This window comes from Nyctereutes procyonoides, unplaced genomic scaffold (assembly GCF_905146905.1).
Source record: "Nyctereutes procyonoides isolate TBG_1078 unplaced genomic scaffold, NYPRO_anot_genome, whole genome shotgun sequence".
In the NCBI taxonomy this organism is placed as follows: domain Eukaryota; kingdom Metazoa; phylum Chordata; class Mammalia; order Carnivora; family Canidae; genus Nyctereutes; species Nyctereutes procyonoides.
In genome coordinates, this window is record NW_026575121.1 from 31,245,720 (window position 1) to 31,317,808 (window position 72,089).

At 37.6% G+C, this 72,089-nt stretch overlaps 1 protein-coding gene across 1 annotated transcript; it reads right to left on the reverse strand.

Annotated features, from left to right (window-relative positions):
• Positions 1-26,592: 26,592 nt before the first annotated feature.
• Positions 26,593-50,101, reverse strand: EDNRB (endothelin receptor type B). The gene is made up of 8 exons (XM_055335935.1): positions 49,698-50,101; positions 48,370-48,906; positions 33,530-33,642; positions 33,190-33,394; positions 31,447-31,596; positions 30,912-31,045; positions 30,246-30,354; positions 26,593-29,149 (listed from the first exon to the last, which is right to left on the reverse strand). Exons 2-8 carry the CDS (start codon positions 48,853-48,855, stop codon positions 29,015-29,017), a joined length of 1,332 nt encoding a protein of 443 aa, XP_055191910.1. The 5' UTR covers positions 48,856-48,906; positions 49,698-50,101; the 3' UTR covers positions 26,593-29,014.
• Between the last annotated feature and the right edge of the window lie 21,988 nt (positions 50,102-72,089).

The following is a 72,089-nucleotide window of genomic DNA, read 5'->3' on the forward strand; positions in this document are numbered from 1 at the left end:
GAAGTTAGGGGTAAGCTGGTGTGAGTCTGTGAGAATTGTAAGTCATGTGAATGACTTTTTTTAAAACTTTAAGTTTGAGATAATTATAAATTCACTTGCATTTGTGAGAAATAATATGGAAAGAACTTGTGTACCCTTTACCCAGTTTCTCCCAGTGATAATGTCTTGCAAAACTGCAGTACGTTTCAGCCAGATATTGACCTTGATAAAATCAAGGTACAGAATATTACCATCAACAAAGAGATCTTCCCTATTGCTCTTTTATAGACCTAGTGTTTTGTTTCCACCACCTTCTTCTTCCTAGGCAAACACTAATCTGTGCCCCATTTCTCTAAAGCCATGACAAATAACTGCAAAGAGATATGGTAGAGTTTGAAGATAGATGTCTTGCAGTAGTTACACATTTAAAATAAATCTTATACAATTGAGTCAATACTAGTTTTGGAATGTCAAATAGTATTGGCAACTCTTAATATGAATTTGATATTCAAATTAGAATATGAATAAATTAGAAATTTTGAGTAAAGAAGCCAACAAATGAATTAAATAGCAAAACTGATCTGCCAATTAAAGCTCAGTTAGCTAGAAAACATGTCTGAGAACCTCTCCCAGAAGGTTTCAGGAGGGGTTACAGTGTGGAAAAAAATAAAGGGAAATTGAAAAGAAAAGGAAGATGGAATGCTTTGTCATTTTTATTTATTACAATAAGCAGGGTTTCTCTGTATGTGGGCATCTCTGCACTGGCTAGTTGGATCTTGACAGACTCAAGGCACGGTTTCTGTTAGAAATACACTCAACGAGAAGGAAGGAGGTCCAAGGTGAGGTAGGCAAGTGCCCCTGAGGAATGGGCTGTGAGTGAGTCAAGAAATGTATTATAGATGCCAGGTGGCTGGGAAAGAGGCAGGCCAAAAAAAACTGAGGTTGGAAGCAAAACATAACCCTGATTTGTTTAGTAATTTTGTTCATGAACATAACATGTCTTAAGACACAGATAAGGGTGAAAAGAGAGTATGGATCTGTTATTTTCAAATTTGATGCACAGCGGAATCACCTGAGGAGTTTTAAAAATGATCAGTGACTCAGTACCATTGTCAAAGAGTATGATTTTATTGGTTTGGGGTATAGTCTGGGCACCAGGATTTCTAGCAGCTTCCTAAGTGATACCAATGGACAGCCAAGGTTGAGAGACTGGTTAGCTGCGGACCTTTTCAGTATGGTAAAATTGATGGTTTATATATTTATGTATGATGATTCTTTTCTTTCAAAAGAACTTGAGGTAGGGTAAATAATTGAGTTTATAAGTAAGACAATTGGAATTAAAACAAAAAGAGCCCCAACAAATTTAAAACATCTAGAAATGGTCCTAAAATCTCCCTCTCCATGTGAATCATCTCAGGGAGCATTCTAGTACTTGACCCTCACCCTTAGATCTGGGTTGGACTCTGTCCTGGACATACAGTATTTTTGAAACAGAAGATTCTATTGTGTAGCTAGGCTTGAGAAGTGCTTAAGCAAATTGCAATATCAAATAGATGCTACCAAGCACCTGAAATAAACATATTACCTCATTAAATCTATAAATTGAATTCAAAGTTCCTGGCAGCAAATTCAAAGGGGAAGCATGTTACAAGGCTTTCACTTTGTAGATGAAGTGTACAAAACTCTTCTTTAGAGATTACATATTTCTGGAATAGAACTTAAAATTTAATTTTCCTGGATTGATCCTCATGTAAGGTCTTGAGTAGTCACTTAGGGCCCACAAAAGACACTAGCATGCAGCTTAAGTGAATAATTGTTGTAAAGAGCTGTTATAGTACAGAGGATATATCCCTAAAATGGGTCCATGAAGAAAATCTTGGCTAGCTAAAGAAGCAAGGAGACCTCAGAGAAGGTCTTTTATTATTAACCTAATTTAGATATTACCCAGCTATCCCCTTAGAATTATGTTCCTTATCTAGTTCGGGGAGTCATAGACTGCCCACAAATATTCCTGAGACCTGATGTGCACAAATACCTCAGTGTTCCATGAAGAGATTGCAGCTTTGGCCAAGTTCCTTAGTTATTTGAAGTTAATCCATTGCCTTTGGGAGGTAGGAAGGGTGGGCTGGTGAAAGTAATGGAACACTTCAAGGAAAATGCTACCTCTGGTACATAAGAGGGGTGGGATCTGAAGGGACCTGGGTCCCGCCTTAGGACATAAGCAAAAGTGAGCTGAGTGGCCATCCAGAAGTATAACATGAAACCTTACCATTACATGTGCCTCCAAGTATCTGGCTCTTGTTGTAGCCAACAGCTCTATAGCTACCAGCAAGAGAATTCATTCATGAAATAACTTCTAATCGGCACTTGATAAAGGTTCAAAATATGTGAGTGTTGAAAAATATTCCAACAGACAAGTTTATTTTGGCATTATTTAGGTCCTTAAGTTCTGTCCCTAAGTAGTCTTTTTGGTAACGTTGGTTGCCTTGTTACTATTGGGTTGTCTCTGTTAATTGGTTTCAGTCATTCTTGAATATTTGGGTACCTGGCTCCCCTGGGATTCATGGTAGTCAGCTGTTAGTCCCTCTTCCTATTGAAGAATAAGAAAAAAAATCAATAATTTCTATCACTGTGGGGGCTCATATCTTTCTAGCTTAAAGTTTGTAAGTGGCTATTTAACTCCTTTGTACCTTATCTAACTTATTTACAAAATGAGGATAACTGCTCTAACTGGTAAAGTTGTTGTAATAATTAAATGAGATAATGCTTGCCCAAGCACTGCACAATTCCCGACAAACAGTGATCTCTCAATAAAAACTAGCTATTTCTGTGGTCATCGTAAATATCTTCCTCCTCCATCTCCTCCTCCTCCTCCTCCTCCCTGGAGTGGAATACAAAGTTTTCCTAGGTAGGCAAGGCAATAAAATGAATGTTTATTTCTGAAGTATCAGTTTTACTAGAAGATTGAGTTGGGATGGGGTGAGAAGCATTTTTCATTAAAAAAAAAACATAAATGTGTTATGAAATAAGTTTCAAAAATCCCATGGACTTTTAGGCTAGAATATGAGACATCAAAGAAATTTATACTTGCAAAATTTCATAAATCTGTGCAACTTCATGTTAAGCCTCAAAACCTCAGAGGTCACACATCCTCTCTCTTCTGCCATCAGTGGAATTTTTCTGGAAATTTTGGGAAGTGATTGCTATGAGAACTCTGATTATTTGTATCTGAAATAGTTCCTTTCTCTAAAAGAGATGTGTGCCACTGTAATTCCCACTGGAATGGATACTGCACTTTGAGTTCCCAGTAATGGTAGTGTTGACATGGTACTTGACGAATCAACTCAAAAGATAGCTTAACAAGCAAGGCACACACACAGAACCTGTGTGTTGGCAAGAAATGCTGCAGGGAGACAGCTGCTGAAGCACTGTCCTCCTAAGAACAGCTGGGAGGAGGGAGAAATCACCAAGCCCAGGTGCTAAACTGCGAGGGCAGTAGCTGTTGACCTGTTGACCAGAACTACCACGGGAAGCAGTAGATGGAGTTAATCCTGAGAGACTGTTCTTCCAGGATTCCACCAAACTCTCCATTATCTCAGTTTAAATCACTCGAAGGGAAAACGGTGCATGTGTGCACGTGCGCACACACACGTGCATGTGCAAAGAGGAGGACTAGGGAAAAGTTAAAATTAGACTGGGATTTGTGGAAAGTAATATTTTTTCTTAATCATCGAGTAGAGGGACTAGCAGTATCTGTGGTGCATCCGAGTAGGACTGGATGCCTGGGAATTCATTGAATGAAATGAAAGCAAGTCAATAGTGAGTAGGCAACCAGAGCATGGTGTCCAAGGCAAGGGAGAATAAGGAAGAACTTGAAGGAGTTAAGTGATGTCAGAATTAGCTGTCTCTTAGATTTTTTTCTCAACTCTCAGATATATGGAGCCTTTTTAAGACACTTGATAAAATTCAATTCTCTTTTTGATTTTGGTAGAGCAGGTGTTCTGTGTAGACTTAAAAGAGTGCTGCATTGGGTGGACCCCAGATTTAATCCTATAGTTCTAACCCATAGGAGAATCTCTCATTTCTGCTATATTTGGGTAGAAGTAGAACCTACAATGGAGCAGAGTTTTGCCCTTCTTGAGTACTTGAACTCATGCTTTACATGGTCCATTAAGAACACTGACATAGCTGGAGACTACCCTCAGGAGTAGTGATTTGAGTCCTGTGATTCTTACCAGTTTGCGTTTTAGTTGCCTATGGCCATCAGTATATGAATTACACAAACATCTGTTATAAGCACATAACGTTCACGTGTAATACATACATATGTAGAAGTATACATATTGAATATACATTGAATATACATACATACATATAAGTATTCAAGTTACATTTTCCTGCTCATATTTGCAATCAAGAGTCTAATAATAAAGAGGTTAAAAACATGTTTTAAAAATGAAAATAGTTACATAAGCTGGATTAAAGTTTTATAATTTGTCTGAAATTGAGTAGAAAGGAAATTAAAGTCCACAAAATGCCGTGGAGATGAATTCTGATTTTCACTGAGCTTTTCTGTGTTGGCTCAAAAGAATCTGAATAATATCCTGTTATAAGAGGGGATTGAACTGAATGTCTGAAATGAAACAGGTAAATTATTTTGGCTCAAGTATGCTTATGGTGGCTAGACAAAATATGAACTTCTATAGCCTAAAGCTTAAAGTGTGGCTTTCTCAATACTAAACATATAACTCCATTAATTTCATCCAAAATCAGAATATAGTGAAACTTGATAGGAAAAAGATAAAAACCATTTTATAGTGAAGGGGATCTCAAAAGGCAACTTGTATTTTACCTCATTTTCAGCAATGTTGCTCACTGACGCACTGCCATGAGCATCTGACTGTTGATGGATTTTTCTGCTATTCTTCTTCTTTTTATATTTTATTTTGATAAAGATCACTTAAACAGGTTACAATGTTATTTCTTTGAATGAGATTGCTATAACAGTATAATTTTACTAAGTAATAGAATATGAATCTTTAAACCAGTGACACTGATATTTCTCATTGCAAATGACAAATTTCCATTAGTTACTGGGTAAAGGATGGACTTAAAGTTATGATGTTGTAAAAGTAGTTCATGTAAAATTTGTCGCTAGTCAAAATACTTAAATTTTTTTGAAAATATGATTTTAAGACATTTCCATGTGAATTTACATATCTCTCTCTCTCTCTTTTTTTTTTTTAAGGAGGCTATATGTGGCTATATGTGGAGGCTATATGTGGACAGTTGCCCTGTTTGTCTCTCTTTTTATTAAGAACACTGATAGTTCTTTGTGGGAATTGTTCTTTTACAAATATTGAAGAGTCATAATCTTAAGGACCCATATACAAAATTTATATATGAGCCTCCATTGTGGACTCACTTTTAGATTGTTTGTTCCCTATGTTAATCAATGTCTCCTAAATATGTTCCATATGAAAAACGTCCTATAATTTAGGATCCAGGAAGACTTTTGTCCCTGATAAAATCTTTTTGCTCCCTGATATTGAAAAATGATAAATCAGCATTTTTTTAAAATCAGCATTTTAACTAGTTTCTAATCAACTATTCCCATTCATTGAAAAGATATAGATCTAGATTTTTTTGTTCATATTTTACATATTTTTTCTTTTATATATTCTTACTTCTAAATTATTACCTTTTAAAATTTACTTTCTTTGTTGTGGACTGCCTTATATCTCATGTAGAGATGCAGTTGGTGTGAGTAGAATATCCATGTTTTTTTCAGGATCTATGTCAAGGCATAGCTGGGTCACACCAAATTTTTGACTATAACTGGCCAAGTCATAGTAAAGCTCTAGAGTTTGTACAAATAAATGAGTATAAACATGAATAAGGCCCTTTAATGTTTGCTGTCCTCAAAGAAGTTTTTAGGATAATCAAGCTGGGCAGGGCCATTGTGTTTCAAAACTTGCTCTCGAGTCACAAGGAAATTCAATTAACCCACCTACGCTAATTATTATATTCTTTCCATCTGACTGTGGTGCCTTATTGCATGGAATTTGTGGAGACAATACTGCACCCAAAGTATGATGCCAGCATAAAAATACCTAGCACTTTGTAGATTACTAAAGGGGATATTTTACTTCTCCAATTATCTCCATAGGCATTTTTCTCTCAAATCCTTTATTTAATGACTTAATTAAATGGGTCTTCAGAAGTCCAAAACAATGCATATGATTCCTATTTGTGGCAACACAAATGAATTTTGTATGGTGGAGGAAATAAATCTCTGTAAGTCCAATTCTCATCTGAATGGGTTTTTATGTCTTTAACTTCTACTGCTTCTTTGCTATTTAAAAGGCTTTCTATCCAGTCTCAACCCACAACTCCTGGAGTCACTGTGAATGTTTGGATAGCTAGTCTGAAAGTGGTTAAGAACAGCTCCAAATCTATTGGGGGAGATTGGAAATCATGATCAGTGGATGAAGAGACAAACTTTTGAGAGACATCTTCTTGCCTATATGCTGCATCTGTTCCATCTCCTGTGACAGCAAGCACTCTGAAGAGCTAGCTTTGAAAAAGGAGAGTGATGTTATCTCCCAGACAAACTTGAAAAGAGTAAACAATGCATTCCTCTCTGTTTAAGTACGTCACACTGCTGATTTCTTGCATGTAAGAGTTTACCAAAGAAAATCTGGAACCACTAAATGCTACTTGCTCAACCAGTACCCTGTAACCATAACATTCAGCTCCTTGAAAGAAAGAAAGAAGAAAGTTGAGGAATATTTTAAATTATCCAAAGTCCCTCTAACTAGCAGATGTACCAGTCTGTCATGAAGGAAGTCAATGATGTTTGTCAATCCTTGTCTATAACTCAGTTTTAAATTTTATAAGCATGATAGGGATGCCTGGGAGGCTCAGTGGCTGAGTGTCTGCCTTCAGCTCAGGGTGTGATCCTGGAGCTCAGGATTGAGTTCCACATTAGGCTCCCTGGGAGGAGCCTGCTTCTCCCTCTGCCTGTCTCTGCTTCTCTCTCTGTGTCTCTCATGAATAAATAAATAAAATCTTAAAAAAAATAAATTTTATGAAAATGATAATGCTATTTTTCCAGTTGTAAGAGACAGGAGTTAAACTGGACTGCTTTAATATCAGTGATATTTTATCAGCGTCTCATAGGATAAAACAAAAACCCTGGGAAAGTGGGTACTACATTTTTAAGAAAACCAATGAATGCATGCTAGGCTTTTTGTCAAAATCAATTCAGTGATTACCTTTCTATTTTAGAGTAAGAAAGCAATAAAAAATAGAATAAGAAAACAATTAAAAAATATGTTAAAACTTTTAGCTACATTGACCTTCAAAATTTTCAGGGAAAATCAAAGGCAGATAAATATTCAAGGCTAGTGAGATTGACCTCATGAAGTGGTTAGCAAATATGAAGTTTTGGGGAGACAGTGCTCAAAAGTCCTATTGATACATGGTTCCATTTGGATATCTCCTTCCCCAGTAAACCATTAAGCATTTGTTCTGTTGTTTCAAGACCTAAAGATCCTTTTGATGGCAGAACACGACACACTGACACTTAGATGAAAGGCAAAATTCTATTGCTTACAGTTCCAAAGGAGAGAAGGCTGCTAGGCAGGGCTGTACTAGTGGTTGCACCTGGGAACAGGGTACCAGCTAGGTGGAGGTATAGAGGGGAGTTTATTGTGGCCTTGGGGTGGGATTATTTAGGTTTCTGGGCTCCCTGTGGATTGGCTGATTTGAATGGTTTCAGATCCAGGATTATACGGGTTGTTCCTAGTTGGTGGGTACCTACCTGGACATGGGGTAATTAGGGCTCTTATAGGAGCCCAGAGTCTGGGAGACCAACAAGGATTGTAGTTGGAGTATGAACTTAATCAGCTGTTCAAGAAGAGGAGCTGATTTGAGTCAGAACTCAAAACTAGGTCAAGATAGCATTTAAAAAGCAGAGAAACTATGTGACATCTGTGTCCAGTATTGTATACAGGAAACAGCAGGTGTGTGAGAAAATATGCCACTATTAAAGAAACTCTGGACTAGAAAAGCCAATTTCTGGCAGGACCAAATTCCCATTTATATACACAAGAGTTCTGCAAGGTGCACAATAAAGAGAAGATAAGGCATCGAAATTACTTCAGACTCTGGTTCAAAAAGTCTGTATGCATTTCTACAGCCTATATGTCTCTACAGACTTCACTAATTTCCTATAAATGTCTACTTCTTTCTTTAAAAACAACTGTACAGAGATATACTTTATGCAGCATAAATTTTATATGATTTAAATAAACGATTTAATGATTTTAAAGTAAATTTATAGAATTTTGCAACTGTTGTCACAATCTGTTTTTAGAACATTCTTACGATCCCAGAGAGATTCCTGAGGCCACTTGTCATCAGTTTTCTTTTCAAACCCCAGTCCTAGACAATCATTATTTTTATCTGTATAGATTTGCCTTTTCTGGACATTTCATATAAATGAAATTATAAAATGAGTAGCCTTTAGATCTGGATTTTGTAACTAGCTTTGACTTAGCATAATGTTTTTGAGGTTCATCCATAGCGTAGCATATGTCAGTACTTTGTTCCCTTTGGATTGATGAATAGAATTCCATTGTATGGATATACCACATTTTATGTACTCATCAGTTGGAGGACATTTGGGTTATTTCCAGTGTAAGGACATTATGAACAAGGCAGCTATGAACGTTTGTATGCAAATCTTTATGTGAACATATGTGTTCATTTTTTGGGATGTGTACCTAGGAGTGGAATTATGTAGTGATATAATACATTTATGTACAACATTTTGAGACATTGTGAAAGTACTTTCCAAAGTGGCTGCACCATTTTACATTCTCAGTACCAGTGTGTGAGAGTTCTAATTTTTCTATATCTTCACCAGCACTTGTTATTGTTTATCTTTTTGATTATATCCATTCTAGTACTGTGTATGAACATTTACTTCTTAGTATTGATTTGATAGTATGTTTGTAATATATCTTTACTCTAGAAGTCAGTTCTATTCCCTGAGATGAGAATATTACCTTGGAATATTAGCTTGTTCACCAACCCCAAGGAAAGCCTTTTGTTCTGGGAAATGGGATTGCACCTATACACTATCCTGGCAGGGTCCCAGAACATGTGAGGGACATTTCCCTATTGATTCCCTCCATCTAACCAGGTCATGAAAAGGTCATATGATAGAGGGAAAATAAGGGCTTCTTTTTTTTAAAAAAATTATTTATTTATTTGAGAGAGATGGCGAGAGAGAGCACGAGCAGGGGGAGAGGGAGAAGCAGGCTCCCCACTGAGCCAAGGAACCCGACATGGGAGTCAATCCAAAAATGCTGGATCATGACCTGAGCTAAAGGCCGATGTTTAACTGACTGAGCTACCCAGGGCCCCAATAAGTGTTTATTTCAAGCTTCATCTTTGACAAATAATGCAATGGTGGTAAAGATCTGAGAATTAATTATTTTTGCCTTGTTGTCCTTAGTTAATTGGCAGCATGTAACAGAAGTACTTAGGAGTGATAGATGGTAGACTTAGATGAGATTATTCAAAATGGATTTGTTAATGGGGAAAGAAGTTTGTATAATGAAGTTGAAATTAGGGGTCAGAATGTGGATCACTACTTACTGGACCCTTGAGTGGGTTCTGGGATTTAGTTGCCTTATTTGTACAATAAAAATGGTAAAATAATCATAGGATTCCATACTTTTGTTGTTGAAGAACTTTCTTACCTAGTTATGTTAATCAGAAATAAGAACACTTGCTCTGTTAGAAATGGGGTGAGAAGACAAACTCTTGCTAAAGTTTTGCTTTCTCTTAGTTTAGTGCCATTAGTGATCCCTAGAAATCCACAGTAAGGAAATCATTGTCTGTATCATCTGTAAAATCCCCACTCAACAACTAGGAATCTATCAGTATACAAGATTTCCAATTTTAGGAAAAGTTTTCTTCTGTTGTGTTGTGTGGATTTTACCACTGTAAGCAAACAGTTGGCATTAGGGAAGCTCAAAACAAAGCTCAAAATAACTCAGAATAAGCTCAAAATAACTTACTAATATTTTGCATAAAATTCAAATATATAATTCTACTAATAATCCAGAGTATTTTGTAAGGCAAAAATTGTTCCATAAAAGATTGAGAGATTTTTAACCGACTTAACTTAAAGGGTTAAAGTGGAAATGCTTACAGTTTTTGTAATAAAATCTCTTGAGAGGAACCACTCATAACACATCATTCTCATGAGTGGACTTGCATAAATTCACCAAACTAGTTTCATTAATTCACCAAACTAGAGCACATCCACTACTGAACCAGGTACTGGGAAGTCTATTTAATTGATATGAGATTTCTTTTATGTACGGAAATTGTCTTGGAAGAAGACTCTAGTGGGATTTAATTGGGAAAGATCTAGCCTTTGTTAATAAATTCAGATTTTTAGAATTGTGATGACTCTCCCTTATTTATGTGATGAAATCATCTCTGTCTGTTGACATTCAGCTACCCTAGGAACATTCTTTGGGAACCCAGAGTGTCTGATAATATCACAGCTAAAGTAGGAATAAGAGGTGATTTGTACTCCCTTATGGGCAAATGGTTATGATTAAATGGAAGGGGGTTGAGATCAGGAAAAAAAAAGACAGAAAACATGATTAAACAGAAGATTTTGCATGTGTTGGAAAATTATCTTAGGCAAATTTTTAGTCTCAAGAGAGAACTTAGCCATACTTCCCATTAGTGCAGTTTGATTATTTATAGTGTGCTAAAGTTCAGAAAATATTAGAATGGCATTTTAACCCAAACTTACATTTCTATTGTCTTTTTAAGAGAAAGGAAGACTAAGCTAAATTCTAGAGAAGGGATCTGAATTCTCTTTATTGTCTTCTGTATTCCCACTCTCATCTCTTATGCCTCTAAGTTTGGCAGGTACCTAGAAGGAGAAGGGAATTCAAATAGCATTTTGAGGGTTCAATAAAAGGTATATTTTATCCAAATATATATATATATATATATATATATATATATATATATGTGTGTGTGTGTGTGTGTGTGTGTGTGTGTGTGTGTCCCTGTTTCTTTCTTTATGAATTTGGAATAATAACCTTTTCTTACCTTGCATACCTCATAAAGATGTCATGAGTTTTTTTAATTACTCACAGAAAAGACTAATTTAGGTAGAGCCTATTATTATTACCCTTAAGTTATGTTGCTTATTACTGAGGTAACTAACTTCTTGGATCTAAGTTATCCCATGGCTTAGACTACCATAAAAAGATATCTTTGTTTTTTTCAGTAGGCAGTTTTAGAGTTGAAATTATGGAATATTAAGGAGGTATCCTTACACATGTTTACTTGCTCAACTGAAAAAATTACCAGGAAAAAATACCTTGTTTCTTGTCTCTGAGTTGTTACTTTCTCATACCTTTCAAAGGGACCTGGTCAACTATCCATAATCCAATATCTAAAATGCAAGGAGTGAAGTTCGCTTTCATCACTTTGCAGTTCTTTGATGCACTTTGAAATGTAGAATTGTTTTCACTATAATATAGTTGTTGCCTTCTTGATTTTTAATTTAAAGAATCTAGAAGAATATGACATACCATGTAGATGTTACCTCATGTCTTTTTAGGTACACATGTTGTAAAAAAAAGTATGTTAATTCATCTAAATAATTCCCAGAAACAGCAATCCCAAAGCAGGTGACTGTATACCTACTGGAGAGAGCACAGGACAAGGATTCAAGAGTCCTGAGCTCTCATTCTGGCTCTTTGGGCAACCAGTTGCATGATCCTGGCCAACAACACTCAATAATTGGCCTGGAACCCAAAAGGTACACCATAAATACTTAGTGAGTGGATGGATTGACTCAGCTAGTATTTGTTACATGTCCACCGTATTTTAGACACTGTTGTAGGTGTTAGAATTATAGTAGTAAAGCAAAGATTCCTAGTCCCTGTTCTTATAGAGCAGAGATTCTAGTTGAAGAAGATAGACAACAAAACAATTAAATCTATAGTGGCAGATGGGATAAGCACTGTTATGGAGAAAAATAAAGCAGAAAAAGGAGGTGACATAGATTGAATGTTTGTGTTCCATGAAAATTCATGCATTTAAACAATCTCCAAATAATGGTATTTGGAGGTAAGGCCTTTGGAAGGCAATTAGTTCATGAAGGTGGAGCCCTTATGCCAGAGATCAGTGCCTTTTTAAAAGAAGTCCAGAGAACTCCCTCACCCCTTTTGCCATGTGAGGAGACAGTGAGAAGATAGTCATCTATTAACTAGGAAGAGGACTCTCACCAGACACTGAGAAATAAATTTCTGCTTTTCATAAGCTACACAATCTACAGTATTTTTATTATTATTATTAATAATAATTTAATTTTAAATAATATTATTTAGCAGCCCAAACTAAAACAGGGAAAGTGGAAATACCACGTAAGGGACAGTTACTATATTACATAGGGTGGTCTGGAAAAGTTAACATCTAAGTAGATGCCTCAAGGATGTGAAAGAGAACACTGGGTCAGAGAGAATATATACACAGGCCCTGGGAAAGAGCATTAAGGGCATGTTCAAAGAAGAGTAAGGAAGTCAATGTGGCTACTGTAAATGAGTGAGAGGTAAGAGGAAGGAGTTGAGAATGTGTCAGTAGCAAGAGGTAGTGTCTGTAGGACAGAAAATTGACCTTCAGATTTTACAATATGGGTTATAGAAAAATTACAGCTTTTCGAAGGAGAGGGTTTTTCTTCTCAACTGTAATTAGAAAACTTTTGGGGTTGAGGGCAAAGGTCTCAGCAGAGAAGAATGATCTGATTTATCCCAGGAAATGGTTTTAGGGAAATAAGGACAGAAGCAGACAGGTTATTGCAGTGATGCGGGGGTGGGGGGCAGGGGAAATGAAAATGGTTTAGACCATGACACTAAGTGTTGGATATGGAGAGAAGTGGTCAGATTCTAGATGTTTCTTGAAGGTAATTTCAATAGAATTTGCTAATGGGCTAGATGTTGATTGTACAGGAGAGAGAGAGAGTTGGCAATATCAGGACTTTAGTTTTGTTCATATTAATATGAAGGCACCCAGTAAATATCCAAGTGGATTTATCAAGCAACAGTTGGCTATACAAATCTGAAGTCCATACAGGAAGTTGAGACAAGCAATGTAACTTTAGGAGTCATCAGCATATAGAGAAAATTTAGCGCCAAGAGGCGAGGTGGGATTACTTAAGGAGTGAGTGTAGAGAGCAGAGATAAGCAGTCTGAGCACTGAACCCTGGATTGCTCCGATGTTTAGTTTTAAAAAATGAAGAATAAAGGGAACTGAGAGGGGAAAAGCGAGTAATATCTTAAAAACCAAGGGAAGATAGTGTTTCAGGAAAGAAAGAATGATTGATCATCTGTGTCAAATACGGCCGCTAGATTTAGAAAGGGCAAAACTGACTATTAGATTTAACCACATGGTAGCCACAAGTGACCTTGATAAGAGTGGATTTAGTGATGGAGATGTAGAGTGCATCCTCTACAGGGCAGTGGTTCTTTACCTTCCTTCAGTGATGCAGTAATGGATGCAACATGGTATTTCCATATCTGGAGCTCCTCATTTAGTCAGGGGCCACAAACATAGGCAATTATGTGGTGATATAATAGAAATGTGTATAAAGAGCAATAGAACCATTGATATTTTTGTTTATTGCATTATTTTGAATATATTGATTTTTAATATATTTGATGTGATGTAACCCATTGTAGTCATTATTTTCTTGATTATTCAAATGACACTTCTTTGGTTAGGGGGAACCCCTTCAAGCTGGCTCCTAAGTCTTTGATAATTTCCTTGCCCTCTGCTATTATAAGAAGTACCAGACCCACATTATACATATTCTACTTCAGAGCTATAGTCATTCATTTCTCGAATGAGAAATCTTTCCTGTGGTTAATATTATTTAGAAATTATAATCTGGGCACTTGTGATAGTACATCTTGCAACTGTATTTGGTGATTTTTTTCTAGGGCTTTATAATAGAAAAAAACTAGAAAATACATATTTTAAGAGGAAATATATTGTGAGTTCATTAGGATATTTACAATTCAATACAGGATTTCAGAGTTTCTATGTAAGTTCTTTGTTTTAGTCTAACTTTTAGTTTAGAAGTTAAAGTAAACAATCTTTACTTGTTCTTTTACCAAAAAATTATGGTTTCTAGGTACACTAACATTAGAGGACAAGGTATTCAAGTTACAAAGTGAAGCTGAAATGGCCCTTCTTTCTACAGATCACTGTTGGGCTGAAGTGATTTAGGGACTCCAGGGCATACAGCACTGCATGGTGTGTCAAATGAGACACCCATTGAAGAGTAGGCAATCAGAATTTTAAATGACACCAATCCAGGTTAGTGTGATACTAGTATAGTATCACCTATACTAGCTGATAGTATTTTTTAAAAGATTTTATTTATTTATTCATGATAGACACACACAGAGAGAAAGGCAGAGACACAGACAGAGGGAGAAGCAGGTTCCATGTAGGGAACTCTATACAGGACTGGATCCCAGGACTCCAGGATCACGCCCTGGGTTGAAGGCAGATAGATGCTCAACCGCTGAGCTACCCAGGCATCTTATGCTGATAGTATTTGGAGCTAAAGAGGTTCTTATGCAAGTTTAATTCTGAAATTCAGAGATTATATCAAAAGGAAAGGCCTTACTTTGAATGAATGGAATGAAGAAAAAATTCACTGCTTATCAAACGCTGAGGGCTTTACAAGATTTTCAACGGTTTGTCTTCTCCAGAAAATCAGATTTACATGTTACAGTCTGCAGGACAAAGGAGGCAGCTACTGAGAGGAGCAGTGTTTTCTCATCCAGGGCTGGGTTTTAAAAATGCTTCAAGGAGTTAGAAGTCAGGGAGTCTGTATGTGAGTGTGTGGTATGTGCATTCCTACATGAATATGTGTGCATGTATGTGTATGCACATGTGTATGTGTACGTATGTGTGTAGTAAGGTAGAAGCAGGATGGGATAGGTGGTTAAAAATATTCCTCTCAGGGCAGCCCTGGGTGGCTCAGCGGTTTAGCGCCGCCTTCAGCCCAGGGTCTCATCCTGGAGACCCGGGATCGAGTCCCATACCGGGCTCCATGCACGGAGCCTGCTTCTTCCTCTGCCTGTGTCTCTGCCTCTCCCTCTCTCTGTATGTCTCTCATTAATAAATAAATAAAATCTTTAAATATTTAAAAAAAAATCCTCTCAGTGCTCAGGTTACAAGTACCATAGTTTAAAAGTCATGATTACGTGCAGGCCCTGGCTGGAGGTGGAGACCAACTTATTAATATTTGCACATAGGATGAACAGGACATATTTCTTCACATCAGCTTTTTTTTTAAAGATTTTATTTATTTATTTCAGAGAGAGAGAGAGAGTGAGTATGAATCAGGGCAGGGGGAAAGCAGAGGAAGAAGGAGAAACAGATTTCCTACTATGCAGGGAGTCCAACACTGAACTAAATCCCAGGACCCTGGGATCATGACCTGAGCCAAAGGCAGACACTCAACCAACTGACTGAGCTATCCAGGCACCCCTCTTCACATTCACTTTTTATCAACTCCTTTTGCTCACCACATGTTTATTACCAATCTCTAAAGAGGAAAAAAAACATGCAGTATCTAATTTTGGTTTCCACTTTTAGATTGATACTACATGTGGTCTTACTGCTTACCCCTATTTCTGGCACAGTCGATTTCTTAGGAATCACAGTATTTGGAAAGAGATGAACTCGAAATCCTTTTGACTAATTCATGACTTTTCTAAGTAATAGAGTTGAAGGTTATGGCTAATAATTTCATGGAAGTGCTTTTGAAGAGATTCTGTAGTTTGGGGTGTACATTAGGGATAAGAGAAGCAGGCTTGTTGTCCTTAAGTGGTGCATGTATTAGAGGAAAGTTCTCATAACACAGTAATGGGTTCTTGGGATTGATACTAGCCTGATTTATTTATTCCCAATTGCTGTTGTGAGCTGAATAGCCTATAATTTGTTTTGGATGTATTGGGGTTTATCTGAATTTATTAATCTATTTGCCATGCCTTGACCTATTGACACTGGTTTACATCAGATTAAAAATTTAAAGTTGACACTAAAACAATAATTTCTCAAGCAATAGTCTTGGAAACAAACTATCTAATGCTTTTCTATAAAGTAATTTCTTGGCTCATGTTTTTCTTGGTAAAGGCAAGCTTAAAATGTTTTGTTAGGGTACATACATGCCTGTTACACAAGATATCTATCTGTCTGGGTAGTGGCAAACAATGTTTTACAGAAGAAAATAGAAAAGTCTTATTTCATTATAATATCAATCACTTTCCTTTTCCATAAAGGAAAGGCCATTTATTCATGCAAGTGATCTGAGTTCAGGTCATGTTGCTCTATTTATGACAAGTAAGATGTGGTGTTTTCCTATGTCACTAAGTTCAGAATAGGCTCCAGGCTTGAGGTAAAATGAAAAAGAACACTACTAGAATAGTAGTCATTGCTCTCACTGACTATAGTCTATGGATAAAAGAAGAGCCATCGATTCAGGAAAGAATTATGAAACCAAGCAATTTGTTAGAGGAAAAAAATTGTTTTTGGAAGATTTCAGGTAGTTGGATTATTTTTTCAGAACAAGAGGATATTTAAGGCTGAATAAACAATTGTCTTAAAATTATTTTATTTTATTTTTTTATTTTTTTTAATTTTTATTTATTTATGATAGTCACAGAGAGAGAGAGAGAGAGGCAGAGACACAGGCAGAGGGAGAAGCAGGCTCCATGCACCGGGAGCCCGACGTGGGATTCCATCCCGCGTCTCCAGGATCGCGCCCTGGGCCAAAGGCAGGCGCCAAACCGCTGCGCCACCCAGGGATCCCCTTAAAATTATTTTAGAGAATATTTCTTATAGATGTTTCACTCATTCAATATATATTACTTGTCCACACATGCTAAGCATGCAATGGTGAATAAGATAGGTGAGGATCCTGCCCTTAAAGAGTTTTGCCTGGGAGAGACTTCCACCCCCAAATCAAGCAAGCAAATCAAGAATAAAGAAATCACAAATTGTGATACGAGCTGTGAAGGAAGCACACAAAGACCTCAGATAGAGAGTCTAATACGAGAGTACTTTCTTTCCAGTCTCAGCTTAAATGTCTCCTCTAGACTGGGCATTACCTTTAGAGGGAGTGGCATTAAAACTGAGACCTGAAAGCGAAAGAAGGAGCTTGCTATGCCAAAAGTGGCAGGAAATGGCGAGGAAAAAGTCTTCTAACCTCTTTGTAGGTACAGAGGCCCTGAGGCAGGAAACTGGTTGGCTTTGAGGATCCAGAGGAAAACTGCCTAGAAGAGTTTTTGGCAGACCAAAATGAGGAGTGACCCAAGAATGTGGTTGGAAAGATAGGAGAAGTCTACATCATGCAGATATTATAGCTCCTGTTAAAGACTTTGGACTTCTGGGACACCTGGATGACTCGGGTTGAGTGTCTGCCTTCGGCTCAGGGCATGATCCCAGAGTCCGGGATCGAGTCCCACATCGGGCTCCCTTCATGGAGCCTGCTTATCCTTCTGCCTATGTCTCTGCCTCTCTTTGTGTCTCTCATGAATAAATAAATAAAATCTTAAAAAAAAAAGACTTTGGATTTCATTTCAAGTGTAAGGAGAGTTTATTGAGGGGCTAAAGTAGATAGTGTCATGATCCAATATACATATAAAATATTACAATTTTACAAATATGGAAGTGGAGAGACCAATCAATAGACAGATCCGGTATCCAGATGATGACAGTCTCTCCCCACCGCTGCCCCACCCCACCAGGCAGAAGCAAGGGAGGGAGAAAAGTACATGGTTTTGAGAGAAACGTTGGAGTAGAATCCAGAGATAGAACTTCCTGTTGCATTGGCTGTAAGAAGTGAGGAAAAGGAAGGAGTCAATGTTCCTTGAACTACTGGGTAACTGATAGTATACTTTGCATAACAAGGGATGGAAAGCAGATGTGATGAGAAAATGAAGAGTTTTATTTTAGATAGGTCAGGTTTCCTATGTTCATGGGATACTCACGCAGAAATGTCAAATATGCTGTGGTAAAAAGAAATGTGGAACAGAAGTGGGGTAGGTTAATGATATAAATGTGGAAGTTGGCAGCTGCTTCAGTGTGGTGGGAATGAATTTAATCAGCTACCAAGAGAAGCAGGGAGAGAAAAGAACCTGCCAGAGACTGAGGTTCCACAAGCACGATAGAGGCTGGGTCAGGAGTCAGAGGAACCTAAGAAGGGATGGTCAATGAAGCAGAATGAAAACTGGGACATGGGGCACAGGAGTCACTGGAAGAGTGTTTAAAGGAGGGGAAGATGCCAGTCTCGTTGATTGCTCATTAGAGGTCTTGAGGACAGAGTAATGCCTATTGAGTTTGACAACATTGAGTTCTAGGTGATCTTGACACAGGTGTTCCAGTGGTACAGTAAGGTTGGAAGACCATTTATATTAAATTGAAGAATTAAATAGGAAGGAAGGTCATGAAAGATAACCTCTGTCCTACTTTCTTAAGACTCAACATGTTTGAACATGGAGTAATTTTATGACAGTCAAAATTAATTTCCTCTTTAAAATAAATGTAGACTATCCCTCTTCAAAGCATTTTAAAGCTACTCAGCTCCTGATGTATCTGGAATGCTTAATGGAAAATCCACTTATTAATATTAATTATGTTATGTGACCCAGAATTTAAAATTTGTCATGAGTTGCTGAATTTGTTGAGTTTGCCTGCTTATCCAAGTCATCTCATACAAAAACTTAAATCTACATATAAGTGACTGGTGAGGTTACAAAAGAGGCAGAAGCATATCACAAACTTCTAAGGAATTTAGAATTTAAACTCAAGCTGCCACTCAGTATTTATAGAAAGGGATTAGGTAATTCTTTCTTATAATAATTGCAACAAACTCGTTGTTGTCCTTAACATGGTTTATTATGTATAAGGAAATGATTCTGCATAACTAACAAATTAAATATAATGTATTTCAGTTTTCCAAAGTACATTTTGTAAATATATGATTATATTTATCTTAATAACAACTTTTTAGAAGCCACAAGATAAGAAAACAGAAATTTGAACCATAATTAATTGAGTTGTCTCTCTCCTCCTTCTTCTCATCTGTCTGTCTGGCTCTTCTCTTCTGTCTAAACTCAAACTCTCCTTTTGTGATTCCATATCTTCACACTTTCTCAGAATTTTCTTCTCTCAGATATCTCCCTTCTTCTGTATCTCTGGCCTCTTCCTCTCTAGCAGTCTGCCTCCATCATTAATGTAAACTCTCTCAAGATTCTTGTGTATAAAAAAAAGAAAGAAAAAAGAATAATGTTTTACAAGCCCTTCAAGGCTAAGAAGTGCCAAGTCAAATTCATGTAAATGCTTTTTCTCTCTTCATTTCTGGCACACATGTGCATGCACACATGCACATCCTTTAAAATAATTACAGGCTGCCCTCCTTTTTAAAAAATATTTTATTTATTTATTCATGAGGGACACACAGAGAGAGGCAGAGACATAAGCAGAGGGATAACCAGGCTCCACGCGGGGAGCCTGATGTGGGACTCGATTCCAGCACTCTGGAATCACACCCTGAGCCGAAGGCAGACACTCAACAGCTGAGGCACCCAGGCATCCCAGGCTCCCCTCCTTTAACTCTCAGTTTGTTCTCTATGGTTAAGGGTCTGGAGGGGTGGTAAGCAGAGGATGGGCTAAATAGGTGGTGGGTATTAAAGAGGGCATTCATTGTGATGGCCACTGGGTGTTGTATGTTAAGTGATGAACCAGTAAATGCTACACCTGAACTAATATTATACCATATTTTAACTAACTGGAATTAAAAAAAAAATTGGAGAAAGAAAAAAACCCAGGCTGGGTTGTCCTTATGAATGGCATCACATGCAACACCGACTGTCTCCTCGCCCTTTGGTGCATCACTAGGTCCAGTTTATTTGCCCTCTATATAGCTCTGTAGTCCAGCTACATCTTTCCAGGACAATTACCCTAGACTAGGGTAGAATATTTCTTACATAAATCACCTATGGCCTTTTAACTGTTTTCTGGAACTTCACCTATGCTCTCCTCCATTGTCCACAGTGCATCCATGGTGATCTTTCTAAATATACGTCCCTGGATTAAAATTGTCTCCCGGTCACTACCCAGGTCAAATCTGAACCTCTTACTTTGCTGTATAAACTTCTTTTTGAACTGTTTTTTTTTTTGTTTTTTTGTTTGTTTGTTTTTTACTCACCTGTTATTTTCTCCCTGCCTCTCTGATGCTACACACACACACACACACACACACACACACACACACTACAGTACACACACACATTTTCAGAAGTCATGTCCTCTCTCATCTCTAGGCTATGTGCATGTTGTCCTCTCTCCTGGAAGAAATTTCCTAGTTCTTGTCCTCTCTGGCCAACTCCCACTCACTCTCAGACTTCAGCTTACATGTCACACCCTAGGAAGCCATTCTTTTTTTTTTTTAAATTTTTATTTATTTATTATAGTCACAGAGAGAGAGAGAGAGAGAGAGAGAGAGAGAGAGAGATTGGCAGCGACACAGGCAGAGGGAGAAGCAGGCTCCATGCACTGGGAGCCCGACGTGGGATTCGATCCCGGGTCTCCAGGATCGCGCCCTGGGCCAAAGGCAGGCGCCAAACCGCTGCGCCACCCAGGGATCCCCTTCTACCCTGTTTCTTTTGGTTTGCTAAAGTTTAAACTTGCAAGAATTAACTTAGGAAAACATTTGAAATTGCCTGCTTATCATATTGAATAAATACATTGTAGTTTTAAAATCTCCTTTGGGATTTATTTGCTTAATAGATCTTTATCCACATAAATGCTTCTATATTGCCTGATCAGTAAAATAACCTGTTTATACTTCTGCCAGCCCCAAAGAATCCAGGTAGTCAGCATACAATAAACATCATTGTGATTAATAAGCATAAAAAAGGCTAGCTAGCGTGATTACAGAGCTTATGATTCAGAAATGTGTCCACTTACTTCACTGTACTGCTATTCCAGTTTTTAAGACTAATTTTTATACTGATTAAACTAATGCATCTACCTAGTTTACTGTAAAAATGTTTACAATGGATAATAGTAGCTTCCTGCCCTTACCTCCACTCCTTTGCTCTCATGAATCCTACACCCCTAAAATAACTTCTTTCTCATTTTTTCCTAGTTGTTTCTTACTTTTTATATATTTTCATAGTTTCCTCTTTACATTTCTAAATAACATAGTTTTACTGCTGTTTCTTGATTTTTCTTTCTTTTATTTTTAAGATTTCATTTATTTAATTTGAGAAAGAGCAAGTGAGAGAGAGTACAGATGAGGAGGAGGGCAGAGGGAGAGGGAGAAGCAGGCTCTCCACTGAGCAGAGAGCCCAATTGGGGCTTGACCCCAGGACCCTGGAAACATGATTTGAGCTGAAGGCAGAGGCTTAAACACCTGAGTTACCCAGGCACCCATTTCTTGATTTTTCAATTGGATGTTATCTATAGTCTCCTTTTTCTCTTTGTTTTTTAAATTGTGAAATATAACATATATACAGAAAAGGGCATAAGATATAACATTAAGAAATAATTATAGTAAAGAACTTTCTGGCCTGAAATGCCAATAGCAATGAGGTTGAGAAGTCTGTTGTAGAGCATGCCATTTTTTAATGTATATATCCCCAAATTTGGCTTTTTAAATGAACACTGGTGGAGTTTGTGTTTTTCTATTTTTTGTGTGTGGAAACAATACTTCTATGAATATTTTGGTATCTATTTACTGGTCCTATAGCAGTTTCTCCACAGGCAGAAATTTTGGTACTAGGCTAGCATATCATCAACTTCCCTAGATGGCTCCGAATTGTTTTCCAAAATGAAGCTTAGATTTTTATCATCAAAAACTATGATTTAGCTTTCTTGTATCATAAACATAATGTATTACTTTCCTTCCAATTTATTTATGTCACAATCTTGGTTAAAACAAACTTGAATGTTTATTTTGGCAAAGATAATTTGCTTATATCCAAGGCATGTATCTATGATTTTATATATATTTTTCTCTGCAAGAAAAAATTTGGGAGCAAGGGATTAATAATTGCCTAATTACTTTTTCTTATCTTCTTTCCTATGGAATTTTATTCATTTATTTATCCTTAGATGCTTTCCTGGAACTACAAACTCTTATAAATATGGTGAAATACAACGGTCAATCTCTCTATTCTGTTTTTTTTCTTGGAGATATACTTTCTTTGCTCTTTAGCTCTTAACTAGACTGAGTGCACTATGCATGGGTGGGTTGAACATAATCCACCCCTCCCTTCCATTACTTTGGGAATCATTTTTTGAGTTTTTCCTGTTCTGGATTCACCTGTTTCCTGGATTTTTAAATTTCCTTCCTTAGTTTACATAAACGTTCTTTGGTAGTGTAGCTTTACATTCTACTTTCCTCAACTTCACCTTCAAAATTCTTGTATTGCATTTTATTTCTGCTAACCTATTTTCAATTTCCAAGAGCACTTTCTCAATCTTTGAATGTTCTTTTGTTTATATAGCATTCTGGTTTTGCTTCTTGTTTCTTATTGCTCTGGGAAGATTAATTTTTGTTTTTTTGAATTTTATTTGGACTCCCTGCATTTTTTCTGTTTCCTCAGTCTTCCCCCCACCTTTTTGTTTGTCTGCTTGTTTTAGGTTCTGTCTTTCACCTCAGAAGTTTTCCTAAAATGTCTACTGGCCTTGGCCTTGGCCTGCTCATCCATATTTAAGAGTGTGGCACTGAGAGGCCAATGGAAATTCTGTTTATGTGGGTGGAATGGAGCAAGCATACAACCCATGTGGGTTCCTCACCCTAATATTGGTATCTATAGGTATTTTCTTCTTGATCTGATTATTTGCTTAGAAGAGAATCTTCAATATTTTGCCTGGGATGCCTAAGGCTTCTGGTTGCTCTTCTGGGTGCCTGGTGTGGAATGGGGGCTAAGCTCTCACCATCTATGAGGCAGATATTCACTTCAATGCTATGATCCAGTCACTCTTGCCTCCCTGGCAGACAATTAGTAAAGAGCAATGAAATCTGAGTAAGTTGTCCTTTATCCTCAGGTGTTTATCATACATGGGTTTTGTTAACATTTCTGGTCAGAAGGTATATGCCCTTGGAAATCTCTGGCCTTGTGGGTTTATACCTTTTTATTTTTGTTTTGTTTTGTTTTGTTTTCATTTTAATGGAGTTTTGGAAGAAGGATGAGGAAAAAAGTTTATATATTTCAGACATCATCTTCAGCCAAAAGCTTTACCCTTCTCTACTACTGAAGTGGCATGATCTACAATCTATGTAGAAAATAAGTAGTACTGAGTGAATGGGAGCTGAGGAGATATAGATACATTGTCACCGTACATCCCGCACATGCACACTGGCTGCTCGGGAAGAGGTCCCCAATATGTCTGGAACTGCCAATTTCAAAAGCCACTTTTCATTCTCCTGTTGCTCTGATTCACATCCATCCTTGGTTTTTCTTGGCTTCTCCCTGACTTCTGTGGCCCTTGTCCTCCTTGCTCGCTGCAGCCTCTTCTGAATTTCTTGTCTCTGCCCACTCCTCTTGCCTTCATGACTGCTGTTGTTTTATTCTTTATCTCTTCTTTCCTTTTCTCCCTACCTTTTCTGTTTTTCCTTGAGCATTTTATTCATCCCCTTCTTTAATTAGCATCTTGAAACCACTCTAAGCACTTTTTTGTCCTTAATCCACATAGACCGCCTAAGCATCTCCATGGATGCTCCATGATACCTTTAAGCTCATTATATCCCAAACAGAATTCATTCCATCCTCAGAACAGTTTCCTTCTCTCCAGTTCAGTTGCTGCCCCTCTTTTCCCTTATTATTATTTATCTAAGTCAAGGGTCAGCACATTTTTCTGTTAAGGCCGGAAAGTAAATATTTTAGCCTTAGTGGGCTACAGGTTTCTGCTACAACTACTCAGTTGTGTTGTGAAAGGCAACTCTAGTCCAACAAATGGGTCCAAACAAATTGGTGTGACTGTGTTCCAATAAAACTTTATTTACAAAGACAGGCCAGTGACTGGATTTGACCCTTGGGCCATAGCTTGCTGATCTCTGATCTAAGTGAATGGGCTCCAGCCAGAAACCTCTAAATTGAGCTTTACTTTCACAACAATCTGGTCATGATGACTATCTTTTCAGCTGACCAGTCCAGTTTCTAGCATCCCTACAGACTCTCTCTCAGACTCTCAGCTCTTTGACCTGTCAGTTGCAGGAACTGTTTATTCTGTCTTGCTGCTTTCTGCCTTGTAGTCCTCTCATCCATGCTCTATGCTGCTTGCAAAGCAGGGTCTTATGAAAACAGAACTCATCTTGTTACTCCTTGTTTAAAATACTCAGTGTTGGGATCCCTGGGTGGCACAGCAGTTTAGCGCCTGCCTTTGGCCCAGGGTGCAGTCCTGGAGACCCGGGATGGAATCCCACGTCGGGCTCCCGGTGCATGGAGCCTGCTTCTCCCTCTGCCTATGTCTCTGCCTCTCTCTCTCTCTCTCTCTCTGTGTGTGACTATCATAAATAAATAAAAATTTTTAAAAAAATGCTCAGTGCTTTGCAAATATCTACACTGCAGGGCTTCCCCAGTTTTAAATCCATAAGAGCTACTTGAAATCTTTGTTAAATTAAATACTTCTGGGCCCCACCCTAGAGGCTCTGATTATATGAATCAGAGCTGGAGGCCAGGAATCTGTGTTGTAAACAGATATTCTAGATGAGCTTGTGGTGTGTAGCTCTCAGACATTTGAGAAACACTGGCCATGGGAAAGGATGAACTCTACTGCGTGGAACACAAGCCCACCCCCTCAACGAACCCCGCCTCCAACCTGCCTACCTCTCAGCCCCACATCTCACAGCCTTCCCTCAGCATGCTGGGGTCAAGCGCTTTGCCTGAACTGGCCATACTGATCCACCCCTTTCCGTTCTCCCACACAGTAGCCATTTATTTGACCAGCTGTGCCATGGACTCTTTGCTTGGCAAACTTCCTTTAAGGCCCAACTCAAGTACCAACTTCTCTAGTTCCCTAATTCTTACCATATATGTCTCTATACCAGTACCTATAACGTATTGGCTGCTTTGTTTATTTGTCTATTTCACCCATCAGATTTCTAGAAGGCAGGGATTACGTCTTCTTCATTTGTATATGCCTATATTTTAGAGGGTACTCTGATAAGTACACTAGAAATTTGTTGATTTGATATAAGAATTAAGCTAGGGATATTAATATCTTTGTAATATTATGTAGTAATAGTAATTTTAACCTGAGATAATTATATTGAGGCTCTGAGATGTTCACTGACTTGTTTGAGGTTGATTATATCACCCAAATAATCAAGGATATCCTAATCTTTCTTCCTTTCTTCTTTTTCTTCTTTCTTTCTTTCTTTCTTTCTTTCTTTCTTTCTTTCTTTCTTTCTTTCTTTCTTCTTTGTTTCTTTCTTCTTCTTCCTTCCTTCCTTCCTTCCTTCTTTCTTCTTTTTTTCTTTTTTGATTTCTTTTCCATTACACACGCTGCCTTCCTGAGGGGGTTATTCCTTGTGCTCATGTGATCGTTGAATCCTGGAAGTGTCCAGTGGGATTTCCCAGTTTGGGTATATTCATTCAATCTGTTGATTATTTCATGTTGTCACTTTGAGGCCAATGGCTAAAAGCAAGTCATCCAGAATCATTGCTCTTCATAAGCTTGGCCTCTGTGTTATTTGGATTTCTGGACATTTCCTTCTTAGGACCACCACAAAATTTGGTTTTCTTCCCAGAATCTAAATTATATTTATTCTGCCTACTTTTATGATAATGAAATGTGTGTGCATTATTATTATTGTAACTTGACAACTAACTGTTGAAGAGAAGAGAGGATCTTGTCAGTGGCCTGCAGAGGGTACTGCCTATGCTGACCCTTCCTGTACTTTTCAAAGAGCCCCTGGAATTCTGAACTCCTATATCTCAAATGTGCAGCTGATATAAGGCAGCTGAAATCCAGCAAAGGTGAGGGGTCACTCATAGAAACCTCTGGAACATTAGACTGGGTTTAATATATTATATGAGAAAAGAGTAAATGCTAATTTTTTGCTATTTCTGTCAGAAAAAGAAAGGGATTATGTGCTCAGAAACATAACACATGAACCTTGAGAGTAGTCAGTATATGGTTATTTGGTGCTCGTTTCATTTTGCTTTGCATTAACATTTTGTTATTATTTTGTCTCCTATCAAATAGGAAACTTGTATTTTATTAATTTTGTCCTATCTTGCACATAGCAAACACTCAAAAAAAGCTTGTGAGATGAAGTGAGTAATCCCAAACTCTCATTTCAACTTTTCGCCTTTGACCTTTGGTACAATAATGATTAACCAGTGAAATGCAGAGATAGGTAGACAGGAGAGACCATTGGAAACTATCACCCAGATAATCAATCTTGCAAAATTGAATGTCTATTTGTATATCTGGTTACTCACAACAATAAAACACAACAAGAACAATAAGGACAATGAAGCCTGAAGACCAGAAACCTGGCATTTTAATGTAACAACTTTTACACTTCCTTGGTTATTGTAATGTTTAACATAAATAATGTCTATCTATAACATTTGTATTACCTTTAAACATTTAATCAATTAGTACTTAATAAATCATTGTACAGTAAAAAATAAGTTGGTCTTTTTTTAAAACAATTTAAGATTTTATTGATTTTGTTTACATAATAAGGAATCAGCAACTACAGTAGTTGCCACTTGAAGTGACTTCAGAAAAACAAAATATATAATTATTTTACATGCTTATATTACAATTTTATAAAGTTCACTACAGTATACCCAAGTTTTGCTATCAACTGTATCCCTTTGGCCATATCAGTTTTAATTATGCCAGGAAATCATGTTTGTTTCTTAGTAACTTTTATCAGTATGTTAAAACTTTGAAATCAAACATTTTCAGGAAAGCTATGGAATGCAATTTCATTATAAATAGTACACATATATACTCTTTGTGTGCAGTTTCAAAATTTGGCAAGATGATTATAGACCACAGTCTAATACGGAGAAGGACAGGGTCCTGGAACATATATGAAGAGGAAGAACCAAAACTTAGTACATGGTAATAAAAAAGAGCTAAAACTCAAGTAGGACAAAAAATATATTAACAAACTGTGAAGATATTAGTCTCCCAAAGTTTATTTAAAATCCAAAGCCTGAAATGTCTTTTGCGTTGACAAGTATCTGTAAAAATGATTGGGAAGAAACTAGTAAGACCATGAGTGATCTGTAAATAGAATCCATGTGGCATATGAATCAATTATTGTCCTTTCTTTGTGGCCACATTGTTGGGTTTTGGTTTATTGTATTATCACATTAGATGCTGGCAGAGAATGACACTGCTAGCTCATTTCCAACATGTGGCTCAGGGTTACTTAAAGGAAAAAAAAAAGTAGAAACTCTGTTATATTTTAAGACAGAGTTAAAGCTCTTGGGCCCAATTTATTCCTGAAGTCACTCTGAGAACATAGCACTGTGTTTTGCTGGAACAGAATCAGGACCTTTTGCATTGATGTGACAGGGCAATGACGAACGTCAGGCTAAGAATGGGACTGTGTCCCCACGGGTTTCCTCCCACCCCACCTCATTTCCTCTCTCTTCCGTTCTCTCTGGGACATATTTTCACACACATATCATCCCAAGTTAACTTAAGGCACTTTGCTGTGGAGATGAAAGAATTAGGCAAGAATGCACAAAGAGTTCTTACAGTCCCAAAAAGCAGTTTTGGCTGTACGTGGCAAAAAAGTACCACATTGAGAACTGTTTTTTTTTTAATCAGTTATTTACAAAATAATACAAAAATTAGTAATAAGCTTTACAGGTAGCTGTTAAATTGATTAATCTGGGTGATTTTAAAAACTTGTACTGTAATTATCATATTATACCTATGCCAGAGACTATTTGAACCACTGCCTGTGGGAGAGGAGGCTGCTTTCTCCTGGGCCACATGGTCATGGCTCCAGGCACAGCGCATCCTGTCCCTGATGGCATTGTTGGCATCTCTCCATCCTAAAGGTATGAACGCTGGGGCCAGCCCTTTGTTTAATCAACTGCACATCGCATGTTGTAGCTAAGTATTTACAGAGAACAAAACTAAACAAATAGTGTTTGAACTACAAGAGGGAAAGAAGAAGAATGTTTTAATAATCCTAAAAAAAATTGTAGGTAACGCTTTCTTTGCTGAGTACATACATGAATGGGAGATTTCAAAGCGGTCTTTTGGGATAGCGTCTGCTCTCTCCTTCCCTTTGTGTGACATTTGATCTTATCTGAAGGAAGAAAGGTTAATGGTTTTCAAAAACCTCATTCTCTCTTTCTGATCCTACCTCCTGGTCCCTTAAATATGTTTGTAATGTCACAAAAATACACCAGCTAAACTGCTTTCACATTATACTCGAACCAATGGTATGACACCATGAATAAGAAAGTTCTTTTGAAAGATTTAAAAGAAAATTAAATTGAGTAATTTAAACTTTATTTAAAAATTCCATTTTACAGTGACACAATTTTCCTTTATATCAGATTCACATTAATTTAAAAAACAAATCTCTTTAATAGGAATTCAGAGTGAACTCAGCTTAAATGTAAGTGGTGCATGAATGTACTGGAAGTTTTCAAGAGCTACACTGAAGTGCTGATTATAAAAAATTAAGTGCTTTCATGATGAGGCTTTCTTAATTATCACTGCTTTTCTTCTCGTCCTGTAAACATCTCACAGAATGTCATGTGTCACTGAGTATTAAGAAAATAATCACTCTTACATTTTTACATTGTTTTTTGTGAGCACACAGTTGTTTCGTTTTGGCAAATGCCTCATTCTTTTAATGACTTCTCTCCAGAATAAAGAAAATGGAATTAAGTGGATATTCTTTCTTTTAAGATGAGCTGTATTTATTACTGGAACGGAAGTTGTCATATCCGTGATCATTAGCTTTGAACTTTAAGCATGACTGCTTTTCCTCCAAGGACTGTTTTTCTTCAAATGACTGGCACCAGCAGCATAAGCATGACTGTACAAAGCAAAATAACTCATTACACATTCACATCAGTTACACTGTGATGACTATTGCTACGCTCTAGGGTTCTGACTTTCTTGGCATGATCAGGAGTTCTCAGCCACTTTCTTTCCATGCTCTCTTATTTTTCCCTTTAATGATATATAATTACATAAGTTGTATATGATAATTTTTAAACAAGCAAATATAGAGAAAAAATGTATATCATTAAAATTCATCTTGTCATTAAATTTAAAGAAAACCACTCAATTCTTGATATTTACTTTTGATTACTTGAGAAAATCTCATAATATTTGATAAATACATAAATCAAGACATTTTCCCTATGCAAATAGAAATAGTATACACACACATACGCATGACTGTATATGTGCATGTTTATAGAAGTGTATGTACAATTTATTTTAATAGAACTGTACTATACGTACTATTCCATAGTCTGCTGTTTCTCACTTGACAGTGTCATAAACATCTTCCCACATCAATGATATTACATTGCCGGCTTTTGTCAGCCACATGTTATGCTCATGTGCCTTTTTGTTATTGTCACACAGTAAGCTTATAAAATATAGAAATGTCTGTTTCCTTCATCCAATTTCTTTTTCTTGGATTTTTGAAAACCCAAAACTTTGTTCATACTGTTTGCTTTCTAAGAATCTATATGTATAAAGTGAGAGGTGCATTGTTTTCTGTTCTATAAAATGAGGGAGTTGATCTTGATGACCGTTCTCTTCTGCCCTGCAATCCATGAGTTTATGAGTGGACAAGGAATTTAAGACATTAGCTCTTATTTTATCATCTGATATCTGTCAAACATCAATGCATTTACCTTTTGTCAATTTTCTGAGCATTCCTATGAATACAACTGATTGGTTGAGGCAGTAGAGAGTAGTTGATGAGGATTTACAGGCAGAAATTAAGTATAATAATTTATGAGCAGAAATCATATTTAAAAAAATCATCCGTGGTGTAATGCAAGGGAAAACTATAAAACAATTTACTAAATCTCTTTAAATAAAAATATGAATAGTTTGGAAAGTTATATTTGATGCTAGGCCAAAAAGAGCTTTTTGTTTTGAAATACTCCTACCTTAAAGCAGTTTTTGAATCTTTTGCTCACCAAATACAGAGCTATAGGATTAATGCAGGAATTCAGGGAGGCCATATTGATGCCGATATAATCCAACACCAACAAAAAGCTGCAAAAAACCACCCAAAATATGTCTGTGAACAATACATTGCTTTAAGTATGTATTCTTGCAAACTTTTGAGTTTTTGTGAAGAAAAAATTACCCATATCCATAATTTTTGACTTTATCACTGGTCTTTGCTAATGATGACCTCTCTCTCTCTCTCTCTCTCTCCCCCTCTCTGTCTCTCTCTGTCTCTCTCTCTCTCTCTGTCATCATGCCCTTCTGCCCATGCCCAATTCTCTCTTTTACAATAAAATCTCATCTGGAAGTGCGGAGGCTGGCTGAGAAAAGACTTTGTGAGGTGCAAAGGAGAATTGGAGTTGATATTTCCAATTGTGGTACCCACTCAACATTTTGACATCTCTGGCTCTCCATTCCCAGTGTTCTCATAAGTCGCCTTTATTCCTTTCTCTACAATAGGGGTGAAGATAAAAAATGAGAATCTTGACTCCTTGCTCCCTAAAGACTAGCAAAATGCTACTCTCTCTCTGCCTATGAAAGGGATCAATGAAAAAAACTTCTGAATGGCAGTTACCTACAAAACTCTGTTTTACCTTTCTTACCTCAAAAGTTCACATCTATTAGGATCATTCTGATCATAAAGAGTGAGCTTCAAAATCCTGCTGAGGTGAAGGGGAAGCCAGCACAGGGCGAAAACAAGGACCAGGCAAAAGACTGTTTTGGCCACTTCCCGTCTCTGAAATAAAACCATAGTCAGAAACTAAATAGATGGTTCAGATAATCACAATGTTCCTCTTCCCAAAGAGAACACTTAATATTGTTTACAAAAAGTCAGTGGTATTTGTAAAAATCCAGAACACCGAGCTTTAAATTGAATAGTTAATATGAATTAGAACTAAAATGACTAGAAATTCATTTTTAAAGTAATGGCTTTTTCTAGACCCTTTTAGATTATGTAGCATAGAATATCTCTAGCTTGATGATATAAAAAATATTCTTTGTCTATTCAAAAATACCAGAAGCAAGAAAAAGGAAATATGCTCTAGTGTATGATAATTTTAGTTTATTATCATAATAATTTTTTGATTCATAATCATCACTGTAATCATGAGTCAGCACATACTTCTGTTCTCTTACCTGCTTTAAGTGGTCATTTAAAGCAATCTGCATGCCACTCTTCTTTCTCAACATTTCACAGGTCATCAGGGTATAAAAAAAGGCAGTGATGGCCAATGGCAAGCAGAAATAGAAACTAAATAGCCACCAATCTTTAGCTGTCTTGTAAAACTATGGAAAAGAGAGTATTATAAGATTAACATTTCCCTGTAGAAAAAAATCTATATACTAAATGCAAAAGTAAAAAAAAATACTCATCAAGGAATAATTATTTTCTAAAGTAGATCTATTTCACAAACACTATATAGAATCTTTCAGGCCACATCTACTGAAGTAATTAAATACTTATACTAAAAGAAACAAACTTCCCCTCAAGAGCATTTCAATTCTCTAAGGCAGTATGTTGTAATTATGCACAAAAATTTAAGCAGTTGGGCAAAATTAAAAATATTGGGTTTCCCAAATATTTTTGCCTTTACATAAACAAATTATCTTCAAGGTAGTCTTCATTTGAAATACCACATATGAATATGTAAAGACATCCTAGTATTTAAGGAAGCTTTCACTGTTTTACAAGTCTGTTTTCCAGAAAAAAATTGATGTGGAAATGTCTATATAAATCATTTTGCTAAGAACTGTAAAAATCTAACTTATTGAGGGCCCCTGGGTGGCTCAGTTAGTTGTGTCTGCCTTTGGCTCAGGTCATGATCCTGGGGTCCTGGGATGGAGTTCTGCATTAGGCTCCCCGCTCAGCAGGGAATCTGCTTTTCCCTCTGGCCCTCCCTGCTGCTCATTCTCTCTCCCACCCACACCCCCTCAAATAAATAAATAAATAAATAAATAAATAAATAAATAAATAAATAAAATCTTTAAAAAATCAAATTTATCAATTGGAAAATCAAAGCTGCTTATGACTTATGTCTTTTCTCTTACTCAATTTCTGTTCTTTTTTGTTTTTAAACTGTTGCTCCAGATATATCTGTATCGGGGCACAATTTATGTAATCTATGCAGTACCTTTTCCTTTTAACTAATAAGAAACAAGAAGTCAGCAACCTCATTCTCAATTTCACATTCTTTATTCTTTTCATTACTGTGATATATGCAATCCCTAAAGTTGTATATGGTCTTCTTATATGTAAAATAGAAAATAATCCTCGGCAACACCTGGACCAAGTGCATTAAATCCTCTTGACCCATTCTGTTGGGAAGAGTCTTTTATACTTAAATTAAGATCTGTCTCCGAATACCAGCATTGCCATTCCCCCACCCTCATTTCCTGATTCAATATTATTGAATAAATGGCCAAGATGGAAAATTCTTTGTAATGACAGCTTTCCCTTTAGAGAGAGGACAGGCTTGCCATTCAGAATCCATCCACATCAGGGCATCTTCTACTTGATCATTCACTGAACCATCCTACTCCCTCTGATGACTGCTGTGTTGTCTTATGCAGAATATGTGGTAGTTGTCAGTCCTTCTGGGGGAGTTGAGTAGGAAAGGTATAAATTCAGATCGATTCTCTCATGTGAACTTGGTTTATCTGTATCCCTGAGCACCAGGGAATTCTTGCAGAAGTAGTGACCTAGCTTCCTGCAGTGTGGGTCATTAGTCACTGCAAGCCCCACAGTCCTGGGGCTTACACTCTCGATTTATGCCAAGGACAGTCATAAATCAATAGCTTCCCAAGAAGAGAGGATCAGGGGGAAAGTAGCTAAATATTTATAAGGCAAGAACAGAAAGGAAATAAAAAGGTAATATTCACCTGCATGAAGGCTGTTTTCTGGGTAGGATGAAGCAAGCAGATTCGCAGGTAACGTCCTTTGTAGTCAATGGTTATCATATCAAAACCCACGGCTTCAGGGACAGCCAGAACCACGGAGACCACCCAAATTAAAACAATTTCTACTGCTGTCCATTTTGGAACCCCAATTCCTTTAATTCGACTCCAAGAGGCAACGGCTCGATATCTGAAGAACAAAATAGAAACATCTGTCAAGCTGGCAGAGCCTGCTTTTACTGAATTACATGGTTTATTTTCTATGTAACATAGCAATCACTAGTATAGTGTTCAGGATATACCTGGCTTAAATTTACGCTCTTACCTGTCGATACTTAGAGCGCATAGACTCAACACAGTGATTCCCACGGAGGCCTTCTGTATGAAAGGCACCAGCTTACACATCTCAACTCCAAAGGGCCAGTCCTCAGCAAGCAGCTGCATTGAGAAGACATGAGGTGTGTTAGGGAGATATTCACACAGTGCCCTCTGAACTGCATTACTTAGTGGACGGTAATTAACATATGGAGTAAGATAAGCAATAATAATTTCTTATTCTTTTCCTCATGGACTACTCCTTTGAAAAGCACCGGTGTTCGATATATGGATCGGGAGAGTGGTTGGGAATAATGAAAGCGCAGCCAGTTCATGAGAATTTGTTATGCATACACAGCAGCTTAGGATCAGGATCTCCACCATGGGGCCATCTGAGGCTAGTCTTGTAAGTTCTCCTTAAAAAACTGAATCTGGGGACGCCTGGGTGGCTCAGTGGTTGAGAGTCTGCCTTGCGCTCAGGGCGCGATCCCGGGGTCCCAGAATCGAGTCCAGCATCGGGCTCCCTACAGGGAGCCTGCTTCTCCCTCTGCCTGTGTCTCCGCCTCTCTTTCTGTGTGTCTCTCATGAATGAATAAACAAAATCTTAGGAAAAAAAAGAAAACTGAACCTGCTGCCCTGCAAACATGTCTTATATTGTTGTAGAGTTTCACATGCTCAGGTCATGGCCAAACCAAAACATAGACGATAAATGTTAAAAACAGATGATAAGCATTCCTCAGTTGGGGAGACTAGACTGCTTCTATAGGGAAAGGGTGTGCACTTGTATACTTATTCTTTACTGTAGTCAACTCATCTGCCCAGTAACTCAGTGGGAATACTCACTGCGCCTTGAACGCACCAGACACACTCCTGTCTCAGGGCTTTCCTCGAGATGTCTCCTTATCTTGGAAGGCTCTTTCCCCACATATCCACTTCACAAACTCCCCTACCTCTTTCAGGTTTTGCTCACAGCTAATCTTTTCAACATGACCTACTTTAACCACATTATTAGTGCAGTAGCCAGCCAGGTTCCCATCTCTCTTACCCTACTCTACTCCATTTTCCTTTTAATCTATAGCACTTATCACCAGTTATTGCATGTACTACAATGTTTACTTGTTTGTTCTGTTTGGTTTTTGCTTTCTGGAATCCCTAGAGACGTGCAACTGCCCTATACAGTTCCTGCTATGTAGCAGATGTTTAATATTCAAACCCCTAAAATATATGGGTACTGCCTCTACAATGAACAAAAAGGCAGAGTTCTTGCTATTATGCATTTATTTCTCTTCATCTGACTTCAGACTATGCAACCATCTATTGTTAAACTCAGTTATTTTCTTTCTTAGGACAACTGGGTGTGCCTTACACTGGTTAATGAATCACTTTAGGTAAACATCTGGATCGAGTGTTCACGAGGTTTTGAAAATAAAAATATTTCAAATTGATGTATTTAAAGAATGTTTTAAAGAATAATCTTCCAAAAGTGAAAACTATTTTGAAACACAATTGAGTCTTTCCGTCCTTTCACTAGTGAGGGTTCTTTACAGAGTTTGTCAAACTGGGTGATTATTTTATAATAGCACCAAAGGCTGAAATGTGTATCTAGTATGAATATGATTTGGTGCTCCAACATGAGAACCATTCCATTTCTAAGTTAGACATAAAAAGTTACATTTATATGTAGGACAGATGTTGGCAAACTTACCATAGATATTCTTAATCTAGGGTCCTGGAAATCTACAGGGCCCTGCTGAGGGGTAAAGAAAGTCAGGTATAGGAATGTCATTGGTGTTGGTCAGATAATAGAGAGTGGCAGGGTGTAGTACAAATGCCATCTAAAAGGATAAGCTGCGAAAAACCTTGACATGATTTTTAACAAGAAATCTCAAATTAAAAAAAAAAAAACTCTTGATTTTGGTTAAAAAATTTGGAATTTTTATATAAAACCTCATAATTATAAAAGGTGTCAATTAATTCATATTTTTTAAAAATACAGTCATATAATACTATAGTAGCAAAAATATATCTATGGATCAGATTAGTCTCTGCTTGTGACTTCTGTATTTATCAGTTGACTCAAAATTCTCATTCATTCATCCAGTTAGCATTTATTGAGCATTCAATATGTGCCAGACACCATTCTGAGTACAGGGTGCATTTCAACGAAAAAGAAAAACTTCCTGCTCTCAAAAAGCTTACAGTCTAGGGAAGGAAATAGACTTATTTTTTTTAATTTTTTTTAATTTTTATTTATTTATGATAGTCACACAGAATGACAGAGAGAGGCAGAGACACAGGCAGAGGGAGAAGCAGGCTCCATGCACCGGGAGCCCGACGTGGGATTCGATCCCGGGTCTCCAGGATCGTGCCCTGGGCCAAAGGCAGGCGCTAAACCGCTGCGCCACCCAGGGATCCCAGGAAATAGATTAAAAAAAATATAAATATTTAATATGGTGTCACACAGGTATTGTCATCATACGAAGAGAGTATGGGGAATTGGAATAATTTCTTGATAGGCTTCTTAACGAGGTCTTTCTGAAGAGGCAATATGTGAGTAAGGGACCTGACTATAATAAGAAAGTGAACTATGTAAAGAGCGTTCTATGCAGAGGAAAGAGCGAGTACAAAGATCCTGGGGTAAAAATAAATAAATAAGCTTAGTGAGCTGAAAGGACATGAACAAACTATCAAGGCTATAATGGAGTGATCCAGGCCAAGTGTCTAGGAGATGAAGTTTTAGAGGGAGGAGCTGGAATAATTTTCTGAGGAAATTGCAACTTTTTAAACAGGGAAATGGCATGGTCTTATTTTTGTTTTTAAAAAGATCACTGTGGCTGCTCAATGGAGAATAGAGTGTGGGGTCAGGAAAGGAAGCTTTGATGAGAGATTGTGGTGAGTTCGATCCTGTGGTCACCCGGGGCCGAATAGAATGGGTTGTAGATGAAATACATTTTGAAAGTAGAGCCAGAAGGACTTGTTATGGGTTGGATATAAGATATGTGGAGTCAGGCAACTCTTAAGAGGTTTGTCATATGAATGGTGGAGGCATTTACTGAAATGGGAAGACTCAGGATACCTCAGATCTGAACCAACTGTGAACTCTAGATACTTTAAAACAACTGCCAGTTGCCCTTGGAAACATAAGAATAAAAAGATTCCAACCAGTTCCAAGGACTCTACCAGACCAGCTTGTTCTAAATTATCCAGACAATATTCTTTCTAATAATCTGATCGTCCTTAGATGGATTGGAAAAAAAAAAAAACAACAACAACAACAAAGCAAAACTAACATGTCTCTGGCACTTATGATGGGTTAGGCATTACTCTAAGGACTTTACACATACAATATCCATGAAATCTCCAAAGAAATCCTATGAGATAGTATTACTGATGCCCATTTTATAGATAAGAGGCACTTAGGCACCTGAGGCACTTAAAAGTCTATTAATATGAGATGTTGGTTTTCAATACATCCACAATTCTTTCCTACTCCTCCTTTCAAAAAGTGAAGCCTCATTTCCCTTTTCTTGGATGTGGGTTGGCTTTAATAATTTGCTTTTAGTGAACAGAATATGGTGAAAGGGCTGAGGTGTGATGTCTGAGACTAGTTCACAAAAGGCATGTTCCTTTCTCCTTGCTGCCTGGTGGTCACTTATTCTCAGGGAGACCAGCTGCCATGTTGGGAGGGCACTCAAGCATCTCTACGGATAAGCCACCACGGTGAGGAACTGAGCCCTCTTGGAAATGACTGGCACCAAAGTCCCAGGTGTATGAATGAGAGAATCCTCCAGCTTTAGGCAAATCTTCAGAAAATTGTAGCCCTTGGGAAATATCTTGACTGCATCCTGAAAGAGAGAGCATCTGAGCCAGAACTACCCACTCTGGTTCCTGAATTCTAGACCACAAACAAAATATGAGATAATTAATGCTGATTGTTTCAAGCCACTAAGTTTCAAGGCTATTTGCTTTTCCTCATTAGACAAGTAATATACTTGGTTGGCCTTGGTTTACTTGGTTTTTTACTCATATGGCTCCTTGTCCTCGTACCTTGGTTTATTACTCACTTAAGGAACAGATCCACATTTGAACCCCCATGGTCTGATTCTAGAGTCTATATAGTGTTTAGGAGAAACTGACCATAGAAAAAAAATGGTTTGGCATTAAATCAACATTAGTATTAATAAACCCATAGCTATGTGTCAAACAGTGGTAAAATATCTTGATGTAGAATAAAATTTCTCCTAATCACCTAGCTATTTTATTAGAGTACTATCCAAAAAACAGGATATTTTCAAATATCTTACTATCTCAAACTATATCCCCAAATGCAAATATTAGTTTCGCACAGGTACATCCATTGGATGAATCAGGATGAATGAGTGTCCAGGTCACAGAAGGAAAAGAAGTCTGGCCAATGGAAATGGGCTCTGCACTAAACCAGGGCCTGTTTTGAGGTTACTATTGTTTTTGGCTCAGCGTAGAAATTGGATGACTGCTCTTCATACCATTGGGAGGCCTGCAGCCCAACCTCTGACCCAAATTATCACAGGGGACAGGGAAACACAAACTGAAAATTGTAACCATTCTCTTCAAGTTCAACACAGAGATAGTCAAAAATCTAATCATAAGTGAGGGATTACAATTTCTAATCTACGCTTCCAAAGCAAAAGGAATTGCAAAGTAGGGAGTATTAACCTTCATCAGCTTTCAGCTTGTCAGGGTTTCAGTTCAGACCCTAAATTTCTTGGTCCTGAGAGGCCGCAAAAGATGAGGGACAAAGTACCAGCTGCCACTTCTATTATTTTGTAATGAAAAGGGTGACTTTGGTAACCCCTGCCTCTCTTCAATTAGAAGGTTTTGTGGAGACGCTGAGAAGCCAGACACCCAGCCACAGAAAACAGGCCCACTACCCTTGCTCTTCTCCTCTTAACAACTTCCAGGAAGTCTCCCACAATTTAGTGCTGGGAGTTTATTTAAAATGCAAAGACATCAACTCTTTGTTTAACAGATAAACAAAAACCTTAGTGGTGGTGAGGGAAAACCGACTTATGTTTAAAAACAAAAATCTCAACCAAGATGCCTTCTTTACATTTTGCTGAAAGAATATTCTTAGAGATTTTATGATAACTAGCAATTAATTATTTCACTCTTTGTTGGCAAAAATCATGACATCCAACACCTAAGTTGAAGTCCAATAAGATGGCTTTCCTCTTTGTAGTGGAAATTGATGCCTTTTATTGCAAGAGGAAGCAATTCTCACTTTAAACCCAGCAATAACACATTCTTATTTATTCCTTATGTTTAGTTTTTTTTCCTTTGGATTGTATCCCATTATTAGATAACCTAAGGCCAAGATCTGAATACCGAAGACAAATCAAGCATGCAATTAAACAAGTCTCTCTAACTGCAAAGTCATTGTTAGAGTTCTGTACTGTTTCTAGATGAGATGTCATATGAATTAAATTTTTAGATCCTGCTTAAAATTGTTTGAATATATACTAGCTACCATTTATTAAATGTGAGCCAGTTAGAAAATAACCTCAGTAACTGTTACTGGTTTGCACATTGCGATGGCTCATCCAACGAAGAACTTTTGTTATTGTTTTGTCCTACAGCAATGTGGTGTCCATTTGACAAATGAGAACCCATGCTAGTGCTGATCCCTTTCCCCTACTGTTCTTCCCTAGAACTTTTCTTTTGTATGACTAAACACGAGTAAGTCAACTAGACTTACTTTCAACTAGATCGAAAAAAGATGTGATCATACTGATTATAAGGTTTCTTCTCAGGGATGACCATGACGTCATAACTTTACATTGGAAATAGGTGTTTGAGAAAGAAAAAAGGCAAAGGATCCAAATACATTATTTTTATGTTACATTTAAAAATGATTTTTATATTATAGTTTTTTCCTCAGTTTTTAAAAGGATAAATCATGTGAACAGGAAATAAATATTATTTCTTTGTAAGTATTATAGAGTCCTACAAAATCTCTCCAACTGGGGGATTTACATTTCTCATTTCTCTTTTTAATTAAAAATTACATTCTTGAGAAATTAAATGGAAAAAAATCCTGTTAGTACATACCACTGTTAATGCCCAAAGGAATCAAGCCCCATAAAGTTAGGAAATTAAAAATTAAACCGTCTTAAAAAAAATTAACCGTCTTGCATTAACAAGTATTCAATTGCCTCATTAAGCACATATGCTATTTTCTTTTGCTATTTTTTAAATTAAGAGTATATACTGAGCTTTAACTGTTTGTTTTAAAATATTCTACAACATTTATAATGTCCAGCATAGTGCCTGGCATGCAGTGATCACTCACTAAAAGCTTGCTGATTAACAGTGAATGAATGTGTGGAGGGATGAGAAGAATGAATGTGATCGTAAGGGAGAAATCTTGTGATAAAATTTTTGTCATGAACTTTCAGTTCTCATATTTGAAACAAGTTCTTTAGAAAACTGAGATGGCTATGCACTTTTTTTTTTTTTGTATCGTCTAGTCCATGCTCTTCCTTCCTCCTTCCAGATCAGGTCTTCCTGACACACGAAGCCAGGGCCCTGAAGGGTTGATGGTGATGGTTCATTCTTCTCTTTTTGGAGTTCTGCCTTTTGGAGTTCTGAGCAGGGTAGAAAAGGTGAAAAGCAATAATTCCTCTCTATCCTCTCCTACTCAAAGCTGCCAGGGAAATGACAGGCATAAAACAGAACCTACTGTTTCTCACTATCTTGTGGGATCCTATGAGGAGCTTTAGCTATAAATTTGGTGGAGAAGGATGCCCTAAGAATGGAGATGGTGTAGGAGATGATCGTTTCAGAAGCAGAGTGAGAAGCATATTAAGAAAAATAACTGAGGTTACTTTGCCAGATTGCTGTGATGAACTGTGAACATTTCTTTCAAACAACTGGTATTATAGAGATGTTTTTGCAGTGAGAGTCAAAAGAGCTAAGAATGGAGCAGTTGGATTTCATAACTTTGGGAAAAGGTATATTCTTCTGGGTTATCTCTGTTTCCTGTAGCAGATAAGTTTTTCTGCATTTGAACTGGCATTTTAAAGACAGAGTATCCTCATTCAAGGATTCCTATTTCTTTTTTTAATCACATATAGGGACAGAATTTAAAATAAGCTGCTGATAACGTACATAGAAAATATTTTTTTGACATACATTGTACCCGTGCCCTTAGGGACAAATATCAATTATAAGTTCCATCCTGCATCCATAAAAATGCATTTAATTACTAATAGGTCATGTGGTTTAGAAATATGTGGGTCAGAATTCCCCAGGGGTGACACTTAACCAGACTACAATGTGAACGCTGCCCCGTGTAAGACAGAAGCTCTGTCTCTAGCAATCTGTTGCATGTGCACCCACAAAACAGAGGGTTTTCCATGTTCTGGAAACACTGCTATGACTTGCTGAAATAGAATAATGACTCCATGAAGATGGATTAAGTTTCTTGAAACAAAATCTCCAAATGAAGCAAGAAAAAAAAATAAATGTCTTGGGAGAAAGTTAAGTTCACCTTAAATATATTTTCCTATTAGTGTTACAATGAAATCTATTTCCAAGTCTGAAACAGGTCAATATATAGATGCTACTCACCTATTATCTGAACATGAAAACTACACAGTTTGTGCTTAAAAACTCACTGACACATTACATATTCTGAAGAATTCAACAAAGAGCATTAAGAAATACTCTTTCCAAACGTAGCATATTAGTAGATTTACTTCTCTGAACTGTATCTTCTAAGATCACTGTGACACCTGAAGAAACAAGAATTACAACTTGGTCTCATGGCTCCAAAAGAGACTTACAAACTTTGTGAAGTCCACAAACCTTAGTAAATCATTTCACGTCTTATATAAATCTAATTTTATCCAGACACTATCTTAGGGGACACTGGTAAGCTACAATGAGAAGACATTTGATTACTATGGAACCTAAAATAATTTGAAAATACTGAGTAAGGGGGAAGAAGATATACGTACAATGTAAACATCCAGAGAATAGTTTTTACCCCTTCTGGAAACTACAATGGAACTAATGAGGAAAGAAGTAGAGAAAGGATGGATGCAAGGCAGGAGGCAGGAGTGTGGCTGTGAGTCTTCGGGACAGAGAACTGCTGAGAAATGTGTCAGTCCACTTTGTTAATAAATTTCTGATTCAAGCATGAGCCTTTTTCTCTCTCTTCTACCACCACACTTCGGCTGTGTTCTTGTCCATTTACATTTTCACCAGAGGGTCCGTAGGGAAAGAGAAATAATCAATCTCTAAAATAAATGACTGGGAAGAACAGAAGTCTAAAATGAGAGAAGTTGTTGCTAAGTTATACTCAATACACCACACTCGGCTATTTCCCAAGCATAACCAACCTTGTCTTAACTCTGCAAAGTCTTGAAAGAGAATGTTTCACATCATAAATTACATTTTGAATCTTATTTCATCTCAGGCTTTATCTGTCAACACCTTTTAAAGCACTTAATCATTTATTAGCATTGGGCATGTTTCTCTAAAAATAATCAACTATAGCATATTAGCCACACAGAGATAACCTTATATGGTTTTTCTTTGAGAAATGAAGAACACGTCTTCTCGGCCTTGCAACAGGGTTTTGGCTCTGTCATCCTCTTGTATAGCTATGCAAATGTCTTCAATCTTGACCGACTCATTTAAAGTGAGCAAAGAAAAGATATAAAGCCTTTGATAGAGAAGCCTTCCCATATTGAAAGAAACATTGCCTTGATATTTTAAGAGGCTTGGATTTATGGAGTGACCAAGTGGCAGATCAAAGGCAAATATAAGAAGAGAGTTAACTTAGGGAACTTTCATTGCCCAAGGCCAAGAGTTTGACAGCCATTTTGTCACAGGAATCCATGTGTGGAACAATGAATTGGGAATATGAATCTTGAGTTTCTGGGTTATGTGAATTATGCTACTGACCTATTATTTAAGTATGACTAATGAATGTCCTCATATAAGAAGAGAAGCAAACTTCCTCCTTTTTTCATCTGAACAGTTATAAAAACTATAATTAGAAAAGTCCACTGTCCTTACATTTTATGTATAAAATCTTTTGTCAACAAGTATCTGTTTGTTAGGGACTATTACAGGCACTATGTTAGGTGGGATGTTGGGTTATTAGTTTTATCTGCTAGCTGATTCTAGGTCATTCAGAGCTAATAGTCTAACTCTTTATTAATATTTTAAAAAGTGAATACTTTAAATGTGTTTAATTGGGGCCCCTTAAAATTTTTCTGCTTTAAGTAAATGAATCTTAAAGTGCCTAGGTTCTGTTTTGGTTTCAAAGAACTTGTGTTACTAGAACATCTTTAAATATTACTAAAATTTCATTAAAATATCTCAGTTACTTTACTGGAGATGGGAAGAGTGTTTTTATCTTGGAAGAAATTAGACTCCCCATCTAAAAATACTTTTACTTCTTGTATTGCTCTATGTGCATAAATGTCCATTTACTGGCCAGAAAATTGTAATTCCAAAAGTTAAATTTGACCATGTTTTATTGACTTTGACATCTAACTATGAAACTAGTCAATTACACACAAACTTGTTAACTACCAGAGGTGGTCTAAGACTAGAAGTGAGAAAAGTAAATTTGTTCAGGAATACAGTGTGTCACAAGCGGAAAAAGTATCTGATACCTGACAAGGTGACTTCACTCAAAACTTATTTGTGGATTCAGTGAAGCAATTCCACATTTTTATGTGCCAGCATTTAAATGTTAGGTGTACCCTACTTTACCTAGTTAAACATTAAAGATCAGCAATTTTGCCTCTTAGTGCTAGGAAGACAGGCTCTTTGCCTCTAACAGTAGCCTACAGAATCTTAATAGCAAAGTCATCCAGTGACACTCCACCACCACTGGACATCTGATTATACTTGGATCCTTATCAAACTAATGTTCCTATGGTTCATAAGCAGGTTTATTTGCAAATGCAATTTGCTTACACATGAAGGAAGTTATGTTTGAGAATTAACTGTATTAACTCAGTTATCCATGCAAATATAGCACAGAGTGAAATTGTTAAATGAAATCTAGAGATAATTTAAGAACTTATTATTTGCCTAAGAATTTTTAATTGCTCGAGAAGTTAAAAGAAGTTAAGTAAATTTTAATTTCAAATTGCAACAAAGCTTTGTTAAATATCACTGCTAAACCAAAGCAAGCCAAAACAGCTAACCAACCAGCCAACCAATAACAACATAAAATCTTCACAGCATCCAGAAGTACACTCAACTTTTTTTTTGCTTTTCACACAGCTTTGACGATTTTGATATCAGTGCTATTAGTCAGTCATATGTAGTAGTCAGATAGGTTCTCATAGGCAATAGACATGTAGGTAGTTACCCCATTCATTGCAATCTATACAGGTAGGGCACGATTAGCTCATGAATAAGAAGAGATTCATTCTCACATCAGATACTTATAAATAATGGCTTTTGGTTCAGGTATGTATATAGATCATGTGAATGAATGTTGGCATGGTGAGCCATATGTATATTAGACAGACATTAACATAAGTGTATCTGTATGGAGATATTACATAAAATAGTGATTTAAACTAAGAGTACAATGATAACTTTGGGACACAATATAGAGATACCTATCAAAATCACAAATGCATATATCCTTTGATTAAGTAGTTCTAGTTTAGAAATTTACCCTTCAGATATATAGTCACACATATGTGCAAAGCCATTGGTATGAATATATTCTTTGTAGCCATATTTATAATGGCAAATACTGAAAAAAAAACCCAAATTTTCATTCTTCTTTACACACACACACAAACACACACACACACATTCTAATAACATTTATTCTTTGCTTACTATGTGCTAGGCATTGTGTCAAATACTATTCACCTGTCCATTTATATATGTATATATGTTCACATATATGTGTTCACACACATATATAAATATACATATATACTTTAAGATATCCTCTTTGGATGACTGCATTTTTCATTTTCATCTGGATGGCCTTATGAAACGTAGCATGTTAGAGCCCTAGCATGTGCTGCTGAGAAGGGTAAGCCAGACTCTTCTTTTCAGCATATTTAGGTGAATATATGAATATATATGGAAGCACTTCAACAGCTTTCCGTTGCTGGGTGTCCTACAATATCTCTCTGGCCTTTGTCATAGGATTTCCTCTCTGACACAAGAGACCTGGTGAGAGGATTGACTTTAGCTGGAACTTTCCAGAAACCCAGTTCCTTGAGGGAATTAAGGTAGAACAGATCTATATCCTGAGGTTTGTTGGCATCTCACAGTAGCATCTCCCTATGAAGTTCTGTCCTGTTCTAAGGTAATATCAAGGACTGTGACATTTTGAGCTTTTCCAACTTTTTTGAACACTGGGTTTACCGAACTCCAGATTAATCAGATTAATGTAATAGACTCACGTTGATGTTTCTGGTCCCTTGGGTATGCCAACAGATGGGCTGGGGTGGGTTCTATGAACCCCCCAGAAATTGTGGATGTTTTATGTATGTGTGTGTGTGTAAAGAAGAATGAAAATTTGTTTTATTTATAGACATAGAAAATTAATGTGCCATATTAACTATAATATATATATATAAATTTTATGTAATAAATATAACTAACTGGATTTTAAAAGAGAATTGTAATACCCCGCAAAAACAAAATCAGAAGTCACTAGTTTAGAGATTCAAGTCTCCCACTTTAGGATAAATTGAAATGGTACTCATAGGGCAGCCCGGGTGGCTCAGCAGTTTAGTGCCACCTTCAGCCCAGGGCTTGATCCTGGAGACCCAGGATCGAGCCCCTCATCGGGGTCCCTGCATGGAGCCTGCTTCTCTCTCTGCCTGTGTCTCTGCCTCTCTCTCATAAATAAATAAATAAAATCTTTAAAAATGGCACTCATAATTCACTTAAATTACTTCGCATTAAATATAACATCTGACTATGCTGAAATTCTAAATGCATTTTTAAAGACTTACTTGTATGTTATCACAATTATTTAGGGGAATAAGTGACTCTTAACTAGTCTGAGTGGGCTGTTTTGGTAAATAAAGCCTCTAGAATAACAAACTGTGATATTATCCATATTATATATTGTAGAACATCTGAAGGGGATTTCAGGAGATAGAAATCTTCAGATGACTCAAATTAGGACTGAAAACATTTGCCAAGTATATCCTATTGTGTGTTAGTTTATCATGTAGTTCTGACAGTGCACTCAATGTTCTAACAGTGCTCCATGCGACAGAAAAGCGTGCTAGGTGTGAGCTCACTCAGTGCAGAGGGGCAGAGGGTACTGCAGGTTCTAGGGCCAGGTGGATGCATTCGAGCCCTAATTTCATTGCTGTTCGGTGGTGTGACATTGGGCAAGTTACTTCTTCACCTCTCCAACATGTAGCTTTCTCATAACACAAGGATGACAACAATATCTCCTCCATAGGGTTTCTTGCAATGATTTAGTGAAATAAACCAAGGACCTGTGTATAATGGATGGCATCCATTATTATTATATTATCCTGCAAGTGACACATGCTTATGCACGCTATGAAAATAAACCAAAAGCCCCCATGTAGGATTCCATGTTGGCAAACCTGGCAATGGGACCTTACTTTTTGAGATGCATTTGTTTATAACCCACATAGAGGACTAGATGGCCTGATTTGTAATGACTCATTAGTCTGTTTACTTTAGAGGTAAAAAATACAGCTTTAATAGACTGAATGGCTTCAGGCAAAGTGATGTAATTTCCTAGGGATATCATAAAGAAAATTGAAATGAAAGTAAAAGCTGTGTGCCCCCTGGGGAGCCAGATTTTCTCTGGTTGATCGAGTGTAATCATCTAGCCAGAGAAAGTAAGGTGGTCCTGGAAGAGCTTTCATCTGGCCCAGAGGCAACCCATCTGAAGGGTAATGCCCTCAACCCCACCTTCCATCCACTTCAGCTGCTGGCTGACTTAGGAAGGTCCCTTGTTGAGCTGGACATGCTGGGTTTTTTAAGACCTCCCCAAAGAGACCTTTCACAAAATTCTCTGCAAGTCTAGCAAACCTAGATTGTAATCTCCCTTTTCAGAAGGCTCTGATTTCACTTATTTAAAAATTTCTCAACACCTTATACTCTAAGTTTCTGGAGTTAGTTTTGATGAATTGAAATCCTTTGCCAAATTGGAATGGTAAGACTTGGTCTGTGGGACTCTTAAAGAAGTTAGTGCCTCACTTCTGGCTCCAAAAGAAGTGTGACTGCATTTAAAGTACCTATTGCAGACTGTGGCTCTCCCAGGAAACACTCAGACTTCATAAGAACTAGTTGCCCTGCAGGATTTTAGGATTTCTTCTATTTATTCCCCATTTGTGGGAGTGTTTCCTTCTAGAGCCTTAATCTGAATCCTATTTCAAACTTCAGAAATTGTGAAAATTCCCTTAAAGAATGGCTATTTGGATTAAGATTTAAGGGTATGTGTTACAGTGACTCCTTCTGCCACAAAGATCAAAACATCCCCTACAATGTTTTTCTAACCCTCCATGACACGTTTTCCCTTTGTACTGGGCCCTGGACTAGTTTTAGGCAAATTTTCAAAGCCCATTCCCATTCCTTTCCACTTTGGTTCTGTTCATCTGTGTGACTTTCTATTGCTGATCATGATGGGTAAGCAGAGCTTTACATAATTTCCACGGGCCTTTAAAAATCTCTGGCTCTTTCACTTAGGCTATTTTTCTTAGCAACATAAAACCCCATTAAGCGGACACTAGCCACCTCATTGTAAGGTTGAGGAAACTGAGGCCCAGAGATGTTGGGATGTGTCTAGAGTTCCAAAGCAACCTGGAGTCAAATAGCGTGGGGGTTTATGTCCTGCCCTCACTCTCCATGCCTGTTTCCTCCGATGCCATGATAATCAAAATAATGTTAGCTACCGAAATCCTTAGAGACTTCGAATCCAGAGCTCTTTGATTTGCTCACAAGGTAATCCATGGGGGTACAACTTGCAACCTGCACCTGACAGATTTGGGCCTGATTCCCACTTCCATCTCTTACTAACTGTGAGACCTTGAACATCTTATCAATCTTCTGTAAAACGGAGAAATATCTACTTGCGGATTGTCAAAAGCAGTAAAGGGAAGTAATGCATCCATTTCAGAGGTTGGCCAACTGTAAACATGCAATAAAGAGTAGGTACATTAGAGTCATTCATAGCAGATGAACTGTGTTGGGGTACTCACTAGTCTGTATCTATTTCTTATAGCCCATTTGTTTCCTAAAAACCCATTCCAGCCCCTCTACTTTCAGGACTCTCCACAAAAATGCTCCCCAAGGTTAATGTGCATGTGAATCACCTGGGTATCTTAAGATGCAGATTCTGCTTCTGTAAGCTCAGGCTGCACTTGCAGTTCTAACAGGCTCTCTGATGATACCAATGCTGCCAATTCACGGACCACATTTTTGCAGAGAGAATGGACCCAGTGAGCTGGGGACTAGTATCTTAGGGACTAGATACTTCAGGACCAGTGGTTCTCAAGCTTTGCCATCCCATGATGGGCTTGTTAAAATATAAGCTACTGCACTCCATCCTAGAGTTCCTGAATCAGTAGGTCAGAGGTGGGGCCATAAAATATCATTTCTAACAAGTTCCCAAGCGATGCTGATCCTGCTGGTCTGGGGACTACAGGCTTAGCCTAAGGTTCCAGGCTTAGCCTAAGGTTACTGAAGACCAGTAGGGAATTTATGTCCAATGTTCACTGATTTTAGGAGGCGTTGGATCTTCTTGAGTAAGCGTCCCCAAAGGCTCTCCCATCTCCCTCCTCCTAACTAGGCACCCTCCCGTCAATAGGAGCCCTTTACCTTGTAGACAGTGATGGGGATGTCAATGATGATGTGCAGCAGGTCTCCCAGAGCCAGGCTGGCTATCAAGATATTAGGGCCGTTTCGCATGCACTTGTTCTTGTAAATGATTCTCAGCAGTGTGGAGTTTCCGATGATGCCCAGCACGAACACTAGACAGGACACCACCGTGTTGATATACTTGAAAGTCTCCTTGATCTCGATGGATTTTTCGCAGGGGGGAGGGGTGAGGGTGCGTGGCGGGCCTCTGGCTGTTCTCCCTCCCTTAGGCATCTGCGGAGGTGCAGAAGACCACGGCACGCTGGCGTTGGGACCCTTGGGCCAGGAAGCCTCAGTGGGAGGCGTCGTGATCTCTCCGGGCCCCCAAAGTGGCACAGTGGCCCTGGCCGGCGGGAATCCTCTCTCTTCTCCCTGGACCCTCGCCCCACTGCAGGCGAGGATCAGCGCCACCAGCGCGCGTCGGCACCAGCTTAGCAGAGGCTTCATGCTGCTGCCTGCTCCGGTGGCCGTCGGGTGGCCGCTCTGCGGCTTGGGAGTCTGGAGACCAGCAAGGGAAGAAAAGACAGGAGGCTCGGGTCAGCTCCCCCAGCCACGCCCCTGCAAACCGCCCGCGCAGAGCACAGCCGCGCCGCTACTACCCGCGGACGAGTGGACCTCGGTCTGCGCGCCGGGGCTGGGCTGGCGCGCGTGAGCCTGCTGTGCCCGTCCACTGTCCTTCCCGATCCGGCTTTCCCTGGGCTTTTTCTCCCTTGCGTTCCCCCCGGGGGATTAGTGACTCGCAGTGGGGCGGGGCATTCTGGAAGGGAGAGTAGGATGGGTGTCCAAGGCAGAGCTCTGAGTTCCGTGGTGTTGGTGCGCCGCCGGGGAGCACGCACGTTCTGGCTCAGGACGCGTGGGAACTGGGGAATCAAGGCACCTAGAGGCCAAGGGCAGGTGCCAGGCCCTTCATTCCGCTCCCCGCAGGGAGGGCGGATTCCCGGTGTCTGGCCGCGGCTCCTCCCGCGAGTGAAAGCCGCTCCTCCCTCCCCAGCCGCGCGCCCTTGCATCGCCCGGGCGCCGCCGGACTCGACTTCCCCACTCGTCCGACCTGGGGGGAGCGTCAGCATTGACTCGCAAGCGTCTGTCCCCTCTAAGTGGCTTCCAGCTCCCCTGCGCTCTCTTTCTTTACTCCAACCTCATTTTAGTTCATTGGATTCTCTACGTCTTTTTTTTTTTTTTTTTTTTTAACTAGACTTAAAAAATATATCCCCAAACTGCTAACCCAAGCTGAAGCTCCAGGACGGGGTTCAAGCACTGATTTTAACTCAACACCAAACCAGAGTGTTTACCTCGCGAGTGGGAAGCACCAGGCGCAAAGCGATGAGCTGGGACCTGCCTCCTTCCCCGGGAAGCTCAGCTCTCGGCTCGCCTCCAGCCCCGGCTCCCGGGGCGAGCACGCCTCCCTTTCAGCGGCTGGCGGGTCTGGCTCTGACGAAACGCCCAGGGAATGCCAGGCCGAGTGGCCTCCGCAGCTTGCTCGGTCGGGGTCTCTGCTGTTCCTAGACAAATACTTTTATTCATTCGTCCCTTCCCCATCAATCAGCGCCAGACTCCTCCCGCGCCTTCCGACTGCTCTGCAACCTTTCTCCTTGGGCTCATGCCTGGACAGCATCACCAGTCGCTGCCCGCTGGAGAGGACAGTCCCCGGCCAGGGACGCGTCCCCCGAGCCTGCTGGGTGCCGGAGTTCTGAGTTCTTCAAAGGACCAGCCTAAACCACGGGCAAGTTTTCACGCACCGGGAGACGCGCTGGGATTAACCCTGTATTTAGCCAATTAACCTAGACTTTATTTTTTTTAAGATTTATTTATTTTTTTTAAGACAGAAGAGAGAGGAGAGAGAGAGCGGAGAGAGAGAGAGAGAGAGAGAGAGGCAGAGACAGCAGAGGAGAAGCAGGCTCCATGCAGGGAGCCCGACGCGGGACTCGATTCTGGGTCTCCAGGATCACACCCCGGGCTGCAGGCGGCGCTAAACCGCTGAGCCAGCGGAGCTGCCCTAACCTGGATTTTAAATACGGACACTTTGCTTTCCATTAAGTAGTCCTTGGTGGTGTGTAGGACCTGGCTGATTCGGTGCTCTGCTCTTTACTGTTTCTGATTTGGCCTCATATTTCAAGTCCACATCGCCCCCAACCCAGAAGAGCATGATTCTTTCTTCTCAAGCCCTGTCAATGCCCTAGGAGAGAACTAAAATAAGTTCTTCATTTCTTCTAGTAGCTGCTATTCTCCTTTCTTCCCGCTATGTCCTGAAGTGTTTTCTCAGGCCATCCCAGGGACTTTTATGCTGTTGAGGAACCTGATCCCTATAGGGGACATAGGAAACATCAGAAAGCTGCCACTCACATTCAAGGTGGTATTTCTTTATCAGGCAGACCAATAAAATAAATTCTTCCTATCCATTCTTGACAGTTTTTAGGGGGTAGAAACAATGGCGACTGGCAGTTTTACCCAAAGATTGTATAAAAGAGGTCAGATTCAGACTGTGCAGTGCCCATTGGATATTACTCTGCTGTCCTCCACTCAACTAAATCCTCATTCAGCCCAGGAGAAACCATTCCATATAGCAAATCACCTGGAGAGGAGGGGGCTCATGCTTGGCTTCACAGCCAATTAATAGCATAGATGTGACAAGAATCTTGGATTTTTGTCTTCTATGCAATGCTTCCTGGGAAAGTGGAAGTAGCATGTCAATTTCTATTTTAAAAGGTGAACTTTAAATGTGAAATATGGTCTAAAGAGCATAATGAAAGCGTTTAGGCTAAAGGAATGAGAAATGTAGTCTAGGGTTGTGAGTGCTAATTCCAAATCCGGCCATTTTGGATGTGGTACTTATCCTCCCTGTTTGGGTAAAAATAAGGTCAGCATTCAATTGCTTCATAGCTAAGTAAAAAAAAATATATATAGTGTTATCTGAATAAGGAATCATATGGATGAATTTGGAGTGTGACTATTTTGCTGTTTGGGATTTGCCATTCTTATACAAGACTTCTCCTCATGCATCATACATGGAGCCCCAGCAGATGAGGTCCCTTTCATTCTCCCATCTTCACCACCACCTGCATCCACATTTTGTGCACCCAGTCCTGGATGCCTAGGCATACCTCAGAGATGTTGCAGGTTCAACTCCAGACCCCTGCAATAAAGCAAATACCCCAATAAAGTAAATCAAATGAATTTTTTATTTTTCCAGTGCATATAAAATTATATTTACACTATACTGTAGTCTATTTAGTGTGTAATAGTGTTTTATAAAGAAACTGTGTATATACCTTAATTTAAAAATATCTCATTGCAAAAAATGCTAGTTGTCACTGGACCTTTCACCAAATAGTAATCTTTTTGCTGGTAGAGATGTTGACGGCTGCAGACTGATCAGGGTAGCAGCTGGGGCGGCTGAGGCAATTTTTAAAAATAAGATAATGATAAAGTTTGCCACATCAATCGACTCTTCCTTTCATGAATGATTTCTCAATAGCATGTGATGCTGTTTGATAACATTTCACCCACAGAATTTTCTTCAAAATTGGAGTCAATTCTCTTAAGCCATACTGCTGCCTTGTCAACTAAATTTATGGAATATTCTAAATCCTTTGTTATCATTTCAACAATCTTCACCGCATCTTCACCGATTAGTTTCCTTCTCAAGAAGCCACTTTCTTTGGTCGTCTATAAGAAACAACTCTTCACTTGATAAAATTTTATTGTGAGATTGCAGCACTTCAAGTGTAATAATAATGAAAAAGTTTGAAATATTGTGAGAATGGCCAAAATTGACAGGGAGACAAGAAGTAAGCAAACACCATTAGAAAAATGGTGCCGATAGATTTGCTTAATGCAGGGTTGCCACAAACCTTCAATTTGTTAAAAAAAAAACAAAAAACAAAAAACATAGCATCTGGGAAAGGCAATAAAATGAAAGGTAGTCAAAGGAGATACGCTGGTATCCTAAGTCTCACTCAGATCTATCTCTTTTCTTTTAAGACCAATAAACACAACTGAGCACTAGATCACATTTAGAGTTTTATGAGTCACTACTGGTCTTATGTGAATTGATTTTTTTTCTTAGGACAGGAACAAAATGACAGGTTCTTTCTGTACCATCACCATACATGCCATTGAACTCAAGAAATAATTTTTATAGGTCTGATAATAACATTGTAAGTTATTCAGTTATATTTTAGTACTCTAGTCATATATGTCAGGAACAGAGCCAAATATTTTTAAAGTAAACATACACGTTCCTCATCTGGATTTTAAAATACAATTTTGGCTACCTATTATGGGGCCTACTACCTGTACTAGGCACTTCATTTCATAGGATCCCACTTATCTGCTCTCAGCAGTCTTTGAGATAGATACTGTTTTTCCTGATTTTATGAGACATGAAACAAAGTCTCAGAAATTCACTTGTCACACGGCTGGTTAGTTGTGGAGCTAGGATTTGAACCTAAGACTATCTGGTTCCACAGACTGTGCTTTTGATTTAATTGCATTGAGTCTAAAGAGAGTTTTCTCTTATTTTGAGAAAGCAGTGTTTTAGACATCAATAATATTCAATTGAAGTTTAACTTGAGTGAAAATGTAAAGGTAACCATGTTAAAGATTTATTATTTGATCCTCATAAAGGAACTTCATCAAATCACAGAAATTGAGTCGTTTCCCCTTTTGTATAATGAAGGAAAAGGATTAGATGATATCTTCCTCTACTATGTCAGTCTGATGGACAAACTGAACCTGGGAGAGCAGCTGGACCAGCAGCAAAGTGAGGTCTCATGCTAGATTGCTAGCACTTTCTCTTTTTTTTAACTTCTTTTCACTTTCTCTACTCATGCCTTGGGCAATACTATACAGATACAAGGTTTTATCACCTTATGACTTAAAATCTCTTCTTGATAAGCTATTTGTAAATTTACCAGTAAAGCACTATGTAAATTTAATTTGTAAATATGAGCCCAAAACTGTATCAAATTTTAAGAATCCTTTCCTGGAAATGTTTGGGTTTGAATCGATTTTGAACTTAGCATTTATGAAGGATTCCTGTTGTTTACTTAGTAAATGTGGAATCTTTTACAAAGTTGCTTTCATGAAGACACTTTTTCAAGTGTCCTAGGAAGTATATCAAAATCCTAGATTGGCGAAAATCGCCCATCAAAGACAAAAAGGGTGGTGAAGGACAATGTCCCAATATCCCTTTTAAATGTTTTAACTAGAAGGTCATGAAGACATGGTTGATTGCACTTCAAAATTCATTCCTCAAAGAGGTTTGCCATGGGGAGCTTGCCCAAAGCAAACCTTTTCCCTTGGTAAGAGAACAAAGGAGAGCCCTTTTAGCCACAAGAAAGCGAATACTTTCATGTAATCCCCTTGATATGAATGTATCCTTCGAAATCTACCTTGCATTCTTTAAATCATGAATGCTGAGGGACAAGGTGTGTGAAAAACACAGAAAGAGTTGGTTCAATTGCTTCTCCACACATTCCCCTAGGAACAGAACCAACGATCAAATAGTGGTTGAAGTAGGGCATAAAGAAGATTTAAAGTGACTGCACAAATCAGTGGCAAACAGCCTGAGTGTTTCTATTTCTTGGATTTTTTTCCCTTTTATTATTTGACTATAGCTTTTTGGGCCTTAGGGTGACGAGTGCTTTTTAAATTCTTTTTAAATTAAGGTATATTTTATAGGTAGTGTAATGGATAGGCCATAAGTGCACAGTTTAAAGTTTTGACAAATGTAAAGACCTCTGGTACCCATACTGAATGGGGCTTTTTGAAACTACATTTATTCTTCTAAAGCAGCAAAATTTGAATAGTTTCAATTTGGTGACTATTCCTATTAAAATGTTTATTAAGATATTATCTCTGCTTTCTCAACCTGTCTCATGCATATTATCAGCTTCTGGAACTGAAACATAATTCATAAATTAGAGATGTGCTTATAAATGAAAGAATCTAAGACTTGAAACTTTATCAATAATTGCTTGGGGGTGCCTTGTTCGAGTCCATGCTCCCAGAGTCATGAAAATTTGATAGACTTATAGTAATTAGAAATAAGAAATAATTAGTTCTTTTTTGCTTATAGAAAATATGAGAAACAGGAAGGTCACATTTCCTTTTTTTCTGTCTGAGGAAAGCAGCATAGTTCAGCTACTTCATGCCATGGTCTACTTTAATTAAAGATTAAATAAAAGAATTTGCTCTCCTGCTTACGGCTGAAGTAATTTTTATATTTCCTTCTTTGATGTATTTTTTAATGCTAGCATCAACAAAGCAAAAAAAAAATAGTGTAACGTGGTCTGCAAACTCCTTAAACCTGTCACAAGAGCTCTTTGGCACAACTTTTAAGAGGTATTAGAAATTCCGATGTAAGCAGGTGGTCCAACTTGTGTTTTCTTGCTTTGTCAGCGTACACTAGATATTTATGTAAATTACTCTCCGGCCATTCAATCATGGATCAAACACTATCTGATCCATTCAATCATGGATCAAACACTATGATTGCTTTTTATTAAAATGATTCTATCAAGCATAAGGCACTCCTTTCAGGTGCTGTGATTTCATATGGGAAATAATTTATAGTGAATTTATGGGTTATGTCTACCTCCAACTATTTTCTTTACTTTTCATCTTTTTTATTATTACTCTTTTAATGTCTTAAATGGAGTGTCCAAAAGGATGTGAAATAGCCAAAGGAAGTTAGATATAGAGGAGAAAGAAAAACTTGGAGATTTAACAATCTGTGGTTGAATCAAGGAGAGTTGCTACTTCTTTAAAGAAAGGAAAAGTTCTTTGCAGTATAACATAGAATATGCTAGAAGGCACAGAAAGGGAGAATTGTCACAGTGGGTTTCTTTTTTTTTTAACTGTATTTTATCAGTGGGTTATTTTTTTTAAAGATTTTATTTATTTATTTGAGAGCGAGAGAGCACAAGAAGGGAGGAAAGTCAGAGGGAGAGGGAGAAGCAGACTCCTCACTGAGCAGGAAGCCCAGTGACCAGAGCCAAAGGCAGACACTTACTGCTTAACCAACTGAGCCACTCAGGTGCCCCATCAGTTTTTATTTCATTTCTGCTAATAGTTAAGCTTTGGGTTTTAATGGAATCTTTTTAGTCAAAATCTGCTTACATCTTTTAAAAGTTTCCTATTTTTTTTTTTAGATCTAGTTGTAGGAAGATAGATCTACTTGAACCAAAATGTCAAGGGAAACAATGATATTCCTGATATTTTCTCTACTGCACGTTAGACAAATACTTTGATTTCCAGCCTCATCTAAAGTAAATAGCTCAGAGTTATGGCTTCTCTTTGTCAAAGCAAGGGATCATCAGGGACTTTCAAAGATGTGCCCAGTTTTTATCAGGCTGTTTCTAAGGATGTCCCTTAGAGATGCATATACAGGAAAGTGCCTCTTCTCCTTCAGGCCTTCTAGAAGAACATTTGTTGCTACCTATGCAGACAGAGATTCTGTAATGGCTCTATCAACTCTGGATTTTCCAAATGAAATTGTTCACATAAGCTTATATGAAATGCACAGGAGACACTTCCTCCAAGGGCTGACTGGTGATGTGAGGCTGGCATTTGAGGGGTCAGTGCAGAAGTACTGGGTACCAAGTGACAGGCAGGCAAGCAGGCAGGAATAGCAATAGGGAACTCAGGGAGTGACTCATCTTCTGAATATTTACATTGTTTTTGCTTGTTTCTTGTGTTGTGGTAAACAATGCAAAACACAAAGTTTACCACCTTAGTCACTTGTAAGTATACAGTTCGGTAGTGTTCAGTAGATCCATATTGTTGTATAATAGACCATGACTTTTTCATCTTGCAAAGCTGATGAAACTCTATACTCATGAAATAACAACTCCTCTTTTCCCCTTCCTGCAGGCCCTAGTAATCATCATTCTACTTTATTTCCGTGAATTTGACTACTTTAGATAGCTCCTGTAAGTGGATCCACATCTCCTTTAAGTGGAGACAGATACTATTTGTTTTTTGTGATTGGCTTATTTCACTTAGCATCATGTCCTTGAGGTTCATTCATACTGTAGAATGTGATAGAACTTTCTCCTTTTTTAAGGCTGAATAATATTTGGTATATTCCACCATATATGTGTATGCTACGTTTTGTGTATCCATTCATCCATCTATGGCTACTTGGGTTGCTTCCATCTCTTGGCTCTTGTGCATAGGATGAACACGTGTTATAGACTGGATGTTTGTGTTTATTCTTCTAAAGCAAATCTCTAAATCTAAAATCTCTAAAATTTACCTGGTGAAATCAAATCCCCAATGCGATGGTATTTGTAGGTCAGAACTTTGAATGACCTAACCAAGTGAGGACACAACAAGACAGTGTTCATGAATCAGGTAGTGGATTCTTATCAGATATTGAATTTGCAATCTTTGATCTTAGACTTCACAGCCTCCACAACTGTAAGAAATAAAGATCTACTGTTTATAAGCTACCTAATCTATGGTACTTTTGTTATAGCAGCTCCAACGTGAGTCTATAAGTATCTCTTTGAGAACCTGCTTTTAATTATTTTATACACACACTGGAAGTGGGATTGTTTGATAATATAGTAGCTTTAATTTTTTAAGGAACTGCTATACTGTTTTCCATAGCAGTGTACCATTTTACAATTATAATATTTATATTTTAAAGTAAACTTCCTTTCAGAAAATAGTTTATAATATCATTGGATAGAAAAATGTGAATGGTTAAAATATAAAATAACATACTAAATCTATCTTTAAAAGTATCATGATTGATATTGCTGTTTTCTTTTTCCCCTCTCATTTCCTATTCTGATACAATGGAGAGGATTGATGCCAAACAAATGAACAAATAAATAAGTTAGTTTCCAATGTAAATTGCAATATCTATCCTTGATGATCTTCCACAGCTTACATGAGAGAAGAAAATCTTTTGGTTTGTTGCAATGGGAAGGGATTTAGCCTTGGGCAGTGTGTCCTGTGATTGACTTGATAATATGGTATGATAATATCAAGACTTCTGAGAAGATTTACCACTGCTCCTCACTCGCACCCAAATGCATACCTTTCCTTCTGGTTTCCTGATGTCTGGAATTCCACATTTAGGAACTAAGATACTTAGGATCCTTTCTTGAGAGCAGGTTTTTTCCTATTGAAAAAGTAAAGAGAATTGCTGGGTAGGGGGCAGGGTGGAAAATTAATTCCACTCTACAGCTAGACAATGGCCAGGTGATAGGAGAATGGAGTTGGAGAAGAATACATAAGAAGCTAGGTACCATATACCAGCAGACGGGGAGGATACAGTACAAGGGGATCAGGGGATGGTCTGTTACTGGCTCTAAGTCTTCTCCGGTCACACTGAGGTTTTACCTGGGACTATAGTCATCTCAAAGTTTGACTGGAGGAGGCACTTCCAGCTCATTCAATAACAGGCCCCACCTAACCCATTTCCAAGTCCACTCATGTGGCTGTTGTCAGGTCAAGGTCCTCACTAGTCAGAGACATCAGTTTTTTGCCATGTGGGTTCCTCCATAACATAGCTCACAGCCTGGCACCTGGTTTTCCTCAGAGCAAGTAAGCAAGAGAGTAAGAGAGTGTCCAATATGAAATTCACTGTCTTTTTGTAGGCTAGTATTGCAAGTGACATCTCATCACCTATTCCATGTTCTGTTTATTAAAGCAAGACACTAGGTCCAGCTCACACTCTAGGTGAGGAAATTGTACAAGGGTATGGACAGGAAATGATAATTTAGAGCCATTTTCAAGACTGCCTTCAACAACTATTAAGAGAACTCTAAAGAATACCTTAGGACTGAGAGATAGCACCAAACATAAGTAAGCATTTAGAAAGGAGGGCTCCTCCCCAAGGTACAGGGTGTGATTGTGGCCCACTGGGTGGTAGAGAAGTTCACTGAGTCATCCTGGGCCATTGTTGGTCTATAACCACTAGCCAAGGTTGGAAGCATCCTGCTGGGGAGAGGATGGGAGAGGCTGGCAAAGGGGAAAACACAAGCAGGAACTGGGGATCAAAAAGCCTTGGACCAAGACTGATGAGCAGGAATTATTTGCTAGGGTTTCAGCAAAACATTCCCTAGGTGGGGAACACTGGTGTTCTGTGTGCATGCTGCTGGCACATGATTTGAAGTGAAATGAGCCCATGTGGAAGCTCATTTACTTCTGACCCACTCTTACTCTTAAGAAAGAACACCTCTGAGTCACAACCTCAAATGGTGCCATTTACCAACACACCCCCTATAGTGTGTCCTGGACTCCAACTTTTGTCTTCCTGGCTCCGTAAGGTTGGAAAAAAGCCTGTCTCTATTTAGGATTGAATGCCTGGGGCAACAAAAGAGATCTCAAAATGACAAGCTCATTTCTCTGGATTTCCCACCTCTCTGAGAACTTGGGAATTCATTGCTTTATTAATACTTTAATGGCTTCAGGCTAATTAAAATATATTCACACATGTAAGATAAATATCTATCTATTATCTATCTGTCTTTTATCTTCTAAAGAAAAAGGTTCTTCATTAATTAGTTCTTCATTCCTGGTGGTAGAAGTTTGAGAGTCAAGGATCACTGGGGGAGCTTTGAGCCCTCAGATCCCTGATCTAGAGCTGGAGTGAGTTCAGAAATTTCTAAATTGAGGCAGGTTGAGGATTAGACTCTTGTACTACAGCCTGCCTTGTTCTGGATTGATGTGGGAACTGGACAGACCTGAAAATGCACAAGAAGAGAGTGAGGATTGAGGAAGTCTGTGGCTAGGAACTAGTTCAAGGGCCACCAAGGGGGCGGGAGGTTCAAGGCAAATTTAAGACAAATTCTCCCTTTTTGACAATTTGACAAGAGACCAGTCCTGACATTTATTAAATTTGACAATCAGGAACTTCATGGAACTGTTTTCATGATATTTTCCAATTCTAAGATAGTTGGAAAACTAGGTGATGATTATCATCACTGGGATGCCTTGGATAAAATTTATCCCGAGTAAAAGCTATAATATCCTAAGACTATCACAATTTCTTTCCTTCTAGCACCTTATCCACTCAACCATCTAAATGTTCATGATGAATAATCCATATATTGTGAGAAAGTCACGTATTTATTCAAAAAAAGCAATATTGTTACTTAGATATATTTACTCTTTTATATGCAAGCAAGTAAACAAACAATTACATTAATCATTCATAAAGGTTTGGAGGGTAAATAAGATATCACTTTTATTAATATATACCCATATGTGTGGATTTAATATTATATATTGCTGTAATGTGCCATATTTTCAAAGCTATAATGTTAACCACCATCTTATGTCAAGAACCAAGTGACCTGATCTTTGGTGGTCCTCAACACCACCAAAGTTGATTTTTTCATCAACAAAAATATTCTGAGGAAATGTTTCATCCCTTTTGTTTACCACAGGGTGGTTTCAGTATTGTTACCAAATATTTTATATATTTTTTTCATAACAGTGTTTTTTTTGTTTGTTTGTTTTGGTTTTTTTTTTTTTTTTTTTGGTGTAAAATTAGCTAGAGCACATGATCTTTTAAGGAGCTTTGTTTTCAAGGGGAATGTTTTTTCCTGAAAATGTTTACTACTGGAGGCATCAGCAGTGTGTTTGGCTTAAAATAAGCTCTAAGAACACATATTTAAGTTATTTAATCTGAAGTATATAAATGCAAATGAATTTGCCTGAAAAACAAAAATGCCCTTTTTCCCTTGGAATTCCAGACATAACACAGCTTCTGGGAAGTCAAGAGAAAATCAAGTCTGAGAACAATGCTGTCCTTACCTTTACTCCAGGGAAAAGCTGAATTTGCTCTAGGAATAAGAAGCAAAGGCAAAAATGTCATTGTCTTAGTAACATTTTCATCAAATTATGTAAGTATAATTTCCTAAAGATTTCTTAAAATATCTCTAATGCTTAATTGAACAATAACAACCATTTTCCACCCCCCAATTTTAAATTAATTTCTGTAAGCATTAATTTACTTAGAGCCTAACCCATTAGCAAATGATAAAGTAGGATCCAAAGTAATAATAGTTGATTCAGCAATAAGCATTTTCAGCTGAAAAACTCAGTTGTATTTCAACATGTAACAGCTTTAAACTTCAGGTGCAGACAGTGATGAAAGTCAAAAGGTTAGTGATTAATTTCCTGCTGTTGTCACTAGGCTGCTTATTATGACAGATTTCTGGAAGTGATAGACAATGGAAGTAATCATGCAAAGGTCTAGTTTGTGTGGCATGAGCAAATATAATGTAGGCCTAATACCATGAAGCATTTTGATTATTAGAAATTCTCATAGCATATGAGTGAGAGGACCAAAATATATAGGAAGTCTATCTTCCCCATCACAAATACGATGTAGGGGGAAGAGGGTAAAATAAACATATAAAGTTTGGTCACTGCATGGTAAGATGTACCTTTCCATCCATAAATATGTGTGAATATTCTTTGATGTTTAGCATTATATTGGCTTCAGCTTGATCTTGTAATATAACTTCTGTTTTCCTAAGTGACCTTTATTTTTTTTTAAGATTTTATTTATTTATTCATGATAGACACAGAGAGAGAGGCAGAGACATAGGCAGTCCTCTGCAGGAAGCCTGATGTAGGACTTGATCCCAGGACCCCAGGATCACGACCTGAGCCAAAGGCAGACGCTCAACCACTGAGCCACCCAGCTGCCCCTTGACCTTTATTTTTTAAAAAACACATTATGATAGACTTTCCTTTCTGTGGCTAGTATTGGCTATTAAGCTTTTGGACTAAGATCTATCTATCTTGGAACAATGAGACATCAATTGTCTTAGTTCTGATGTGGGCTAGGTATTTGTCAAGGCCCTGAAAACTGATTTATACGCAGCAGGCCAATTTCCTGATGCCTTTCTGATAACAACCTTCCTTTAAACCTCTGGATCAGAAACTGGAGAGAGGTATGTCCCTTTTCAAGTTAAGTGGCCTGGAAAAGAGAAAAGAGCACAAACCTTGGCAATTCTGAATCCTGAATCCAATTCTGGTTGTTTACTTAGCTGAGAAGCCTCACGTGAATCGTTTAACCTCCATATATCTCTTGGGCAAAAAGAATAATAAGACTAGTGCCTCTGATGGAGCTCCTGGGTGGCTCAGTTGGTTAAGTGTCTGACTCTTGACTTCAGCTTAGCTCATGAGATCAAGCCCCACCTCAGGCTCCATGCTATGTGTCCCACAATGCATGGAGCCTGGTTAAGATTCTCTTTCTCTCTTTGCCCCTCCCCCACCACGCAATCTCATTCAAACAACAACAACAAAAAAACAACAACTAGTGCCTCTGTTGAAAAGTTTAAATTCTATGACGTTTGTGAAACATTCAGTATGGTGCCTAGAATAAAATGACTGTGTAAGAAATACCAGAAAGCATTTTTATTAATACATTTTCTGGTTCCTGGAAGGTAAATATTAAGGTGGGTACACTTGTTAGACTGCATGATGGGGTCTCTTTTAGGAAGGTCTTGCTTGTATTTATGAATTGATTGATAGCTAAGTCTGTGCAATCATTGGTATTGGCTGTTGTGCTGGGTTGCCTTCTTTTGATGAACAACTATATGATAATCATGAAATATGTGAGACTGACCACTTCAGTGATTGTTCCACTGGTCTTCAGAGATGTGACCAAGGTCTTTATGACCAACTTAACAATAACCACTTGAAAAACAGTCAAGAAAATGAAAAGCAGTGAAGATTAGTTATGTAGATAGAATATTTTGCTTCAGTTATGGAGCTACATAGATTCAGAGGCTTTGTTTAATTCAGCAAGTTCTTAAAATGTACTATCATACATGAAGTGTGTTCCCAATAAGCTACTTTTGGAGAGGAATATACAGATAACTGGAGCACAATGGTATCAGTTCCAATTTTTACTTCAGGACATTTCTTTTTATTTTATTTTATTTATTTCTTTTTTAAAGATTTTATTTATTTACTCACAAGAGACACAGAGAGAGAGAGATAGAGGCAGAGACACAGGCAGAGGGAGAAGCAGGCTTCATGCAGGGAGCCTGACCGCTGAGCCACCAGGCTGCCCAGGAAACTTCTTTTTAATTTTATATTTAATATTATTAAACGTCTGTAACATGACACTACAAATTAGTATAAATGATTTCTTCATCCTTTGGATGTTTGCTCTAAGGAAGACAATAGTGTTGCGATGGAGAAATGGTTTCAGATAGACACTTCCACGATGGTGGACCTAAACCATCCACATTAGGGAATAGATGAGACCAAAATGAAGTCAGAAATTTTGATAGTTTGTAACTTACTAACTTTTGAAAAATATATACAAAAAGCTATTTCTAAAAATCCAGCATTTATTGATTCATCTGTTATGTGCCAAAATAAGAGCTTTTAGCAATTCTGAGCTGTTCTCAGAAATAATGAGACTTTGCTAAGTACATGCAGTGCCTAAAGTTTGGTCTTTGAGGAGTTTAATATGCACAGCTGGGTCTTGTTATTGGTGCCAGTGGAATTTGTAGCACTATCTATTTTATGACACTTCCACACCTACTTTTACCTTATAAGGTAAAGACCCAAACTCTAAATGTGTATTATACATAGGCCTATATTTAGCAGCAAAAATAAGGATTTTTGCAAGCCAAAGAGAAACAGAAATTCTGTCTCCAGATGCTGTTTTTGACAAGCAGCATCTAAATAGTTGCTGCCCAATGTCATGATAGTTGTTGGCTAATTCCAGCCTGTTTTCTTAAAGCCATTATGTAAAACCAGATTTCTATTTTTTAATATGACATCTAAAATACTTACGTGCATAATTGAGCCTAAAATAAAATGAAACTTTAAGTACCATACAGACATTGATGAAGTAGCTAGTTTTATTAGACTTTAAAGTCGTGACCCCAAATCTGACTCTCCTTACAGTGTTGAGGAAGTTCTTAAATTTTATATAGCAAGGCATATTTTAAAAAAGACAAAAACTTTTAATCAACCTGATTATAATTGTATTATAATTATAATTCTTGAAGAAACTTTCAGATCCATACATGTTTTTTCCTCTCTGGGACTTGTCTTGAACATACAGAGTTAGATCCCCCAAATGTCCATTTTATACTGTAAGACCCCACCTTGGTGGCCATTGCTGATTGATGGGGGGGGGGGGCACCAGACTTAAGCTGTCCTACCAATGCCTTCTCATAGTTTTGCTGTTGTTGTTTTATTGTGGTGGTGGTTATTTTAAGTAGATTAGGGAAATCTTGGAGATCTTGGTGGCCTCCATTAAATGACAGAAGTCAGTGTACACTTAGGATAATGTAACCAACTAGCCAAAAGGGGTGGAGAAGAGATTTTTTAACTTTGAGTTTCTCCATCTGGCTTTTATGAAACTTAGCTATAGCCCTCCTTTTCCTTAGGTTTGGCATAGTGGAGTATTTTTACAAAATCAGTTTTGTAGAAAGCTAAAAAATTGCAAAATTAGTTTCAGCATGGCATCTTTCAGCAAATACAGTAATCCAAATAGTTATGACTGGTACAAAGGCCATGAGTAAGAACTATACTACCTACCTATCTAAAATAAACCTTATTCTAACACTTGTCCAGTTATACTTTTCTATTTGTTTGTCTATCTCGCTTCACTAAACTATAAGCCTACACAGATAAGAACTTTTTCTTTCTTGTTCATCACTGTATTTTTTGTGCTTTGAATAGTACAGCCATATAATTAATTGGCTTTCAGGAAATATTGGTTAAGTGAATAAATTGCCTAAATTAAAGGTAGTAGCCATTAGTATGTCTCTTCTTTGGGGGTTGGGAGGATGTATTTTTCTCCGAGAAATATTAGTGGATTACAAAATGAATGTATTTTTCATTTTGGGGATCAGCGGACAGTTGAACAGGGATGGCATATAAATATAGCTTGGTTACCAGCTTCTAAATTACATCTCATATCTGAGAGAGGAATGATTTACTACACTTTTTCTTTGCAATTTGTCCTCTATATAATAATTCTTTTCCTTGAGGCTTAAATTCCCAATAAAATTTTTGTTGAATTGGCTCTAGCTCATGCATTCATTTCGCTCATTCATTTATTTATTATTTAGGGTGTCTTTTGAGATTATTTTGACTGTCAGGCCTGTAATCACTAATATAGCTGTTTGTAATTGGATATTACTTCTTTACCTCTTTCCTTTTGCATCTTTCTCTCTCTATCTACTCTAGGTTAGAGTACATGACCTGCCATTTTGGGCAGTCATTTCTTACCCAGGAAAACCCAGTTTGGTTTTTCCTAAGTACTTTACACAATCAAAAAAAAAAACAATAAAGCCAACGTACCTAGTTATGAAGATCTCTAATTACTATAGCTTCCAAAACCACACACAGATAGGAGTTTTTGTTTTTCTTTATTTTTGATATCATTCTGTTTTCTGAACTCAGGCAACAATTGACTAGCCAGCCAATGGATGCAGTTCTCTCAGATCCCTTCTTCTCATCTCCTTGTTTTAACTATGTATTCAGTTGCCAATTGTTAACTATCTTGTAGGAATAAGATGAAGACAGAGGCATGGTCCAGGCTTCTCAGGAGTTCACACTACAGTCTCATTAATGTGTTCTTGGTTGTGTCTTCTTCATATCTCTGCTAACATTTTATGTTGGACAACTTCCCTCTTGGTTAGAAGCTTGCAGACTCCACAACCATTAGGTCTTATGTATTTCATAGGTTTGGGAAGGCTTTTTCTCTCTCTTATTGTTGGCTGTGGGATTTTTGGTACATGTTGAACTAGATGATGCTTCTTTCCAGGACTGAATTCTGTGTATTCTCTGATCACTCACTAAAATATGCTGATAAGAAAGTCAATTTATCTGAGAGATCATCAATTTACATAATGCTAATTATGTTCATATTTGGGAGCATCTTTGTTATATCTTATATTTTAATATTTTGGGGTTTTTTTAGATTTCAAAGATTCTCTCTTTCAACTTTACCTCTGGTAGAAAAACATGTCCAATCACAAATGTGGTGTCTTTGGTAAAGGTTCACCTTGCAGAGTGGATGACTATGTTTAGGTAGTTGTGAGGGAACAGTGACCTAACCTGCCACAGCATTGTAGGACATAAATGATATTTGGATGATACTGGCCTTTAAGGGAGACTTTAAGAATTCTGCTATGAGGGAATTCTTGTGAAAATTCCTACAAAGACTTGAAGTAAGTCATTTTCAGATGGGAATTTCTCTTATCATTTTAGAATTTTATTTTGAATTCTCAGCTCACACACCACATAGGTTCTTGATCCACAATACAAGTAGATATTTTTCCAGATACAACAGTGAATTGTCCTTGGCTTATAAAAATTGGAAATAAAATTATATAAACATTGAATGGAGAAAAAACAAAATGATATAGAATATCCTTTTATAAAGCAAATATTTAAAGAAATAAGCATGTAGGAAATATTTGGAACCTAGCCACCAATTCCTATCTTATTAATAAGACTTAACCATGATCTTGTCATTGCTGTCCGTCAGCATGTTTGTTTATTAACTCACCCTGAAATACGTCTTTGTGCTAAATCTATGACATGGGGATCCCTGGGTGGCGCAGCGGTTTGGCGCCTGCCTTTGGCCCAGGGCGCGATCCTGGAGACCTAGGATCGAATCCCACATCGGTCTCCCGGTGCATGGAGCCTGCTTCTCCCTCTGCCTATGTCTCTGCCTCTCTCTCTCTCTCTCTCTCTCTCTGTGTGTGTGTAACTATCATAAAAAAAAAGAAAAGAAATTAAATCTATGACATGATTAGGATTTACCACCCAAGTCTTTATAGCAAGTCAACACCAAGCTCCCTTCAGACTACTTCTTCGACTGAGTTGTTTAAATGGCTGACATTTGTTTGCACTTCTGCATATCTGATCTTTAGTACTTTCTCAGTATCATCTCTGTCCTTATTTCTAAGAGCTGCTTTCTCAGTATTTAAGAGCTTGAAGGAAAAAAAATGAGAGGAAGAAACCATGTGGGGTTTCTGTATCCTTAAAGTAGAGAGTTATTAGTTATGTCTCCATAAAATGAAGTAATTTCAACATTATTATTAAGTAGGAGTTAAATATCCTATCAACATCTAAAACTGGTCATCTATAATAAATATAATGGTTAGGGTAGCTTGGATCATATAAAAATAGCTCTGTCTAATAAGAGGTATTAGTTTATAAGCTAATTTTTTATACAACTGTGTCCTGAAAGAATCAATTGTTCTTTTATAAAATATAAGACAAAACAGTATCAGTATCCGATTTTAAAAAACAGACATAACTATCTTGGTGAGTTAGATTATCAGAAAAATGTGAAGGGAGAGCCAGTTGAGAATAGGGTAGGAATAGAGCCAAAGGCAGGGACAGAAGTGCTGAAGTTTAGATGTTGTCTATCTCAGGAAAGGATAGACCTTCCGTTGAAGAGAGTACAAACATGAGGGCATGAAACCAAGAAGTGGGGGACCAAAGATGCTAAAAAATGCAGATGACTCTGCAGTAAAGTGAATATCAGAGACAGTTTGGCCTCTTTTCCATGTCTCTCCCTGGATCCAATTTATCAGGACATACCTATGTATGATGTAAGAAAAAGATACGAGAAATACCAATCTCTGTTGCTTATTTAACAAGGTTTATTATTTAAAATAATAACAGTAGAAATAGTTTCCATTTATTGAGTGGCATTTCAATGATGTATTAGTCATTTCATTTCTGTATCTGTATTGCTTTATTAAAATTTTATTTCAAAAACACTGGGAGGTAGGTATTTCCCCAGCATTAAAGATGCAGATATTGATGCTCAGAGAAGGTAAGTCCATGCCTGTGGCCATAGGGCAAGTGAGTGACAGATGGAGAACCTGAGACCAAATCCATCTGACTGCAATCCCATGCTCTTAACCAAATGTTTTGATCATGTTCATATTGACACTGCATGTCAACATCTATTCACAGCTTCCTTGTCCATCTTCCACTGACATACTTATTGGAAAATACAATGAATACAATCAAAGCCAAAATTATTAAGTGACTCTTTCCAATGATTGATATTTGCCAAGCAGTTTTTCTTTCAATCCTTTTTTTAGACAGATCTCAACTTCAGTGTTCTAATCATACAGATTTAGAGTTCAATTCAAATCTCTATAAAATTAAAACAAATGAATAAATCAGGAAGCATAATGACTTTTGGAAAATATCCAGTGGTTATAAATCTGTCATGACCAACTAAAGGATACATCATATTAAAGAAGCAAATTTTGATGTTTGCCAAGTATTAAAACATGCAAATTGCTCTTGTGCTGCATTATGTATATTTAAGAAATGTTGATGACAGGGCTATTTAAAGGCTCTGAAATATCCTTTTTTGGGAATATTTGTTTCTGTAGCAATTTCAAAATGCTAGCAACTCACATACTGATTTTAAAACACTTGTGGTATCATGAAAAGGTTGAACTTCAAAATTTAACTTGTGGAACATTTATTCTGGGGCACAGAGAACTAGGTTGGAATCCTCTACTTGCCACATTTAACTTGGGTGACCTGCAGCAAATTTTCTGATCTCTCTGAGTTTTAGTGTTATCATTTATATATTTGTCAAAATAATACCTTCCTCACAAATTTATTGGTAGGATCAATGAGGTCATGAATAAAAAGTGTCTTGTGCATTGTTGATGCTCCATGATGTCATTTGTAAAGAATTGAGGTGCAAATTAAATGAGATAATAATGCTAAAGAATTTGCACACTGTGATCACTGGTGAAAGGTATGTGACTCTCTTCTCTAGACATTCTTTTAAATTCCGATAGCACATTGGACTTACTATTCTCACATACATATCCAAGTCTTATGAAATGTACACCATGTTGACAATGACCATTACTACAGCTATTTATTCATTAATTTATTCATGCATTCATGAAATGCTTATTGATTAATCACTAGATTCCAGGTATAATCTAACAGCCAGACAAAACTTGAAATATCAGTAAGTTTTTTTCTATTAATTGAAGATGTCTGGGTAGTTGGGCAGATGCTGACTCAAATCAACTCAGAAAGGAAATTAAGAATGGAGGCATTTTAAGAAATGTTATGATTAAACCAACATTAGTTGTTTTCTAAATCATACAACCTTTTTCTTAACAGATTCAGCTAATGGATAATATTGGTTGAGGGAGTATTATGCCATTGCAAAATCTACCTGATATAAGTTGTCAGGGCTCATATAAAAGCTCTTTTGTTGATGGAAATTGTTAGCTTGCCATTTAAGGCAACATCAGTCTAAAATAGAAATTGATTCCTGATTTAAGAAGTTGCTATGTATTGTAGTTATTACATTCTAATTAAATATTCCTCTTTCTCTTACAAAAGCTATTCTTTGACTTAACTTGCCTGAAAATGTATAATACTCTGTCCTGTACAGCAATATTTTGCTATGTGTATATGACAATTGAGAACAGTGATTTACCTGAATTATCTCTAGTATATGGACTTGAACCTATTAGAATTTTTCATCAGATGAAATGCCTATGTAGGGCCTCAATTGTCGTTAAAACCATGGCATTAAAAATATATATCCATTTGGAACAACCTCCATAGTTGATGCTACTTACATACTTGTGGATTTCATTTCTTTATAATCCTTGGAATTCAACTATTGCCTTACTAAAACTCTTGCTTAGTTTTCATGAGTCTGTTGAGGTAATTTTACCAGTTTAAATGTTTCCTAAATAGTACTGCTCTTGACTTCAGTGAAACTTCAAAAGATATTCCTTAGTTTATTATTCTAAAATTTACTCAGCCATGTTTGCTCTATTCAATAACTTAGTAACTTTATGCATTTTTATCTCATCCTCCTCTCAGCTCTTATCATTCAAGATTTATGATATCTAATTATTTTTGGCCTTTCTTCACAGAAGCCTCAACTTCCCCTTCATTATCTTAACTTTTCTTCCATAGACTTTTCCAGCTTCATTATTTATTTATTTATGTCTTGACTCCAACAATCAGTAACATATCCATATTTTTTTGTTGTTCTTAAATAAGCAAGTAGATTTTTCTAGAAAGTTTCTAGAGATTTTCCTTTGTTTTCTTTCTAGAAAGTTTCTAAAAAGACAGTTACCAGCACTTTGCTAAATTTCTATAACTTTTCTTTTACATTGAAACACATTTAGTGGAGACACAGAAAATTTCAGAAAACCTGAGAAAATGAAACCTTGATACTCAGTGGAGATGGTCAAGCTCAGGCTACATGCTCATGTAACAGAATCTAAACAGTGCTCAGGGAGTAACCTGTCTTATTTCACACTTAATTAAACAGATTACAAAGTGAAATCTTAAAAGTTTCAAATTCCCTGATTTTTTGGATACTGAAATGCCAATCTTATGAGAGTTAACTCTGAGAAGATTTACCAGGTTGTGTGACTGAATAGAAAGATGGCCAATGAACCTTAGCACGAGCAATAATACTCCAAGAGAAATATCACTTGAAGAATTCTTGGCTCTGGATACTGAACCAATCTAAAACAAGGACCAGTTATCAGTGGAATCCATTCCTTGAGTGTATTTTTCTAACATGTTGCTTTGGATATGCTGCAATTCCTAACTGTGAAATTCTATAATTCAATGAGTCTTAGCAACTCACTGTTTTCAGCACAAACTTAATATCTTTCCTTTATGCATTAGACTGATGATTTTTTTCACCACATATAAAGCACAGTGTATAAACTACTTCTTAAGAGAAATTAGAACTCACTTTCTAGAGGTGATAAAGTTGGTGCACCTAAATTTAAATAAAAGGCAGAGTAAGGTAAGTTCATAGTAGAGGTATAAATAGAGGGCTGTGTAGTTTAAAGACAGAAACTCACAGAATTGAGTAGATTCATAAAGTTATTATTGATTGAAAGATGAATAGAATTTCAAAAGGCAGGGTGGGAAAAATTTCCAGGCAGTAGAAGCTGCATGAATAAAGGTGCAAAGGCATATTTCAGTGAACAGCAAATCATTCACTATAGCTAGGTATTAGAGTTTGCAAGGTGGGTGGGAGCCAACCCCAGAAGCTAAGGCAAATGTAGTCTACTTGGCCATGGAGTGGATTTAAAAAGCCAGCAATAAAATACTTTTTCTATAGCTGTGTGGAGTAAAGAAGTGGAAGTGTTGGTGGGCTTAAAGATTTTTTGTTTGGTAGGGAGATTTCCAAGTGTGAGGTTTTGGAGGAGGTATAGCTGTTGAATGACTGAGTGAATGTTTTAGGGGTGCTGTGAACTCATTGCTCTTTGTCTTAGAAGGATGTTGAATCACAACTAGGGGCTATGGTGGTGCTGTCTTGATACTTTTGATCTCAGAGACATAGCTTTTGACTTGTGTGTGTGTTTTTTTATATACTTGATTTTCTTTTTTTTATATACTTGATTTTCATTTTTAGCTTTTAAAACATATAAATCCTTCTTGCTATGGCTAAAAGCAAAATTAAACAAACAAATGAAACTATTTCCTGGTTTCCAGGACTATATGGTGGACTTATGATTTCAGCTCCAATATTTTGAAGAGCTTGGAAATCATCATTCCCTTCCTTACAGCAAGAGAAAGGCAAAGAGTGAAAGTCAACAACAGTTCTAGAACCCATCAGAGAACTAAAATCACAGGACAAACTGTCACACCAAAATCTAGAGAGGTAGGCAAATCCAGAGAAGCATAGCCAATATCTGCTTCCCTAGAACAGAAGTCACATAAACTGAGTTCCCTATAACAACGGTGAACTATAACTGAGAGCTGCAAAAGTCAGACTCCCTTTCAGGAAGAATACTTAAGGGAGTCCAAGTCAGGAGAGAAGAGAAAAATCAAAGTTACTAGAAGAATTTGAAGCCTCTGGCACCTAAGGTAACAGCAAGTATTAAATATAGCCCAACTTCTAAATTGATTAATAGAAAATCTCACACTAAAAGCCTATTTCTCTCAGTTCCTATTAACTGATACATTATATCTAGCTTACAAAAAAAATACTACAAGGCATGGAAAAAACAAAGGAAAAAAGATGAAGCAGGTGTCAGAACCAGATTCAGATATGACACAATTGTTGGAGTTATCAAACTAGATAGTCATGCTTTATCACTATTTAGCATTACTAATCATTCTCTGAGGCTTATGTGCCACAAGTCCTGAATCATGTGCAAAGCACTGATAATTACAAAATAATAGCTACAAGTAGATGAGCTGTTGTATGCATGTAGAAACATCACAGAAAGCAAAGTCAGAAGTCCTAGAGAGAAGTTGCACACCTGCTTCCCCACAGAGCAATTGTTCTCTGAAGAAAAAGCCAAAAATCTCAGAGAAGCCAGACTGAAGTTCTAGAGCATAATCTTGTTGAGTTTGCTGTCCTCAGCCTTTTCTCTTAAATGCTGGGGTGGGGGAGGGTGTGGTGTAGCGGGGAAAGGGAAGGAAATGATGCATTTGCCATGTTGTAAAGCTAGATTTGTCATCACTTTCAATGGTTTAGAAACTTGAAGCCAATGTAGTTATCAACACATAGGAAAGGGTTTATATTTAATATTGTTTCCCCTGGAAACTTCCAGTTTTTCCAGCTAAGATTTGTCCTACTGTTCAGTTGTTTTGGTTCACTCTGATTTATTGCTGAGCTCATGAATCATTTGTCTCTCATATATAAGAAAAAAAAATCCTTTCTATTTATTTCCATTCTG

Excerpts from the sequence above, each read along its gene's own strand:
- EDNRB (XM_055335935.1), bottom strand. The coding sequence starts at position 48,855 with ATGAAGCCTCTGCTAAGCTGGTGCCGACGCGCGCTGGTGGCGCTGATC. Across the intron at positions 33,643-48,369 it reads TCCCCATCACTGTCTACAAG|CTGCTTGCTGAGGACTGGCC; the intron begins GTAAAGGGCTCC and ends TTCTCAATGCAG. Across the intron at positions 33,395-33,529 it reads TGCGCTCTAAGTATCGACAG|ATATCGAGCCGTTGCCTCTT; the intron begins GTAAGAGCGTAA and ends TTTGTTCTTCAG.